The 72,089-nt window shown below is 34.3% G+C and overlaps 4 protein-coding genes and 2 long non-coding RNA genes across 11 annotated transcripts; 3 read left to right on the top strand and 3 right to left on the bottom strand.

The window, feature by feature from the left end:
• The first annotated feature begins 38,303 nt into the window (after nucleotides 1–38,303).
• LOC25502625 (uncharacterized) lies at nucleotides 38,304–46,310 on the top strand. Of its 4 annotated transcripts, none has more exons than XM_039832555.1 (19): nucleotides 38,308–38,850; nucleotides 39,961–40,059; nucleotides 40,162–40,279; nucleotides 40,933–41,120; nucleotides 41,230–41,337; nucleotides 41,532–41,596; nucleotides 41,872–41,977; nucleotides 42,267–42,350; nucleotides 43,018–43,164; nucleotides 43,241–43,369; nucleotides 43,733–43,800; nucleotides 44,208–44,241; nucleotides 44,329–44,413; nucleotides 44,631–44,698; nucleotides 44,775–44,888; nucleotides 45,155–45,190; nucleotides 45,315–45,401; nucleotides 45,745–45,836; nucleotides 45,973–46,310. In XM_039832555.1, exons 1-19 carry the CDS (start codon nucleotides 38,845–38,847, stop codon nucleotides 46,067–46,069), a joined length of 1,731 nt encoding a protein of 576 aa, XP_039688489.1. In that variant the 5' UTR covers nucleotides 38,308–38,844; the 3' UTR covers nucleotides 46,070–46,310. The 4 variants fall into 4 exon arrangements, with proteins under 4 accessions (XP_024629626.2, XP_039688489.1, XP_039688488.1 ...); XM_039832554.1 differs by having other exon boundaries at nucleotides 38,308–38,866; XM_013590173.3 differs by lacking the exon at nucleotides 38,308–38,850 and having other exon boundaries at nucleotides 39,823–40,059.
• A 245-nt stretch (nucleotides 46,311–46,555) lies between these two features.
• LOC120579853 (uncharacterized) lies at nucleotides 46,556–47,644 on the bottom strand. Its single transcript, XR_005645595.1, has 2 exons — nucleotides 47,097–47,644; nucleotides 46,556–46,991 (listed from the first exon to the last, which is right to left on the bottom strand). It is a non-coding gene; the product is annotated as an uncharacterized lncRNA (long non-coding RNA).
• Nucleotides 47,643–51,318, top strand: LOC25502626 (pentatricopeptide repeat-containing protein At2g20710, mitochondrial). 2 transcript variants are annotated; one of them, XM_024771863.2, is made up of 4 exons: nucleotides 47,643–47,703; nucleotides 47,786–47,867; nucleotides 48,932–49,174; nucleotides 50,037–51,318. In XM_024771863.2, exons 2-4 carry the CDS (start codon nucleotides 47,850–47,852, stop codon nucleotides 51,273–51,275), a joined length of 1,500 nt encoding a protein of 499 aa, XP_024627631.2. In that variant the 5' UTR covers nucleotides 47,643–47,703; nucleotides 47,786–47,849; the 3' UTR covers nucleotides 51,276–51,318. The 2 variants fall into 2 exon arrangements, with proteins under 2 accessions (XP_024627631.2, XP_024627633.1); XM_024771865.2 differs by lacking the exons at nucleotides 47,643–47,703; nucleotides 47,786–47,867 and having other exon boundaries at nucleotides 49,037–49,174; nucleotides 50,044–51,318.
• A 6-nt stretch (nucleotides 51,319–51,324) lies between these two features.
• On the top strand, nucleotides 51,325–53,667 carry LOC112417074 (uncharacterized). Of its 2 annotated transcripts, none has more exons than XR_003007535.1 (3): nucleotides 51,325–51,694; nucleotides 53,101–53,267; nucleotides 53,401–53,667. It is a non-coding gene; the product is annotated as an uncharacterized lncRNA (long non-coding RNA). The 2 variants fall into 2 exon arrangements; XR_003007534.1 differs by lacking the exon at nucleotides 51,325–51,694 and adding an exon at nucleotides 51,701–52,323.
• A 2,567-nt stretch (nucleotides 53,668–56,234) lies between these two features.
• LOC112417376 (uncharacterized) lies at nucleotides 56,235–58,044 on the bottom strand. Its single transcript, XM_024772986.1, has 2 exons — nucleotides 57,939–58,044; nucleotides 56,235–57,460 (listed from the first exon to the last, which is right to left on the bottom strand). The coding sequence occupies exons 1-2, from the start codon at nucleotides 58,042–58,044 to the stop codon at nucleotides 56,235–56,237; spliced, it is 1,332 nt and encodes a 443-aa protein (XP_024628754.1).
• A 7,280-nt stretch (nucleotides 58,045–65,324) lies between these two features.
• LOC25502627 (E3 ubiquitin-protein ligase RMA1H1) lies at nucleotides 65,325–68,280 on the bottom strand. The gene is made up of 2 exons (XM_013590175.3): nucleotides 68,122–68,280; nucleotides 65,325–66,309 (listed from the first exon to the last, which is right to left on the bottom strand). The coding sequence occupies exon 2, from the start codon at nucleotides 66,265–66,267 to the stop codon at nucleotides 65,533–65,535; it is 735 nt and encodes a 244-aa protein (XP_013445629.1). The 5' UTR covers nucleotides 66,268–66,309; nucleotides 68,122–68,280; the 3' UTR covers nucleotides 65,325–65,532.
• Between the last annotated feature and the right edge of the window lie 3,809 nt (nucleotides 68,281–72,089).

Here is a 72,089-nt window from a genome sequence, read left to right as displayed (position 1 = left end):
AAATTAATCAGATCCGTAAGAATTATGAGAATCAAATATTAAAATGTTGTACCTGCACTAGACAGCGACCGCAGCGGCAGACAGCAGAGAATGGATGGAGGAGAAAGTTGGATCAGAATATATACAATTAGGTTATGTGTTTTGGCGGGTATACTTGAAAAGGAAAATAAAATCAGCGGGAACAGTGCCAAGAAAAAATAAAATAAAATAAAAACTAGTTTCTGCGGGAATCGATGTGTGGGCAGTGAATGGTAGCTCCGAAAAGTTGGCCAAAAGTTCAATTTTACATCTTATTTTAAAAGTCACTTCTATTTCATTTCTTTCCTTCCAAAAAAAAGATACTTCAATTATTAAGAACTTTATTAAAATTGTGTTGGGTCATACTTCTCCTTAAAACTAGAAGAGAAGTGGAAAATAAGGAGGACCAAACATGCTCATAATTGTACAGAATACCGCCCTTACCTAAAAATTCTTCTCTATAATAGCAAAGGTTAGTCTCGCGGGTTGCTCGAACGGAGGACAGTTCAAAACTTCAGAAGAACAAATCTTGATATTAGGAACAAAACAAAATATAGGAACAGACAAAAGAACAAACAAAGAAATGGGAAAGGTGATACCTTTAGGTAGATAATGAAATGAGGGTGAATGGATGAACACGCTGATGGGTGGTTAATGTTTCGGAATATTTTCAATCAAAAGTGTGAACCAATGACATGTTGGGGAGGTGTAGCTTTTTCAACGGTTGAGAGTGATTCTAATTAAGAAGGTGTTGATAAAGGAGAGGATTTGCGAGATTCATCTTACGTTAGCAAAGCGTTTTAAAAAGTTGGGATGTACTGATATGAATGACCGCCTAGCGAAAAAATTGATGAGATATTATTAATGGTAGTTTAGTGCCTTGTCTTGACCAGTAAGGATGGAAATTTAAAATGGTAAAGGAGTGGTTACAATAGGTAATAAAATGGGAATTAAAGTGAAATAGAGGAAATGAGACCAGGAAAACATCTGACCCTTAAGACAATTAAGATATTGTCTCTACTATTTAAATTGAGAAAAATACATGGAAGACTTGATATGCATTGATTGAGAAAGTTGACTCCACTCAAAGATCCATCAACAGAAATAACGTTAGGGACTTTGGATCATGCTAACGTTAATTCATTTATTTAGCAATTTTTTTTTTTTTTTTGTCAAGTAGTCTATTGGCTAGAGCTCACACAATTTAATTGTGGAGAAGTGGAGTGTCCGAGGTTCGAACCCCGGTTCCTATATATAATATGCAATATCCCTACCCACTGAGTTAAGCTCACGGGGATTTATTTAGCAATTTATGTAGGAAGTAATAAAAGAAAACATATGGTTAGTGCCTTGGTCACTAACTTGGCTAGATACACCCTTAAAACGATCTCCTAAGACTCTAGTCCCCTCTCACTATTTTATTAACGCTTATATTCAAATTAAAATAGAGAAAAACCATATAATATGAATTATATAGGTCTGTTCGGGATATGGAAAAATGCCCACTTAATAAAATAAAATAAAATAGTAACTACGTATAATATAGATCATGAAATAATTAATATGAGAATAAATTTTCAAATGATTAACCTGAAGGTGAGAAAAATACAAGAAGGGGGGTGTTGAATTGTGTTTTCTTTTTCTCTCAAAAATACTTCTTCTGATAATACTTCAGAAGAAGTTTGGGAATGCTTCTGATGTAATGACCAGAATCAGATATGCAGCGGAAAAGATCAAAGCAGAGAAAAGAAGAATAAGGCACAAGCAGTTATCCTGGTTCCTTCCACAAAACGGAAGTAGTCCAGTCCCCCTTGCACTTCCAAGGAGATTTCACCATAATCACTAAGATTACAAATGCTCAATACTCTCTAAGTATGAGACTTCTCAAAATGCTCAAGCATGCAGGCAAGAGTCTTCCAATGCTCAAGCACTAAGCAAGAGTCTTCTAATGCTCAAGCACGCAGGCAAGAGTCTTCTGATCAAACAAAAAATACAGGGAAATATGTTTGACTTGAACACTTGATATACAATCAGTGGTGTTCACAATACAATGCAATAAAGACTCTAGACTAGTGAATTTCTAAGATGTATCAAATCAGTGCAGAAATTCAGTGTGCTTTGTAGAATCAAATTGACAGAGTTTTGGCGCTTTTTAACTTGTATATCTCTCCTTTATATAGAGGCGTGAAAGAGACGTTGAGATGATTAGCACGTCTAAAGAGTCGTTGAGTTCCTTTGATCATCCACCAGTAATCCTTTGCCTGATTTGGGTGTAGTCCTTTGAAGAATTAGCTTCAAATTCATTCCCATCTTGAAGGAACAATTCTGCAGGCATAACTGTTGTCTTGTCTTGTAGCGTGGACAAAACAGAGTAGTGGAGGTAGTGGTTGTACACTTGTACTTTGTCAACTCTGTTAACGAAGGACAAGTACTCAGTGCTTTCCAAATGACCGTTGATACCTCCCTTTCAATTCTTCGTTCTTCTTAGACGAGGTTGAAATGAGAAACAGCTACTTTGAAACTTCAGTTTATATTTACTGATTAAATGTAACTTCTGGTGATGATTTTGCTTCTGATGAAAACCTTGCTTCTGATGAGCTTCTGCTTCTGATGGGCTTCTGCTTCTGATGACATCATCACATCAGAGGCACTTCAGCTTCAGAAGCACTTTAGCTTCAGACGCAGTTTTCTTCAGATGCTTTGGATTCCTTTGCTCTCCATTGTTCTTCCAAGACCTATTGAAATTACTTGACTTGCCTTTGGTCCTGTACACTTGAACAATTATTAGCAATAACCAATTGACAATTTTTAATACCTTGTTATCATCAAAACTCATTAAGGTTTATTGTGAAACACATTTTGTTCCAACAATCTCCCCCTTTTTGATGATGACAAACAATAGTATTTAAAATGTTCAATTGTTGTTGATCTAATTAACAAGTTGACTTCTAGGATAGAGGTTTGTAAGCTCCCCCTGAGTCTAATAGATCTTTAAGGTGAGGTTTGTAAGCTCCCCCTGAGTTCTATACTTATTAATTATATTTCAATAAAATGCGCACAAGTATTTAAAAGTACCAAGTTTATAAAAAAATGGTTCGGAGCAAAAAGTTAACTTAATCAAGTTAATATAATGGGGCTTAGAGCCTAAAAATACTATACAACTACTCCCCCTTTTGTCATCAACAAAAAGTAAATAAAACAAAAGAAAGAGTTTGAAGAAAAACTGTAATTAACATACGTATCAGAGCAAAATTAAAATACAACAATTATAATCAGAGCCAAAACTTGTAATTAACATGAGTAATTGTTTCAGAAGCAATGAAATATACAAGACAAACAAGTTAAAATACATAGTCAAAGCAATTTAATACTTAAAACAAAAATCTAAACAAGCAAAATTGGTGTGCAACTATGGTTTGGCTAGTTTAGACACTTGTTCCATCAAGTACTTGATTTGCTCAGACTGCTTCTTGAGTTCTTCTTGTTGCTTGTTTACCATTTCTTCCTTGGCTCTAAGTCTTCTTTTCAACCATTGACGAATTCTGTCATCCCTTGAAATGTAGTCACTTTATGGATAGAAAGGAGTTTTGGCTAACAAAGGCACATAATCTAGCTCTTTCACTCTTGCAGCTTCATGAAGTTCATCCAACATCTTCTTCAGCATATCAGAATGAGTTGTGATGCATTTATCTCTGAGTTGATCCAGCAACTCATTAAAATTACTCTTCAGATCCATCCATTGGTCAAAATAGTGAATTGGAGGTACAGAAACTGTTTTGAGAAGAATCAGTCTCTGAATTTCATCACTTAACCTTATGAGCTGTTCATCAATATATTCAGATTCCAGAATGGTATCTGGGATGGGTGTAGGTTTAGGGATGGTTGTTTGAGATGTAGAAGGTTGGTCAGAAGCTGTGTGTTGTTCACGTGAAGTTTGATTGTTAGTTGGTGATTGGTTAAGGGTTTCTGTTTGATTTTCTGTGTTAGGTTGGGGTAGGTCAGAGGCATTTTGCTGGTCAGAAGCAATGTGTTCAGGAACATTTTGTTCAGAAACACTTTGTTCTAGGTCAGAAGCACCTTGTTCAGGAACAGTATGTTCAGGAACAGTATGTTCAGGAACAATTTGCTCTGGGATGGTTTGAGTTTCAGTTTGGGGGTTTGTTTGTTGGTTTTCCAAAACAGTCTCTTCAGGGACTGTTTTAGAGGCCTTTGTGGGTGTTGGTTGCATTTCACCTCCTAGATGTTTTTCTAGATTGTGAAGTGTTGAGGTTTCATGTTGTTGGGGGTTTTCTGAAGTAGTTGCTTCTGAAGCTAGTTCAGAGGCTCTTTGTGGAGTTTGGTTATTTTGTTGGTTGGTTACAGGGTTGGTTTCTGGGTGTTGGATACTAACAAGTTCAATCAAGGGTGGTTGGAAGAAATGATCAGCAGGCAAATTGAACCTTTCACAGATTTTTATCCTCTGTTCAGAGAATTCAATTTGTGTCTGCTCATAATTTATTCTTCCATCAGCTGTTAGTTTGGTTGGTTTGAAATCTGTGAGGAATTTGTTGATGTGTTGACTCAGAGGAACATCATCTGAGTCAGTGGAGGATGATGATGAGGGTGAAGATGGAAAGTCAGGAATCTAAACATTGATTTTAGCTTTAGTACCTGAAGAGTGAGCTTCTGGTCGAGCAGCTTCTGGAGCTTTTGATACTGGTTCTGAAGGTATTGCTTCTGAAGCATGCTTACCTTTCAGAGCTTGTTTTAACAGATTTGCTCCTTCCTTAACAATTTCCTCTTCAAACTCAGCAGCTAAAGAGGCAAAAACAGCAGCTGTTTCAGGAGTAGGCACATACCCTGCTGCCTTGAGCTGTTCATCTCTTTGCTTCTCATATTGTGCTTTCATTTGCTTCCTCCTTGCTATATCAGCAGCAACATATTCCCTAGCTGCTTGCTCTTGTTCAGGGGTAGGTCTGAAACAAGGCATTTCCATAGGCTCAGTATTCTTAGCCTTCTTAGGGCTTGGTTCCTTTTCCTCAGTTCTGAGCTGTTCAGTAGCTTCCTTCATGCGCTCCTGAACACTTGTCTCTCCCTTTCCTCTCTTCTTTCTGATAGCTTGAAGAGTAGCTTCCCTCCTGGTGGCATCTTGAACATCTGTCTCTCTGTTTCTTTTCTTCTGAACAACTTCTTCAGAAGCAGGAACATTTGAGCTTTCTATTTTGGCAGTTTTAGCCTTCTTGGGTTTTGGTGCTGCAACCTCAACTTGATCAGTTTTTCTTGACCTCTTCCCTTTAACTTTGAGAGGTGCTCCTCCAATCTTGTCAGGAATAGATGCAACACTGATGATCGTACCAGTAAGCTCAAAGTGAGTTTTGATGAACTGATACAGAACCTCAGGATTATCCTCTTTAATGATTGAGGGGAAATCCGTCATTAGGTCTGATTGTACAGTTTCTACAGTCAAATCCTCTTTGGAAGTGATTACCTTATCAGTTAGCTTCATAGACTTCAGAGTCTTTCCATTAATAAATTTCCCAACAACTGTTCCCAGCTCTACATCTGAAGATACTCCTGTTTCTCTGAGATACTTCAGAAGCTTTCCTTGAACAAAAATTTCAGAAAGTAGCCTTCCAAAGGGAATCTGCCTTCTACCATTTCTTTGGCGTTCCCTCAAAGCCCAGCACATGTGATGTAGGATGTACTTTGGCAGAATTATCCTTTGATAAGTTGCAAGGCAGTACAAAACTACCTTGTGATCCAATGATGGATAGTCTGTACCTCCTCCCTTCTAGAAAATGCATTCTGAAAGAATTTTCTTCAGAACCTTATGAACAGGTGATAGTTCTGAAGATTTTCCCTTAGCGTTTCCTTGAAACAGGACTTCATTAACCTTGTCTTCCCACTGGCTTTTAACAGCATCCACCTGATATAAACCAGTGTTTTCACATCTGCATACTCTTGCAATGATGTCTGCAGTGATGGTGATCTCCATTCCCATCACAGCAGACCTTATCTCTGTACCTTCAAACGGTTTCAAACCCATTTCTGTTCTTGATTTTCCTTTCAGCTTAGGGTTCTTCTTTACCATCTCAGATTCTTCTTCTTCAGCATCTTTTCTATTGAACACTTCTGCTCTAACCCAGAAATCTTTCACCAGATTCATGTACGAAGGACCATTCAACATACTAATGTATTGCATCATATGGTGAGAGGCAAAGTAATCGGCAATGTCAATCCCATTCCTTTTCAAAGAACCAAAATCGATGGAAGATTCCACTTGAACGTCCAATCTATCCAAGGGTACAGTCATGGTTCTTTCCTTTAGAACATATGATTGATTGGTGTTGATTCTGATAGATGGAACTGAGCTAGAAGATGCCATAGATTGACTGAAGTAGAAACGGTTTTCTAGGGTTTAAGAGTTTCTTTTGTAGATAAGGTTGAGGACGAAATGAAAGTGTGAGTTGTGAAGTGAGTAGTGTGTGTTTGTTTAAGTGTTTTTAGTAAAACGTTTGCAATTCAAGAGAGACAAACAAACATAGCATTAATGACAAATTGGGGGCGCGTGTTAGTACGTTTAAAAGCATATAAAACATCATTGCCCTTTTTTTGTTATACTCCAATACAAATAGACCACGTCAGAGACTTTTTAGAGAACTAACCTTTAGTTAATGGGACAACTGTTACTAAAAGTAACTGCCAACGATCCCACTAGCCTTGCTATTCAGAAGTAAAGAATACAACTTCTGAAGTTTTAGTGCTGACGTCATCTTCAAAAGCACATTTTCCTCAGAACCTCAGTTAAGAGCTTCTGATGGACCAGATGCTTCTGAATAGACTTCAGAACCAAACTTCTTATTCAGAGACAAGCAAATTTTTTTTTTTTTTTAATCAGACGCAAAGTGCATGTTCAAATTTTTCTTTATAAAATCAAATCTTTCAACAGATAAAGGCTTTGTAAATATATCAGCCCATTGATGCTCAGTATCAATGAATTGTATATCTAAAATTCCTTTTTGAACATAATCTCTGATAAAGTGGTGTTTGATCTCAATATGCTTGGCTCTAGAATGTAGAATTGGATTCTTTGACAAACAAATAGCAGTAGTATTATCACAAAAAATGGGAATACTGTTAGCATTAATCTGATAGTCTTCCAACTGATGTTTCATCCAAAGTAGTTGTGTACAACAACTTGCAGCTGAAATGTATTCTGCTTCTGCTGTAGACATAGCAATAGTTGCTTGTCTTTTGCTTGCCCAGGATATCAGATTCTCTCCCAGGAATTGACAATTTCCACTGGTTGATTTTCTTTCAATCCTATCACCAGCATAATCAGCATCACAGAATCCAATCAACTTATAATCTAGGGATTTCCTATACAGGAGTCCAAGATTAGTTGTTCCTTTCAGATGCCTGAGGATTCTCTTAACTGCAGTTAAATGAGATTCTCTAGGATCTGATTGAAATCTTGCACACAAGCATACACTAAATAAAATATCAGGTCTAGATGCAGTGAGGTATAACAGACAACCAATCATACCTCTGTATAGCTTCTGGTCTACTATAGTTCCAGTATCTTCTTTGCTTAAGGTGCAGGTTGGATGCATTGGAGTGTTCATCACTTTACAATCTTCTAGCTTGAACTTCTTCAGAAGCTCCTTCGTATATTTTGTTTGATGAACATATACTCCTTCTTTGCTTTGGTTGATTTGAATTCCAAGAAAGAACTTCAATTCTCCCATCATGCTCATTTCAAATTCATCCTGCATTAACTTAGAAAATTCCTTGCAAAGAGATGCATTAGTAGAACCAAATATTATATCATCAACATATATTTGCACAATCAGAATGTCTTTCTTAAGAGTCCTTTTGAAGAGTGTTGCGTCAACTTATCCTCTTTTAAAATCATTTTTAATTAAGAAATTACTTAGTCTATCATACCAAGCTCTAGGAGCTTGTTTCAAGCCATATAGTGATTTCTTAAGTTTATAAACATGGTCAGGATGCTTAAGATCCTCAAACCCAGGAGGTTGTTTTACATACACTTCTTCTTCAATGACACCATTAAGAAAAGCACTCTTGACATCCATTTGATATAATATTATGCCATGATTAACTGCGTAGGATAGAAGTAACCTGATTGCTTCCAATCTTGCAACTTGAGCAAATGTTTCAGTGTAATCAATGCCTTCTTGTTGACTGTATCCTTGTGCAACAAGTCTAGCTTTGTTTCTGGTTACCTCTCCTTGTTCATTCAGCTTGTTTCTGAATACCCATTTTGTTTCAATAATGTTCTTCTGATTAGGTTTGGGTATCAGATCTCACACATCATTCCTTTGGAACTGATTTAGCTCTTCTTGCATAGCTAATATCCATCCATCATCTGAGAGAGCTTCTTCAACAGTTTTAGGCTCAATTATTGAAAGCAATCCTATCAAAGATTCTTCTTGTCTGAAGTGAGATCTTGTTCTTCTAGGACTGTCTTTGCTTCCAATGATTAGCTCATCAAGATGTGAAGATTTGTGCTTGAATTTCGGTTGAGCCACATGCTGAGTGTTATCTTGAATGTCCTCAGAAGCATTTTCATTCTGTACTACTGGACTAGTTTCAGCTTCTGAAATAGACTCAGCTTCTGGATTAGGTTCAGCTTCTAGACTTCATTCAGCTTCTGAATTCTTTTCAGTATCAGAAGGTTGATCAGAATCTGATGCATCTTCAGAATCAGTTGTACCTGCATTACTTTCACTTTGCTCTGGAGTTTTACTTCCACGATCTCTATCATTAAATTTAACGTGCATAGATTCTTCAACACAATGTGTTTCTGAATTATACACTCTGTACGCCTTTGACCTTTTAGAGTAACCTAAAAAGATTCCTCTTTGAGCCTTGACATCAAATTTCTTCAGATAGTCTTTAGTGTTTAAAATGTAACAAGTACATCCAAACTGATGAAAGTAAGAGATATTGGGTCTTCTTCCTTTAAAGAGTTCATATGCAGTTTTCTCCGACATAGGTCTGATATAGATCCTATTTTGAATATAACATGAAGTATTAACTGCTTCTGCCCAGAAATGTTTAGCTAAATTGTTTTCATGGATCATGGTTCTGGCCATTTCTTGTAAAGTTCTGTTTTTTCTCTCTACAACCCCATTTTGTTGTGGAGTTCTAGGAGAAGAAAACTCATGGAGAATCCCATGTTTTTCACAAAAAGATTCAAATGGCTCATTTTCAAATTCTCCACCATGATCACTTCTGACTTTCAAAATTTTCAATTCTTTTTCAGATTGTATTTGAGTGCAGAAGCTGCTAAACACTTCACATGCATAATCTTTACTTTTAATGAATTTTACCCAAGTCCATCTGCTGTAATCATCAACAATGACTAATCCATATTTACTTCCATATAAGGATGCAGTGTTAACTGGTCCAAAAAGATCAATATGGAGTAATTCTAAGGGTCTGGAGGTTGATACAATGTCTTTGGATTTGAAAGTACTTTTCACAATTTTCCCTTTCTGACATGCACCACAAAGTGCATCTGAATGATAATCAATGTTAGGCAATCCTTTGACAAGTTGTAACTTGCTAATTTTAGAAATTAATCTCCAATTAGCATGTCCCAACCTTCTATGCCATACCCACTTTTTATCATTCATTGACAGAAGGCAAACTACCTTCTGATCAGCCAGATCAGAGAAATTAATCTGATAGACATTCTCAACTCTCTTTCCCTTAAATGTAATGGATTTGTCATCCTTGTTGACTAGTGTGCAGTTGGTCTTACTGAACATGACATCATACCCATTGTCACAAAATTGACTAATGCTCAATAGGTTATGCTTCAGACCATCTACAAGCCACACATTATTTATTGAAATGGAGGAATTACCAATAGTACCTGTACCAATGATTTTTCCAGTTTGGTTGCCACCAAACTTCACTTCTCCTCCATCTTTCATGGTAAGGGTAAGGAACAAAGCTTTCTCTCCAGTCATGTGCCTTGAACACCCGCTGTCTAGGTACCATGACCTTTGTTTCTCTCTTGCCCTTAGGCACACCTGCAGTTTTAACCAATTCAGATTTAGGTACCCATATCTTCATGGGTCCTTTTGGGTTAGTTCTGGAGGTTTTACTTTTCCTCCCTTGTACCTTGGGGTGAGTGCTGAGTAGCTTCTGATCATTCAATACTTTAGGTTTAACACCTTTGGGTATTGTTTTCTCAGAAGCAGTAACTGCTTTGTTCTTCTGATCCTTTGGCTTTAGGATTTTAGATTCTGGTTTAATCAGACTCTAAGGGACAGGTTCTGATCTTTTCAGAATTTTAATCTTTGGAGTCTTAGGATCAGATTTTGTCATAACCTTAGACTTAAGGTTTTCTGGCTTTGATGTAATCTTAGCCTTAGAACCAGAAGTTTCAGGTTCTGACTGAACAGTAGTTACAGCATCAGTACCTTCAGGCACAAAGATGGATTTCAATCCATCCTTGATACAATCATAGTAGCTCTTGAGACTATACTCTTTGGATTTCTCCTCAGAATATCCAATCCCTTTGCCATTGTTTTTGTATGTGTTGTAGATCATAGAAGCTACTTTGCTTCTGTCTATGCCAGCCATAATAAAATCATCCAAGGCAATTTCATGTTTATTGCCAGAACCTTTATCACATTTTTCTTGTAGCTTCTGACAAAGAATCTTGAATCTGTCTTCATATGTTGTTGATATGAAGTTAACCCCTTTAAGTTCTTCTTCAGAAGCTTTTAGTTTCAATAGAGTTGTTTCTTATTGTTTCATTAAATCAACATATTTTTCTTTTAAATCAGACAACTCATTGGTTCTGTGTTCAAATAGTGATAAGAGTTCTTTTAGAGAATCAACAAGTTCTTGTCTGGGAATCTTGGAATATACCTCATTTTCATCTTCTGAATCTGATTCAGCTTCTGATACTGCTTCTGATGATACTGTTGCCACTAACCCCATGGCTGCTTTTGCATCATCATCTACTTCTTCTTTATCAGAACCAGATTCACTGTCCAGATCTTCCAGGTCGCCATCAAGCTCTTTTTGATATGCTTTCTGAATTTGCTAGAGCTGAAGCTTGGTTTCTTGGGTCTGCTTTTAGACTTCTCCTTCTGAAGATCAGGGCAATCAGCAATGAAATGACCAGGCTTCTTACAGTTGAAGCACCCCTTCTGATCTTCTTTCCTGGAGTTCTTATAGCCACCCCTCTTGCTCAAAAACTTCTTCTGCTTCCTTGCCAGATACTCAAGCTTGTTAGACAGCATAGCCATCTTCACAGAATGATCTTCATCAGAATCTCCATCAGGTGATTCTTCTTCAGATTCACTGGCCTTGTAAGCTTTGGAAGATTTGGAAGACTTTCCTTTAGCTGTGTTATACCCTGATTTTGGACCTAAAAATACTCGTTCAAATTTCTCTTCTAACACTGATATTTGTCAATTCTCTGTTATTTTACTCTGAACCCTTACTCTCTTTTCAAGCGTATTTCACTGCCTCTGTCTGTCTTTTCTTGCATTACAAGTCGTTTAAACTCTCTCAGAAACATCGCATTACCTTTTCTTGCATTTTATTTCAAAAATCATACAAAAGGGTATTTTGGTCATTTCCTGCAGTGGAACCCATTTTAGTCCCTGTGTTTGCCTCTGAGTCTTTTCAATTTGTCTGTACAAATCATTGTTGAGTCTTTGTTTAAAAAAATCATTTCAAAAATTGCATCTGAGTTAGTTTGGGTCAGTTTAGTCCCCAGGGGCATTTTGGTCTTTTCCCATCAAAATTTTGACAGGGAGGTATTTTAAAATACCTCATGTCAGTAACTGGTTCATTTTAGTCCTTTTGTTGATTTTATTTTTTGTTTCACTTTACGTTTTTTTCAAATTACCAATTTTAATCCAATTTTATTTTAATTTGCATTTTAGTCCAAAACTTTTTAAAATTACGTTTTTAGGTCCTTTTTTATTGCAGTCCAGTCCTCCGTTTCTCTTATTTTTGCAGGAAAGTCCTTAAGTCCAAAAACAGGTGGCATTCCCCCATTGGTCCAGGAATACACATGGTAGCCTATAAATAGCATTAATCTGCACAGATCCACAGAATAATTGACACATCACCACAAACAAATCAAAATTTTCTCTCTCCATTCAGTTACAGATCAAAAACAGAAAATCACAGAAAATCACCAAGAACATTCATAGAACCCTAACTTTTCCAAAATTGAATTCATCACCGGAGAGAGGAACTTCAGCACCGATCCCAGAGGTGGAGAAAAGAGAAGAAGAAATCAAGCCAAACCGGAATCGCGAAGTACGTAAAGAATCCGTAGAGCCAGACCGCGAAATAGAAGCGAAGAGGTAACCTTCTTCGCTTTCCTTTCCTTTTTTCTTCATTTTTGAAAAGTTTTTCTTCAAGATTCAAACTCAGATCTACTCCGATTGGAACCTTTTTTGAAAAATCTAAGCTCGGATTCGAGAAGTAGAAGGAAAAGGATGTTTAAAAGTGTAAAAAAATTTTGAATCGGAGCAAAATTTTTTTTTCCGGTGGCCGGCCACCGCGCCGGAAAACTGAACATCACCGGAGAAGATGACCGGATTTTTTAGAGAGAAGTGAGAGCTTCTCTCACTAGAATGAGAGAAGAGAGAGAAAGGAAAGGAAGAAATGAAAAAAAACCGGTCCTTAAGCCTTTATATAAACAACTGAACCGGTCCGATTTATTTCTGGTTCTCTCCTTTCATTCTCAACCCTTAGATCTAGGTTTTGGATTCCTGGATCAATCCAACGCTCCCTGTGAATCCGGATCCTTTGGTTTTGGTTTGGGCCTATCTTTTCGTTTTTTTTTGTTTTCTTGCTATGCGCACCTCCTGTTTTTGCTATGTGAACCTCCTGTTTGCTCTTATTTTCTCATAAAAATTCCTAAAATTTCTATGTGTTTTTTTGATATGTTTCTGATACTTTTGTGATGCTTTTTACATGTTAAAAAAATGATAAAAATATAGGTGTTATTTTCTTGATTAATTTGTTCTTTTTGGACTAATTTTGTGAATTTCTTGCCATATTTTTCTTCATAAATTTTGGCACATGTTATGTACAATTAGTATGCAATTTTATGATAAATGTGATGTTGATTTTATGATTGTGCTACTGTTTTGGTATGATTTGTGTGTTTCTTGCATTTTAAGCAACTTTTCTTCTCATTATGTCGTGGTTATTCTCATCATTTCTTTACCATTTCATTTCATATTCAATTGATTGCTTTTTCCTATCACTCATGTTATATTTTTCATCTTGTTTTGCTAACATTGTTGACTCATGTTTCACTCATCTCATAGCATCTTACCACATCATTCTCATTTCTATTAGATTAGGTTTTATTTCTTGCAATTTTTCCTTTTTTCTATTTCCAATGGTTATGTAATATTTTAGGCTAGTTTAAATTCATCTTTTAAATCCTTGCAAGACCATAGCATGTATTTAGGACTTGATTTAAAGGACTATGGACACTATAAGTGATGTACACTGACACAAGCACCGACGCATGCACACACCCCACATGGATATTCTAGATGCATGATTAGGGAATGTATGTTTAGATGTATGCTTAGGTTTTATAACGCTTAGACAAAAATCATTTTCCCAAAAAATGTGAATAACCTCACTTGAAAACCTTTTTTCCAAAATAGGAGCCAAAACTCCTCATTTTCCTTTTATTTTCTTAAGTAAAAATCTTAATGAATTTTAATCATACTTAGACTTTATTTTGCAAAATAACTAATTCCACCTCACATTTTCCAAATCTCATGCCTTTGAGGCCTCTCATCTCCATTCTTCAAAATTCCTCTTTTTCTTTTCAAACTTAAAATCAACCAATAAAAACAAAAACAATTTTTGAGAATGAACTACGTTTGGTTTTGATCCCTTAAAAGGGTACGTAGGTAATGAGTTAAGACTCCTCCAAGCCAAGTAAAATAAAATCTCAATCATCTTCTCTCCCTTCATTCTTCACTCAAATAAAATTTCTTTTTTCAATAAGTAGGCAATAAAAATAAAGCGTAGAAAGAAACTTAGGAGAACGGTTCTTATGGAATACCATAATCGTTCCGGGTGCCTAACACCTTCCCGTAGCGAAAACGACCCCCGAACTTAGACTCTAAGGGTTTTTTCTCAATTTTGCCCTTCCCAAGAAAAAATAGAGAATATCAAAGATTGAAAGGTTCAAGCCTAATTAATGACTTGACACCCGAAAATCGTGATAACAAGATGGTAGAGCAATAGATTTACTCTTCTTAGAGGACTCATGCTCATTCAGACTCATTTCATGTACCTTGAGGGAACTGACAAGATCTTCAACACTCAAAGTGTTTAGATCCTTAGCTTCCTCAATAGCAGTTACTTTGGGTCTCCATCTCGAAGGCAAGCTTCTCAGAATCTTGCTAACATGATCAGAAGTAACATAGCTCTTCTTCAGTATTTGCAGTTCAGATACTAAAGTTTGAAATCTTAAGTACATCTCCTCTATACTCTCATCATCCTTCATCTTGAACAGCTCATACTGATGAACTAGCATTAGAGCCTTTGCTTCTCTAACCTTCTTGCTTCCTTCGTAGTTGGCACAAAGTGATGCAAACATTGCCTTAGCAGTGGATTTATCACTCATCTTCATGTATTCAGTACGAGTAGAGCTGTCAAAACAGGCGGCCCGGCCCTAAACGGGCCGGCCCTAGCGGGCTTCGGGCTTTAGCGGGCCGGGCCAAAAAGCCCGGTTGACAAAACGGGCTTGAAATATACTACCCGAGCCCGGCCCTACACGGGCTGCGGGCTAAACGGGCCCCGCCGTATTAAAAATTATATATTTTTTTATTTTAAAAAAGTACTATAAAACATTGCTATAATTTTTTTATAAATAATATTTTTAATATGTTTAAATAATGTCTAGCACAAAAGTAAATTGTAAACATTTTCGTACAAACATTGTAAACTAAAACGACGAGGAAAATGATTTTAAATAAATTAGATATGTTATGGTTATAGATATTTATATATTCGATCTTTAAAACTATAAATAACGAAATGAATAAATATAATTTTATATTACATTTATATTTGTGTTAATTCATTGAATTTTCACTTTTGATTTTTACTTTGATAATCAACTAAGTAAATAATTATTTGAAAAATATATATAATTTATAGAATTTTTTTTGTTATGCGGGCTAACGGGCTACCCGCGGCCCATTCGGGCTAGCCCTAACGGGTACCGGGCTTTTAAGGGCCGGGCTAAAAAGCCCTATTAAAATTCGGGCTCAATATTTTAGGCCCAAGCCCTATATTTATTCGAGCTAAACGGACCGGCCCGTTTTGACAGCTCTAAGTACGAGGGATAGAAGCAACAATGATCCCTCTGATCTTGTGATGCTTTTTGTAAAGCTTCTTCTGAGCAGGAGTGTGTATCTTTCTGTCAATAGCAGCTCCTTCTTCATCCAAATCCAAATCATAAACTCCATCTTCAAGAATATCCCATAGTTCTTCATCCAATCCCATGATATAGCTGTACATATTGGTTTTCCACCATGAAAACTCTTCTGGATCTCCATTGAACTTTGGAGCTTTTCCAGAATCTGATTTCCTTTCAGCAGTATCATAGTCATGTTTGACACTATTGTACTTTATAGATGTAGTTGATTCCTCTCCATCAGACATGTTTTTCTTGGATCTTGATCTGTCACACGGTTAAGTGCTATGATAACAGAGCAAGCTCTGATACCAATTGAAGGTGAGAAAAACACAAGAAGGGGGGTTGAATTGTGTTTTCTTTTTCTCTCAAAAATACTTCTTCTGATAATACTTCAGAAGCAGTTTGGGAATGCTTCTGATGTAATGACCAGAATCAGATATGCAGCGGAAAAGATCAAAGCAGAGAAAAGAAGAATAAGGCACAAGCAGTTATCCTGGTTCCTTCCACAAAACGGAAGTAGTCCAGTCCCCCTTGCACTTCCAAGGAGATTTCACTATAATCACTAAGATTACAAATGCTCAATACTCTATAAGTATGAGACTTCTCAAAATGCTCAAGCACGCAGGGAAGAGTCTTCCAATGCTCAAGAACTAAGTAAGAGTCTTCTAATGTTCAAGCACGCAGGCAAGAGTCTTCTGATCAAACAAAAAATACAGGAAAATATGTTTGACTTGAACACTTGATATACAATCACTGGTGTTCACAATACAATGCAATAAAGACTAGACTAGTGAATTTCTAAGATGTATCAAATCAGTGCAGAATTTCAGTGTGCTTTGTAGAATCAAATTGACAGATTTTTGGCGCTTTTTAACTTATATATCTCTATCTACAATCTTCAAGTCTTCACTCCTTTATATAGAGGCGTGAAAGAGACGTTGAGATGATTAGCACGTTTAAAGAGTCGTTGAGTTCCTTTGATCATCCACCAGTAATCCTTTGCCTGATTTGGGTGTAGTCCTTTGAAGAATTAGCTTCAAATTCATTCCCATCTTGAAGGAACAATTCTGCAGGCATAGTTGTTGTCTTGTCTTGTAGCGTGGACAAAACAGAGTAGTGGAGGTAGTGGTTGTACACTTGTACTTTGTCAACTCTGTTAACGAAGGACAAGTACTCAATGCTTTCCAAATGACCGTTGATACCTCCCTTTCAATTCTTCGTTCTTCTTAGACGAGGTTGAAATGAGAAACGGCTACTTTGAAACTTCAGTTTAAATTTACTGATTAAATGTAACTTCTAGTGATGATTTTGCTTCTGATGAAAACCTTGCTTCTGATGGGCTTCTACTTCTGATGGGCTTCTGCTTCTGATGACGTCATCACTTCAGAGGCACTTCAGCTTCAGAAGCACTTTAGCTTCAGACGCAGTTTTCTTCAGATGCTTTGGATTCCTTTGCTCTCCATTGTTCTTCCAAGACCTATTGAAATTACTTGACTTACCTTTGGTCCTGTACACTTGAACAATTATTAGAAATAACCAATTGACAATTTTTAATACCTTGTTATCATCAAAATTCATTAAGGTTTATTGTGAAACACATTTTGTTCCAACATAACCATGCAAAGAAAGACTACTTTATACTTGACACGCCAAAATGATTAAATAAAATATACATAATGTAATTAAATAAAATAACTTATTTGATAAGTAATAAATCAAGAAAATAATACCTACATAAAATATATAAAATTTTGGGGTGTTACAGGTACCGTCACCAACAACATCTAGACCGTCACCCCATGATGCCAATTGTACATCATATGTAAGAGTACACCTCCTCTTACAATTCATCATATGTAAGAGTACACCTCCTTTTACATTTCTCATATGACTCAATATGACTATGATGCATGGACATACAAGCAAAGACTCAATAATACAAAATCATACATTCACCAACAACAATGTAAAAGTACACATCCATTTACATTGATCAACTTCAACAACAATTGCAATATCAAGTAATTACGTCCACATAATCAATCAAGTCAAAATTCAACTAGGAGTCATCACCACACCATCACTTAACATATACGCATTCACCGATAATATCACAATCAATTAACATATATGTATTCACCAACAATATCACAACCAATCAACATATATGTATTCACCAACAATATTCTCATCAATTAACATATATGCAATATTCAACATCAACTATATCATATAGTTCAACAACTCCATATACTTTCTCACAATCCAAGTAAAGGAGAAAATACAACACACCATGATAAACATCGTATTCAACACTTAGAGAGCATTCATATATCTATCCACAAAAGATTTGCCAAGTATTTGATCTTAAAGATTATTTTCGACAAAGTTCGTCTCTCATATTACAACTTTAAAATAATTGAGACAACTGAACCAAAATCAAGTAAATAAACTCTAGGGCCTCGACTATGTATACACTTAGATCACATATGAGTGTGGTTGAGTATACATGTGCGTTTCACCGGCCGACCAAGACAAAATCGTCAAAATCAAAAAGCTGTGACAAGTTCGTATCACTTCCTCCATATTGCAAAACCAATTCATTTTCAAAACAAAACCAAGAAGATTCATCAAGACATAGGTTAAATACTCTTAAACCTCTTAATTAAACTCCTAGTACTTCTAGTTTCGAGGTTTGGAAATATTCGATAAGTTTTGCATTGACTTAGAAACGGTTATGCTGAATTTTCATAAAAATTTACCAAGACTTGCTTGGGGTAATTCCATCATATCTCAAAATCCAAAAATCATTTTTAAGTCAAACCAAAGCCATTGGAAAGCTAACAAAATTAATTAAAACTTTCATTTTTATACCAAAACCCAGTTCAGAGCGGAAAGGGCGAAATATGAAGGATCTGTTTCACAAAAATCATGTCACGATTTTAGAAATCGCGGCGCGTTTTTTTGTCCAGAACTACTGAACATTTTCCCATCTATCATAATCTACAGATATTTCAAGTTACAACCATCCCAAGAATCATTTTCCAAAACTTCACATAATCACTTATTGGCGAAAACGCTTAAACATCGACATTTCACACGAAAAACTGTTTTCTCCCAAACGACTCAACTAACACAACCACAACATGGAAACAGAAATTCTTCTAGGTTCAATTCATCCAACAACATAAAAAATTCAGTCAACAACCTCATGTAACAAAATTCATTTTGGTCCTTCACATGAACCACTTAACTCAACTTCACCAATTGAAACTACAACTTCACAAAATGGAATACCTAAGGTATAAATCAACAACAACAACATATCTAATTCAACAACAACTTCATTTAAATATGAATTCATCACGATCGACAACAACAACACTAATTTATGCCAATTTGAGCAAAATCAACAAAGTATACATATAAACATATATTGAGCATGTAATTTCATCATCAACAACTTGATTATCAACAAATTCATATACCCAAACATCACATCAAAGCATAAGCACGAATTTCATCAATTAAATTCAAAATAATCACTTATTTCAATTAAGCACTTATGCAAAGAATTAGGGTAGAAACTACAACTAAGAGATTGTGATTGAATCTAACCCCCTTACCTCAATAAGCAATAATCCTATAAAAGCTTCAATTTAGCTCCTAGAATCTCTATCACCTCTAATTGGTTCTTCAAGCTTTCTCCCTTCTAACCCTTTTGCTCATTCTCTTGAACTTTCTCTCTCTACCTCTCTCAAATTCTTATGAAATGAAATGAAAACCTATTTTTCTCTAAAGACTATAACTTATATAGGCTCCTCTCAATTGGGCTCAACCCTTAAAGCCTTAATGGGCTTAACCCATTTACTAAACCATTCACAAAATGTTTCTACTCACTTAACGGCGAAATAATAATAATGATCACTCACCAGCTCACAACTAATTACTACACTATTCCTTCAAAAAAAAACTAATTACTACACTCGTAACTTAGTAAACTAATGGTTCTCACTTGAAACATTAAAAATAATCCTCACCATGAAATTACTAAATTACCCTTACTTACAAAATGACCAAAATACCCCTTTTTTGCTCTAAACCCATTAAAATGCACCCAATGATAATTAATCACACACAAGCACATATAAACACATATTAAAACAATTAAAAATAAATCTAGCGAAAATCGGGTTGTTGCTGAAAAACTCAAAAAGTATTACACTTAGATGACAAACAAACTCAAAAGTGATATTTTGGGTGGGAATGTGAAAGGTTGTGAAAATGGGATTTTCATATGAACTTAAGTGGTGCTTGGATTAATGTTAATGATCCGGAGGCGACTTAACTTCATGATTACATTGTCGATTAAGATTGTTTGAAGGTTTTCAACTTGTCTATGTCATTTTGTCTGGGGTTTTGTTAATGTTCGTCGGTGACCACTTGATATGGTTTTAGTCGGGAATGTTCTTGAACCAATTGTCTTGAGAATTGTGGTGGCTATGTTTATATAACTATATGTGATAGTTGATATTGAATGATTGTATGGGATATGATGTTTATAATGAGATATGGATGCTATCTTACTCAACCTATGTTTATTCTACAGCCTGAACTTCAATTCTTATGTTAATTCATTGAATTACCTACTCTTTAACAATCACTTCCAAACCAAAACCTAATTTCTCTAATCATCAAAATTACAACCTACATCATGTTAAATCCAGTTTTCATAATTAAAATACTTAGAATTAGAGAAAGTTAGTCCCACCCTTACCTTAGTATTGATGATCGGCGGTCTCTCTCCCTCTTGGTTCTCCTCTTCTCTTGTTTTCTCCCTTTTCTCCCAAAACTGGTTGTACGTGAAAAGTAATTCTAAACCTAGTTTCTCCTATTTATCTCTTCCCATCTATTTTATCTTATTTCCACTTAATCCACTAAACTCTCTAAATTCTCAAAACAGCCCCACAATCTTAATCTTATTTCTATTTTCAAGACTTATTATATTAAATAATAAAATAACACTACTTAATAAAATAACGACACACCACATAATCATTTAAATCACATAAATATAAAATAAGTCACTTAATAAATCACATAATCATATAAATATATTCTAAACCTATGAAAACAATCAAATAAATCAAATAATTCAAAGAGGGCGTTACAACTCTACCCCCCTTAAAAGAATTTCGTCCTCGAAATTCAAAGCACACAAGAAAATGAATTCAATTATTGCTTAAATATCTTAAACTATATATAGCCAAATAGAAACATCTAACAAAACATACAAACCACATTATAGTTAATCAATCAAACATGATCACATAATAAACATAGCCATTAATCAGGAAACAAAACGAAAATCAAGACAATATAAGTCAGTATTACAACTGTTACTCAACAAGACACGACTCAACTACTTGGCCGGACGGACCAACCTGCTCTGATACCAATTGTAACACCCCGTTTTCCCAATATAAAAATATCATTTAATTAATCAGAGTAATTCACATAAACGGAATGTCACACTTCTTTTCTTAAAATTATAAATGGAATAATTAACTAATTATCCTTCAAAATTTAACAACTTAATAATTAATACTTCGCAGCGGAATTTATTCAAACATCTAAAACAGTCTTATTCTTGGGCACGAAGGCCTCATCATTAATAACTCATACAAATCCAATCAACATCTTATTTATGAAAATTCATTAAGCAATACGTAAGGAATAGAAAAGCATGCAACAAAGTTCCCATCCCGTTACGTATCAGAGCACCTAAAGACACACGTGGAAGATAATCCACTCACGAAAGCAATCTAACAACAACTTATTCTCGATCACCTGCAAGTTACTCATACGAAGAGCAACATTTCCAAGTAGAAGGGGTGAGATTTCACATTCAAAAATAGTAAGCATCTAATTCATCAAAAGCATTTAACAAATTAAACTTCATCAATTAATAACATTAAATCTTCTTGTAATATTTCATTAATAACTCAGTCAACTTCTAAGCATTATTAACTTCATATTCATCGCATTATATACATCAAACAACACAACATAATCTACATCTCATAATAATATACACAACACAACATAATCGTCATCTCATAATAATATAAGCAACACAACATATTCATCATCTTATAATAATATAAACAACAACATAATCATTAACATTCCATGGTTTGTCATCAACAACAACTTCAACGATTCGAGGACGACAACGTCAACCTGTCAATACAACTACGTGAGAGTGCACCACCTCTTATGAAACAACGACTTCAGAGTACACCACCTCTTATAAAACAACGACGTAAGAGTACACCACCTCTTATGAAACAACGACGTAAGAGTGCACCACATCTTATAAAACAACAGCGTAAGAGTACACCACCTCTTATGAAGCAACGACGTAAGAGTCCACCACCTCTTATAAAACAACAACGTAAACAGTCACCAACAACAGCTTCAACTACGGCTTCAACAACTTAGACAACATCAACAACTTAAGACTCCAATACTTTGGAACGACAACTTATAACTTAGACAACTTAAACCAACATCTCCAACTTGATCAATATTCAACAGCAAAAGAAACAGCACAAGCAATTCACAACATAACAATATTAATGAAAAGCATAAACAACTTAAACATCATACATTTTCCACATAAGGCATATAATTATTTCACATAACCAACAATATCAATCATCTTAATTTCAGACTCTCTGAAGAACATTAATATTAAAAACAACTTCATTTCTACCCCAAGGACCAACTCACAACATATGTTAAATACTCTGAAACACCTTAATTGAACTCATAGTACTTCTAGTTTTGAGGTTTGGAATTATCCCATAAGTTTTGGATTAACTTAGAAATGGTTATGCTGAATTTTCATAAGATTTCACTAAGACCTCCTTGGAGTATTCTCATCATATCTCAAACACTAAAAATCATTTTCAAGTCAAACCAAAGCCACTAGAAGCTAACACAATTATCTACAACTTTCATGTTTACACCGAAGGCCTATTCAAAACAGAAACGTGTGAAAAAGACGCAAGAACGCGAAACAGGGGATGCTGTCAAAGTGCAGCTCGCGAGGCGAGTAAGTTTACTCGCTGTAGCGAGTTCCGACGGACAAATCTACGAGAACATATCAGTTTTCACTCCAAAAGCCCCAATTTCATCAACCCAAATCCAAAATTTGATAGGAAACTCAACCTATGTTTATTCTACAGCCTGAACTTCAATTCTTATGTTAATTCATTGAATTACCTACTCTTTAACAATCACTTCCAAACCAAAACCTAATTTCTCTAATCATCAAAATTACCACCTACATCATGTTAAATCCAGTTTTCATAATTAAAATACTTAGAATTAGAGAAAGTTAGTCCCACCCTTACCTTATTATTGATGATCGGCGGTCTCTCTCCCTCTTGGTTCTCCTCTTCTCTTGTTTTCTCCCTTTTCTCCCAAAACTGGTTGTACGTGAAAAGTAATTCTAAACCTAGTTTCTCCTATTTATCTCTTCCCATCTATTTTATCTTATTTCCACTTAATCCACTAAACTCTCTAAATTCTCAAAACAGCCCCACAATCTTAATCTTATTTCTATTTTCAAGACTTATTATATTAAATAATAAAATAACACTACTTAATAAAATAACGACACACCACATAATCATTTAAATCACATAAATATAAAATAAGTCAGTTAATAAATCACATAATCATATAAATATATTCTAAACCTATGAAAACAATCAAATAAATCAAATAATTCAAAGAGGGCGTTACAACTCTACCCCCCTTAAAAGAATTTCGTCCTCGAAATTCAAAGCACAAAAGAAAATGAATTCAATTATTGCTTAAATATCTTAAACTATATATAGCCAAATAGAAACTTCTAACAAAACATACAAACCACATTATAGTTAATCAATCAAACATGATCACATAATAAACATAGCCATTAATTAGGAAACAAAACGACAAGCAAGACAACATAAGTCAGTATTACAACTGTTACTCAACAAGACACGACTCAACTACATGGCCGGACAGATCAACCTGCTCTGATACCAATTGTAACACCCCGTTTTCCCAATATAAAAATTTCATTTAATTAATCAGAGTAATTCACATAAACGGAAATCACACTTCTTTTCTTAAAATTATAAATGGAATAATTAACTAATTATCCTTCAAAATTTAACAACTTAATAATTAATACTTCGCAGCGGAATTTATTCAAACATCTAAAACAGTCTTATTCTTGGGCACGAAGGCCTCATCATTAATAACTCATACAAATCCAATCAACATCTTATTTATGAAAATTCATTAAGCAATACGTAAGGAATAGAAAAGCATGCAACAAAGTTCCCATCCCGTTACGTATCAGAGCACCTAAAGACACACGTGGAAGATAATCCACTCACGACAGCAATCTAACAACAACTTATTCTCGATCACCTGCAAGTTACTCATACGAAGAGCAACATTTCCAAGTAGAAGGGGTGAGATTTCACATTCAATAATAGTAAGCATATAATTCATCAAAAGCATTTAACAAATTAAACTTCATCAATTAATAACATTAAATCTTCTTGTAATATTTCATTAATAACTCAGTCAACTTCTAAGCATTATTAACTTCATATTCATCGCATTATATACATCATCACTTAGCACTTAATAATAAAATCATAACCATCATCATATAACATCATAAATCATCACATCATAAACATCATCTTATAACATAAACGAAACAACATAATCATCATCTCATAATAATATAAACAACACAACATAATCTACATCTCATAATAATATACACAACACAACATAATCGTCATCTCATAATAATATAAGCAACACAACATATTCATCATCTTATAATAATATAAACAACAACATAATCATTAACATTCCATGGTTTGTCATCAACAACAACTTCAACGATTCGAGGACGACAACGTCAACCTGTCAATACAACTACGTGAGAGTGCACCACCTCTTATGAAACAACGACTTCAGAGTACACCACCTCTTATAAAACAACGACTTCAGAGTACACCACCTCTTATGAAACAACGACGTAAGAGTACACCACATCTTATAAAACAACAACGTAAGAGTACACCACCTCTTATGAAGCAACGACGTAAGAGTCCACCACCTCTTATAAAACAACAACTTAAACAGTCACCAACAACAGCTTCAACTACGGCTTCAACAACTTAGACAACATCAACAACTTAAGACTCCAATACTTTGGAACGACAACTTATAACTTAGACAACTTAAACCAACATCTCCAACTTGATCAATATTCAACAACAAAAGAAACAGCACAAGCAATTCACAACATAACAATATTAATGAAAAGCATAAACAACTTAAACATCATACATTTTCCACATAAGGCATATAATTATTTCACATAACCAACAATATTAATCATCTTAATTTCAGACTCTCTGAAGAACATTAATATTAAAAACAACTTCATTTCTACCCCAAGGACCAACTCACAACATATGTTAAATACTATGAAACACCTTAGTTGAACTCATAGTACTTCTAGTTTTGAGGTTTGGAATTATCCCATAAGTTTTGGATTAACTTATAAATGGTTATGCTGCATTTTCATAAGATTTCACTAAGACCTCCTTGGAGTATTTTCATCATATCTCAAACACTAAAAATCATTTTCAAGTCAAACCCAAGCCACTGGAAAGGTAACACAATTATCTACAACTTTCATGTTTACACAAAAAGTCAATTCAAAACAGAAACGTGTGAAAAAGACGCAAGAACGCGAAACAGGGGATGCTGTCAAAGTGCAGCTCGCGAAGCGAGTAAGTTTACTCGCAGTAGCGAGTTGCGACGGACAAATCTACGGGAACAGACCAATTTTCACTCCAAAAGCCCCAATTTCATCAACCCAAATCCCAAATTTGATAGGAAACTCAACCTATGTTTATTCTACAGCCTGAACTTCAATTCTTATGTTAATTCATTGAATTACCTACTCTTTAACAATCACTTCCAAACCAAAACCTAATTTCTCTAATCATCAAAATTACCACCTACATCATGTTAAATCCAGTTTTCATAATTCAAATACTTAGAATTAGAGAAAGTTAGTCCCACCCTTACCTTAGTATTGATGATCGGCGGTCTCCCTCCCTCTTGCTTCTCCTCTTCTCTTGTTTTCTCCCTTTTCTCCCAAAACTGGTTGTACGTGAAAAGTAATTCTAAACCTAGTTTATCCTATTTATCTCTTCCCATCTATTTTATCTTATTTCCACTTAATCCACTAAACTCTCTAAATTCTCAAAACAGCCCCACAATCTTAATCTTATTTCTATTTTCAAGACTTATTATATTAAATAATAAAATAACACTACTTAATAAAATAACGACACACCACATAATCATTTAAATCACATAAATATAAAATAAGTCACTTAATAAATCACATAATCATATAAATAAATTCTAAACCTATTAAAACAATCAAAACATCAAATAATTCAAAGAGGGCGTTACACTGCAAAGTTTTGAATTAATATGTTGAAGGATAAATTGTTATTTATCTCATTTATCTTTTTTAAGAAGTGTAGCATTCCGTTTATGTGTTTATTACTCTGGTAAATGTTATGAAATTTTTATGTTGGGAAAAACGGAGTGTTACAGTTATGATTTGGTTATTAAGTGCTATATGATGATGTTTATAATGTGATGAATATGGAGTTAATGATGATTTGGAGTTGGTTGAGTTATTAAGAAGTATTTGTAACGCCCACTTTCGTTTAATCGTTATTTAATCGAGTTTAGGTGATTATATTATATTTATATAATATATGTATGATTTTGATATGTTTTGATAAATTGTGGTGATTTTGGTGATTTGATTGATGACGTGTTAGGTTATGAGTTTTGGAGGATTTGATAAGATTAGAGAATTTATTTTATTGTTAAATAAAATAAAGATTTGAAAAATATTTAGTTGAGGGCTGTTTTGATATTTTAGATAGTTTTGGGGGAGAAAGTGAGATAAGATAAGTTATTAGAAAGAGGTATAAATAGGAGAAGACCTAATATTTTAGAAACTCATTGTACGTGAAAACTTTTGGAAAAGGGAGAAAAAGCTTAGAAGGGAGAAGAGCATAGAGAGAGCTGCGATTTCTTCATAACCAGGTAAGGGTGAGACTAATAATTCAATAATGTTAATTACTGTAATTCTGATGATTAGTTGACCAAGTTAGGATTGATTTAGAGAAGTTTTGGAATTAGGTCAAAGCCCTAAAAATTGATGATCAAACGGTAAAACTTGTTTAGATTGATGTAAGAACCGTCCTATAACCTTAGAACATGTTTAGGATGAATTCTGGAATCAAAATTAGGCTTTGAACCATGTTGTGTGAGGGATTTTTGAGAAAAACCCTAGTCTGCCCGTGCTTCTGTTCATCGCTCGCCACGGCGAGTGATGATCCTCGCCTCGCGAGTGATGAACTTCATCGCTCGCCACGCGAGCCCCTTTCCTTCGCCTCGCGAGTTGTTTGGTTCAACTCGCCATGGCGAGCAACCTTCCTCGCCTCGCGAGCTTAGGCAGAGTGCATGTCATATTTCGTGTTTCGACCTTTTTAGTTGAATCTTGTATGCCTTTGAGTACCTGAACTTACCTAGTATTGATTAGGAATGAATGTAGGATCAGAGGGAACCCAGAACAAGCTTAGTTTGTGAGTTGAGTGGTGCTCGCCATGGCGAGTAAGTACTCTCGCCTCGCGAGTACAAACAGGATGAACTTGATTATGTGTTTGTGCGATCTGTGTCGCACTTTTTGGTCCAGAGTGAACCCCTAATTGGTAATGAAACCTTATGATAACGTTTAATGCAGTCTGTAAAGCTATTGAGTTAAGTTGATATTATTTGAGCATGATTAAGGTATTATGCAATATGTAAGATATAATTGAAATGATTATGATTCTAGTAAATTGTTGTTGATATATTGATATCTCCTTGCTGTTATGCGACTTGACTATGATGCTGCTGTTATTTAACTGAGTATGCAATGTTTATATATGAATATAATGAAAATGATGACGTTTTGCATCAAGTTATTGAATGCACATGATTACGATGATTATGATGTTTTGTTCATATGTGTCCATGCATAGCATATCATTGAGCTTAGTCCTCACCACGAAAATTAGGAGCTTTGTCCTCCGCACGTTTTATAGGAGCTTTGTCCTCCGCACGATTAAAGTATATTAATACTTATGATGACGATTGGTACCACATGCATATAAGGAGTCTAGGAGCATTGTCACATTGTCATGATTAAGATGCCTTGTTGATAATGAATGGATATGTGATTATGTGATAAGTGTTATTTGATTATGTTATGTTGTTTATAATGATTGGATATATGATTACGTGATAACTGTTTAGCATTTATGCAAAGTTAATAATGGAATGATTGATGTTAATTTATGATTCGCAATTACATTGATTAATGTTATTTTATTATGAAATCTCACCCCTTCTGCTTGAAAATGTTGCCCTTCGTATGGGTAACTTGCAGGTGATCGTGCTTAGTGTGCAGTTGCTTCGTGAGTTGGCCTTGCCTTCACTGTGTCGTCTAGGTCGCTCTGATACGTAACGGGATGGGGTTTTATGCTATAACATGCTTCATTCTTTTACGTGAACTGCTTATGTTTTGATAAACTCTTTTGAGATACTTATTGGGCCTGCGTGCCGAAAACGTTTATGATTTATGTTTATGATTTTCCGCTGCTATGTTAAAGATATTTGTGAAGGTTAAATCATTATTTAACTGTTTTGGATTACGTTTCTATGTGATATCCCGTTTATGGTTTTTACTCTGATAATTGTTTAAGAAATTTGTATATTGGGAAAACGGGGTGTTACAGTATTACATGAAGAATTATTATTACTAATAGATGAAGTTTAAGTTGTTAAATGCATTTGATGAATTATATGCTTAATATTATTGTTTGTGAAATCTCACCCCTTTTGCTTGGAAATGTTGCTCTTCGTATGAGTAACTTGCAGGTGATCGAGTTTAAGTTGTTGTTAGATTGCTGTCGTGAGTGCATTATCTCTCACGTGTGTCTTTAGGTTCTCTGATACGTAACGGGATGGGAACTTTGTTGCATGCTTTTCTATTCCTTACGTATTGCTTATGAATTTACATGATTAAATTGTTAATTGAATTTTTATGAGATGTTTTGATGAGGCCTTTGTGCCAAGACTATTTTAGATGTTTGAATAAATTCCGCTGCGAAGTATTAAATATTATGTTATTGAATTTTGAAGGATAATTAGTTAATTATTCCGTTTATGATTTTAAGAAAAGAAGTGTGACATTCCGTTTATGTGAATTACTCTGATTAATTAAATGAAATTTTTATGTTGGGAAAACGGGGTGTTACAATAAATCGTACAATCTAACCCAACCTGTGCTGAAGAGTTTTTTTTTGGTTTTAGGGCTAAAATCTTTTGACCAAGAGAATAATTTGAGGATACCTGGGTTTAAGTTCCACGAGGAAATGGATCTCACTCTGTTTACATCTTCTAGGGTTGAGAACACAAACTCATAATATCCTTTCCTAATGAAAGTAATTTCCCACTTGGACAGATCTTTCCAAAACGGCGCCAGTTTGTTCTTTAAAGCAACTGTTGTTAGTGGAGTTGCACCCTTAGGCCAAATCACCCTACCATGAAGATTCAGCTTGCATGCATCCATACCTTCATTATATTCTTCCTCCGGGATCATGATAGCAAGCTCATCCCCTTTGAGACAGGGTTGAGGTAACTGGGAAGCTGGAATCTCGCAAATGGTTGAGATAGCTTGAGCGAATGTTTTGTGTGCTTTTTGTTGGTGGTTGTGGTTTCAGAATCTATATCTAGGCATTTCCAAGGGATCACGAAAGGATTCATTGTTGATCAATGGAAGAAGGGTGGGTCCGGTGGTTGTTTAGGGAATGTTTAAGGTTGAAGCTAGATGACAATGAACAGTGAAAAAAACAAAGCAAAATCGCCAGTCTTTCTCTCACATCTCTCTAACATTTCATCTCACCACCCATAATATAGATAATACTAAACTTAATAAAAAAAAAAATTATACTAAAAATAGTTGTAAGAACCAAAATTACAACAAAAAAAAAACACTCTATCATCTATTTGTTGAAAATGAGCTAAAGTTTTAAATTTAGATGAATATTGTTAACATTTTAAAATATAGATGATCAAATCGAAGAAAAATAAGTTAAAAAACTAAAACATTATTTAAAATTAAGTTAAAAGACTATTAACGTAATTTTGCCCTTATTTTTTTTGGCTTAAAAGTACTTTTGGTCCCCTATTAAAAAAAGGCTTAATTGCAGTTTTGGCCCCCTATGTTTCAAGAAGTTGTGATTTTGACCCCTTAACTAAATAAACTACAAAACCGCCCCCTAAGTATTGACTTTTTTTGCAGTTTTGACCTCCAGACCAATTTTGACAAAGTCAATGCACACATGGACGCCACATGTGTATTTATTAATTTTTTTTATTTTTTATTTTATGCTTTAAATATTTTTTTAATTAATTTTTTATATATATATATTTTAAGGGAGCCCCTAATATGGACCCTCTTTTTTAGGTCGCATTTAGAATACACAAATATAAGATTTGTGCACCATGCACAAGTTCATTCTTTGTGGACAGTTGTCGGTCTAAAACCTGTTGTGATAAATGTAATAAAAAAATGAAACATTAGTTTAATATTAAATATTGGTTTTATTGCTTTTGCTGGATGCACCTCCATAGTTGAATGAAACAATACTGCTAGTAATAATCTAAACATAGGAAGAAGAAAAAAGCCATGATTCAATTAGCACCGGAATTCCAATTAAATTAAATTAATTTGCTATCATTTCAGATTTGTAATTTCTGTTTAATTTTAATTTATATTAGTAAAAGTTGTTTCTTCCATCTTTGACGGTGATACTGAGAAAAGATTAAGAGAGACGGTTTGTGCGACTCGGGCGAGTTGACTCGGAGCACAGAAACGTGAGAAAAAAACAACTCTTCAACAGATTCATTCTTTATTGTTTCACGTTTCTTTCAACCTGAACAACAAGGGTGACATAGGTTGTTGGATAACGGCGGCCGAAAGTCGTGGTCATCAAATTCATATTTGCTTTCATCTTGCCTTTCAATTCCGATCAAAACTAAGCAATAATCTCTATATTTCATTGTGTATCATGTGAGATCTGATCGGTTCGCATCACGGATCGGAAAAACCCGTTTCAAATCCGTCGGGTGAAGGAAGAAGATGATAATTCATAAATAAAGAAACAATGTAAATTAAAAGCCCAAAAAAAACTTGCGCTTGGGAGCACGTGTAGGTCCCAGAATTCCAAAATAATTAATTTTTTTAATGCCCAATAAATATCAAATATTATTATGATCGTATTGGTATTTTTTTGGTTACATGGGCATAAGCTGGACGCTGAATAACACCACTACACCATGCATTTTGTTGTAAAATATATTCAGATTTATCGGAGCCTAGTATTGGTATAGTTTTGGAGTTATTCTTTCTTTTTTTAAGAAAAGATGCTTATAGCATTTCATTAATAATAATAATAGGTTGAATACATAATGAGATTGCATAATAAATAATGGGATTAGCTAGGGAAGTGGCTTCTCTTGCTAAAGCATGAGCCGCCGCATTCGCTTGTCGCCTAATAAACTCTACCCGGGAGTTTGTAAAGGAGGTGGAAAAAATCTCTCGGCACGCGTCAATAATATTTCCAAATTCTGTAACGTCGATCGTACGGGAGTAAAAAGCATCTCGAGTGATTTTTGAATCAAGTTCAAAGTCTATATTATCAAAATGCATATCTTGCATCCATTGCATAACATGATATAGACCCAACGCTTCACCGATAGCTACAGGAAATAATTGATCAAATTGCAACACTTTTGCTAGCACAAAAGTTCCAGAATCATCACGTATACACACGCCGATACCTGTCCTCTGAAATTGTGCTGAAAACGACGCATCGACATTGCACTTGAATCTCCCACTTCTCGGTGGTGTCCATTTCAGATTACCATGACATGCTGGCCTGTTATGGTGATGTGCGTGAGCCTGCAAAGGGACAGCAGACTGTTGGTGTTGTGCGTGAACCTGCAAGGGAACAGCAGGTTATTGTTGTTGCACATCCTCCTGCAGAAACGTTGCTGGTTGCAGCGTGTTTGCTTCTTCCCAATCTGCAATCAAGTTTCGAGCTCTGTCAACAACTTGTGCACTGTTCTCATCAACGTTCTCCCAAATTTTAAGGTTCCGGTGCTTCCACAAACTCCAGCAAGTAGCAACAAAGCGTTGTTTAATATTTCTGGACAGATTCTGGAGTATAGAGAAAATAGAATTTGCAGCAGAATCATAATGAATGGCTGCATGTTGAACATCATGCCAAATTCCTACAGAATTCCAAACATGGATAGCAAAAGGACATTCAAACAACAGATGATTTAAATCTCCCTTTATCTTGCAAACGAACTCGAGTCGGTAAGCATCCCCGACACATACGCCATAAGAGATTTTTCACCTTTGGCGGAACTTTCAAACACCAAATATTCTGCCAATTACCTGGCCTACGAAGATGGGAAACATCAATTAATTCTTCCACGCATAAACGATATGCACTCCGCACCGAATAACAACTGTAACTCCCTAATTATTATTTAATTATTTTTAGTTGATTTAAAGTCTTTTATATGATTTTAAATGATTTATGTTGATTTTGTGGTGTGGTGTATTTTATTAAATGGTTATTTTCATTATCTAATAGAATAAGTGGAGAAATAGAATTATTTTGGAGTGTGGGAGTTAATTAGGATTTAATAAAAATAAAGGGAGTTTAATGAAATAAAGGGGGAGTTATAGTTTTAGGAGTGAGGAAAAGAAAAGGTCAGAAGCAGTTTTACGTGAAACAAGTTTTGGGAGAGAAAATCAAGAACAAGGGTGGGAAGAACAACTGGAGTCAGAGAATCCGATTGTTGTGCTTTTGTTCATCTAAATTAAGGTAAGGGTGAGACTATCTCTCAATAATCATAGTATATAATTTCTGAAAATTGATCTAATTGAATTGTTCTTGAAAATAAAAATTGGGAATTAGGGTTGATGCTGATTTTGAAAGGGATGGTGTAAGAATCATGTTTAATGTGTTTAGTTTAGGGTTTAGAATGATTTCTTAATCTATATTGTTGTTGGGATCAGAATTATGAAGGAGATTAGAATTTGTGGGATAAATTGGAGAAGTTTTGTATGATTGCTAGAAATGGTACAGTTACTGAACTCAAACCCTAAAATCCAGAATCTCTCAAAATTAATCACTGAACCCAGGACTTAAATTCCTTACTATCTAATCTATCATGGACCCTAATCTCTCTCTAATCTTACTCACTAAGTGTATAAAATCCCTAATCTCTCAATGGGTCACGGTCTCAACTACTCCACAGTTAACACCCACCCTTCATCCGTGAACATCAAAACGGAGAATAAATCGCCAAAAACATGTTTAAATAATGTCCTGGTTCAAAAATCCGAAAATGCGTCTACAAAACTCCTACAATACACTTTAGAGGAGGGAAGGAAGATGAAACTCACCAAGAAGGAGAAAAATGGAGTAAATGGTCGTCAACCAATTTTCCGGCACGGTGGTCGCCGATAAAGTTGCTACTATTGCAAAATAAACATAGGGGTTTTGTTGCTGACATCATGAGGAAGAATATGGTGGGTTTGGTTTTTCCAATGGCAACTCACGGTGGCCGGAAAACAAGAGAGAAGGGGAGATCTCAAAAATTAAACTTCTTCAATCTAAAAATAAATTGAGGGCTTTTGTAGAGAAAGAAGAGAGGAATTCAATGGTGGTGGTGGGGATTTTAAAGGAGGCCAGACGGAAAAGTTATGGTGACTGGAAGTTGGTGGTGGTGGTGGTGACGAAAAAATGAGAAAGAATAAGAAGAAAGAGTCGAACAGGCAAGAGAGGAAGAAGAAAATATGAAGTGGCTTTTATTCTTTCTTTCTTTTACTTAAAATTAAATGGAGGGAAAGTGAAATTAGTGTTGTAAGAGGAAAATGAAATTCAATTATTTTGGCATAAGAGGGAAAGTGAAATTGGAGGGAGATGAAATTTGATTATTTTAGCATAAGAGGGAAAGTGAAATTGGAGGGAGATTTTTTCTTTTTTTTTTTTGAAAGAGAAATTGGAGGGAGATGAAATTTGATTATTTTTGCATATGAAGAAAAGGAAAATTGAGTAAAAGAATAATTAAAATGAAATTAATTTTTTTTTAGTTAATATTCAATTTATTACATTTATTAAAAAAAATAAAAAATCATTCCCTTATTTAATTTTTGCTTAAATTCTTGAGTTCCTCTTATGCGAAAAGTTCTTCTACAAAAAATTATCGTAAAATTTGATTTCTACGTCCACATTTGGTTAATTTGATCTTTAACTTTTGCAATTTTAAAAAATTCATATTTAATTCGTTTCATGTTAAAAAACTCTAAATTTTAATAAATGAACCTTTCATAGTGTTCTAAACTTGTCTCAAAAAAATTGTTCAAAAATTTAAGAGTTTAAGGATAATTAAACAAACTTTGTTGTAACATGGACTACCCTAGCTGAAATAATTTTGTAGGTAAAGTACTTGGATGAAAGTTCAATGACTAATAAAAAATTTAACTGACTAATCAACTTAAAACTCTCACCCTAATGACAAGATTCTTCAACCTAAACTACTTCCAAGATTTTAGAACAACTCATCAAACTCATAACTCTTACCCTAACTAAAAGAATCTTGTAGTTAAAGTACTTATGAAAGTTCAATGACTAATAAAAAATTGAACCGACTAATCAAGCTTAAAACTCTCACCCTAATGACAAAATTCTTCGACCTAAACTACTTCCAAGATTTCAGAAAAATCCATCAAACTCACAACTCTTACCCTTATTAAAAGAATCTTGTAGTCAAAGTACTTGGATGAACGTTCAATGACTAATCAAACTCTTGTTATCGACTAACCAAGCTTACAAATCTAACTCTAATGAAAACTATAACCCTAATGACAAGATTCTTCGACCTATACTACCTCCAAAATTTCAAAACGACTGATCAAACTCACAACTCTTACCATAATTGAAAGAATCTTGGAGTCAAAGTACTTGGATGAACGTTCAATGACTAATCAAACTCTCGTTATCGACTAACCAACCTTTTAAATCTAACCCTAATGAAAACTATAACCCTAATTACAAGATTCTTTGACCTAAACTACTTCCAAGATTTCAAAACGACTGATCAAACTCACAACTCTTACCCTAACTGAAAGAATCTTGGAGTCAGATTACTTGGATGAACGCTCAATGACTAATCAAACTCTTGTTATCAAATAACCAAGCTTACAAATCTAACCCTAATGAAAACTATAACCCTAATGGCAAGATTCTTCAACCTAAACTACTTCAAAGATTTCAAAACGACTGATCTAACTCACAACTCTTACCCTAACTGAAAGAATCTTGGAGTCAGATTACTTGGATGAACGCTCAATGACTAATCAAACTCTTGTTATCAAATAACCAAGCTTACAAATCTAACCCTAATGAAAACTATAACCCTAATGACAAGATTCTTCGACCTAAACTACTTCTAAGATTTCAAAACGACTGATCAAACTCACAACTCTTACCCTAACTGAAAGAATCTTGGAGACAAAGTACTTGGATGAACGATCACTTACTAATCAAACTCTTGTTATCGACTAACCAAGCTTACACCTCTAACCCTAGCGACAACTCTCACCCTAATGACAAGTTTCTTAGACCTAACCTACTTCAAAGATTTCAAAGCGACTCATCAAACTCACAACTCTTACCCTCACTAGAAGAATCTTGGAGTCAAAGTACTTGGATGAACGTTCAATGAATAATGAAACTCTTTAACGACTAATCAAGCATGTAACTCTAACCCTAACGACAATAGTCTTCGACCTAAACTGCTTTAATAGTTAGATCAAGAGGTCATAACGACTAATCAAACCCACAATTCTTACCCTAACAACAAGAATCTTATACGAAAAGTACTTGGATAAATGTCAATTGATTAATCAAGATATTCACTACGTGGTTTGCATTTAATTAATTTTATCGTTATTATTAAAACTAATTTATAAATTCAATATACATAACAAATTACAACTATTTTTTAAACACATTGAAACGAAAATAACATAATAATATTGTAATTAAATAAACTCAAGAATAAAAAATGAAAAAATAAATTCTTAAAGCTAAAGAATAAATGTTTTGTGTATTTTAATGTTCATTTACCTTAACCCATTCAACAATTATGTACACACTTTGGTCACCAAAATAAGCAAAACTAAAAATTTTAGATTTATTCAATAAATTATCTATGTGGTCTTTAATATACATCACACACACTATTTATAATAGTGTGACTCGATGAACTGTCTATTTTTTTTTTCGAAAATTAAAACAAAAATCCAATTACTAATTTTTTTATCTAATTATCTAAATTTTCAAAACATGATAAACAATCTAATTACTAAATTTTTATCCAATTATCAAATTTTCCAAAAAAAAAAATCGAATTATCTAAATTTTCTCAATTTGCTTCAACAACTTCTACTAACTTTTTATTCATTTTCAATTTAATTTATATTTAATTTATAAATATGATTTATTGTATATTTAATTTTTAATAATGATTAATTGTATATTTAATTTATATTAAGATTTAAGGAAAATTTAATAATTCCCTTCTACCATTAAACCCAATACAACATTTTCTTATGGACCTCATTTTGTTATATAAGCCCAATACAACATTTGAAAAAAAAAACAATTAAAATATTCCAATTTAATCAACAAGTGGGACCCGCGGTACTGTAGCAGCAACAACATCAGCAGGTCACCCATCCCTTTAACAACACAGATCTCAACCGTTGGAGTTTTATATTAATAAATCAATGGTCCAGATTTGCTTTCAGGTTTTAAATGCACAATTTGTGCATGGTGCACAAATTTTGTATTTGTGCATACCAAACTCCACCATAATAATATATCAACAATGATGAACATTCGTTTTCAGCAGCTTTTTGCACAACTTGTGTGTCATGCACAATTTCATGCCTTGTGTAGGTTAAACTCAGGTCAACCCATGCTCCTTCCTACATGACTGGCAATAGCAGGTATATATACATACTTTTCATTCATACTACTTGGAATATTGTTCAAATGACAAAACTAACCAAAAAGTTATTAATTTACTGTGTAATCCTTTGGTTCATTCACGATCTAGAATTAGGATAAGATTGATTGCATAAAATCTGGTTTTCATTCACCACAAAACTTCATCGTCCTTGCTATTCCACTCTAGGAGCAATTTTTCCTATTTTCCCTTCTACCTGCTTAACTGCCTTGGTGACTAACATCCATTTTCCTATTTTTTTCACATAAACATAATTGATATATTTGTGTCATAATCAGAAGTAGGTAAAGTTAATTATTTAAATTATGAAGATTACGAAACAAATTTAAAATTAAACTAGGAATTTGATTACCATCACCATAGAACCTGTGTGTCTCAATGAGATTGTGATAATGGAGAAAGTTCAGGGATATGGTTTGGGGATCCATTTGAATAGTCCATAGAAATTAAAGTTGGGTTTGAGTTCATGGTGTTTTTCTTAAGTTAGGTAAAAGATTTAAGAACAATTTGAGAATTATCATAAGATGTAAGGTGAAGCGGCATCTACAGAAACAATGGTGGAGAGAGAGAAGAGAGAATATGAGACTTGAATTTCAAGTTTCAACTTTTGATTTTATGTTATTTTAAAAAATTGATGACATGTTATTATTTAATTTGTTGTGCCTAATAGAAGGGTAAACTATGCATACACCTACATACTATTACCGGTAATATAAGAAGAAGCATGGGTGAACCTTAAAAAAAGTCCATATTAGCGGCTACCATATTTTATTAAAAAATAAAAAATTATACTACCTCCGTCCCTAATTATAAGACCCTTTTGAAAAAAAAAATTGTCCCTTTTTATAAGACCCCTTTGCTATTTCCAACTACATTAATTATTTTTTTACATACATGTCCCTATTTATTATACATCTTTTTCTTCAATCAACAATAAATAACATGTTGAAAACATAAACCAACTCTCTCTTAAAGGATAAAATTGTAAAAACAATAGTAATTACAAACATATTTAATACAAATATCCACTATCTTAATTCCCGTTATTTTTTCAAAAGGGTCCTATAATTAGGGACGGAGGTAGTATATATTTTTATTTTTTAATAATTAAAATAAATAAATACATATGTGGCGTCCACATCAACTTTGATTTGGTCAAAATTGGCATAGGGGCCAAAACTGTAAAAAAGTCAATATTTAAGGGGCGGTTTTGTAGTTTATTTAATTAGGGGTCAAAATCGCAATTTTTTAAAATATAGGAGGCCAAAACTGCAATTAAGTCTAAAAAAAATTCACTTTTCAACCTCTAAATTTACCCTATTTTGCAACCTTAAGGCCCCCATCAACCACCACGCGACTCCTCACTTAAGTGACTTGGACGCCAGTGAATTAGTTTTCAATTAAATTTAAAAGAAAAAATCACTTGTGTATTTAAATAATTAAAAAAAAAAAAAAAAAGAGAGAGAGAATAGGAAGGGGGCACGTGAGATCTTCGATATGAAGAGCAGGAAAAGATCTTCATCTTCACCACCAACAACAACATCATCAGTTCAACATCTTACAACAACAAATTATAAAGGAACTAAATTCAGGAAAGATAGTATTAGAGTTGAAAGAAGCTCTTCGGAAAACTACCCTTGAGGTAGTTCAGATGGAATGGATACATGTGATAATAGTTTGAACCCATCATATAACAGAAGAATCACATATGAGAAGTATCTTGATACTAGTGACAACTTGTATCCAATCTTTTTAAATCTCAGCAGGTCTAAGTTATTGGAAAATATACAATCTTCCATTTCAAAAATCACGTCGTCAAGGGATAGCCTTCAGTCTTGCGAACAACCTTCTTTTATTGCCCAAGGACAGCTTGAGAGAGCAATGGGTTGGGCTTGCGAGGGTCCAAACTCAAGTAGTTCTGGAAATTCCTCAACTAAAAATTCAGGAATTCCTCCCAAGTTCCATGAACATATTAAGAAATGGAGGGAGATTGTATGAGAATCTAGAGAAAAAGGATCATATATTGTGAAGTTATGCATGTCAGTATTGATTTTTGTAAGATTTTATAGAAATCCCACCACAAAATTTATGTTTGATTTTGAATGTTGTTCTCATTGAGTCTGTCTTTTGTTTGTGTTTTGGGTTCGGTTGTGTTTTGATGGTGCTGGGTGAAGAAGATGAACAAAGAAAAATTTAATTTTTCATTTGGATAATTTTTTTGGGGTTCTGGGTTTCTGTATTAAAGATCTTCTGTGTTTGATGATGAAGAAGAGGATTTGTTTTTTATTTTCGTTTTAGTTTATTTAATTCCGAGTAAATTACCAAATGGGTCTCTGTCTTTCTACCAAATTTTCTAATTAATCACTGATTCTATGAATAACTCAAAATGGTTCCTGACTTTGTCAAATGTTTCTTAGATTGATTCTATACTCTCTTAGTTGTTTTGTATTTAAGTCATTAACGTATCAAATAAGATCTAAAAACCATTATGTCACTAACCACTAAATAATATCCAAAAGACATTGAGTCATTAACACTCAAAATACAAAACACTAATAGAGTCAAGGACCAATCTGAGAAATATTTGACAAAGACAGAGACCATTTTGAATTATTCATAGAGTCAGGGACCAATTTGAGAATTTGGTTCAAAATACAAAACACTAATAGAGTCAAGGACCAATTTGAGAAACATTTGACAAAGACAATGACCATTTTGAGTTATTCATAGAGTCATGGACCAATTTGAGAATTTGGTACAAAGACAAGGATCAATTTGGTGATTTACTCATTTAATTCCTCTAATTCAACCAACAGTCACGTGCCCTTTCAATTGCTATTTTTTTTTAATTATAATATACACATGTGGTGTGGCATCCAACTCACCTAACTGAGGGGCTCGTGGGTGTTGACTGAGTCAATTTTTTTTAACAGTGGGCTAAAATCGCAACTATGATAAAGCTACGGGCCAAAAGCGTGTTTAAGTTTTTTTTTTTTTTTTTAATTGAAGGAAACGACCAAGACAGTTTTTGTGGTTAAACGTGTTCACTTGTGGTGCGCAAATTTGGTTTCTTTAATACATTAATCAGACAAGAAAAGGAAGAAAAACAAAGGGGTGATAACTTCTCTCTTGTTATGTCGTTACTTCAGCTTCAACCCATCAATGGAATATCACAGCTTTTGGTTCAGAAGAAATGTAGCAGAAAAGCATTCAGGTTCAGAGCACAAGCTGTTCCCTCCAAAACCCAGGTACTAAGCTACTACCTCTTCAACATACTAATATGTGTTATGTTATAATGCAACTTTGTTTTTCTTTGTATCTTAAGGTGTTTTGTTTTTTGTTTTTAATAGAGGATAATGGAGAGTGTTTCTGTGAGTGGTGAAGTTGGTGGAGCTGGAGGAGCATACTCGTATGAAGCTTTGAAAAGATTAGACCAGCTATGGTCAAATATTTGTTCACCTCAAGAAGGTTTGTGTCATTCAATGATTTCTTAGCACTCACACACAGACACCCCCGATACCAAGGTGTTAATAATTTGAAAAAATGATTTAATTAAATGTAACCACATATGTCAGTATGTATCGAACATCGGACATACATTCAAATTGAAATATTGGTTTAAATAATGGCCGCGGTCGCGTATAGGATTTTGCGATTCCGGCCGTTATGGGTGTTGCGGTACGGATGCGGTTGTTGCGGTGTGAATTAATCACAACATTGTACAACTCTTAAATACTGATAGTAACTTAGACAACATAAACTAGAGAAAGATTTGGAGTTCTAAACTAGATAAGGAGATAACTTATGTAATTTATGATCAAATATGTACGAAAAATATGATTTTCATCTATCTCAATTGAAAAAATATCCGGATGCTATGTCTATTGTCATGAACGGCATTTTTTTTTGCGGCCGTAACAATGTTTCGTCGTGATTTTTGTTCACTCTGTAAAAATGGTGAAAAATGGTAACTTCGGCTACCTATACCTTTTTGTCGCGGCCTTTTTCTCAGTAACGGACGGTTCTTTAAAACTTTTGCTACTACTCATTAGGAAATGAGACAACCTTATGCGTATGATGAATTGGTAATCTTCTTATGTAATAATATGCATATATTGCAGTTGTGCAGGAACCTCAACAAATTGTCTCAACAATACCAAGCTTGTTTACCTCATCTGATCTTGCTGATAAAATAGAAGGTTCATATGATGTGTTAGTGTGTGGAGGAACTCTTGGAATTTTCATTGCCACCGCCTTGTGCGCAAGGGGTCTTCGAGTGGCAATTGTGGAAAGGAATGTATTGAAAGGGGTAATTTTAGCTGCATTGAAACATTAAATCCTAGGAAGAAAACAGTCAATCAAATTTTTTTAAAGATCCAATTAGTTTTTGAGTGGTTTTTTGCTGTTTTGATCATTAGAGAGAACAAGAATGGAACATATCAAGAAAGGAGCTTCTGGAACTTGTTGAAGTTGGAATCTTGGAAGAAGATGACATTGAAAGAGTCACAACAGCAAAATTTAATCCTGTAATAACTCAACTAATGCATTAATTTCATTTTGAATATACTTAGTTCACATGCCTAAACACACTTTAAATATACTTCCATAGCTTCATGCCATTTTCTTACCTCTTAAGGATTTATGCTATTTACTCTTCTCCTTTTGTATTTTGAAATTATTTTAAACTATCTTTGTTTATGTCATTTCATGAACAATGCAGAATAGATGTGGATTTGAAAGCAAAGGAGATATCTGGGTCAACAACATTCTTAATCTCGGTGTTTCGTCAGTTTCCTTCCCATAAACTAATTCAATATATACCTGTGAAGTATTATAATAATTGTGTTTCTTTTATTTCAGTTATAATCTAGTACTTTTTATCTATGTTTTTATTTTGTTAATGACTTCATTTTTGAATGTCTGTCTCAGCTTACTCTCGGAAACATGCATTTTATTTTTACTATATGCTTGCAGTTCCCAATAATTTAAGTATTAAATTCAGGATCCTGTTGAAGATTCAGATCTTGCCTATTGTAATTTTTTTTTCTCTGCCACTGCAGGCCTGTTAGGCTTATAGAGATTGTAAAGAAACGTTTTATCTCCCTCGGTGGAGTCTTTTTTGAGGGTTACAGTGTCTCCTTCATAAATGTATACGAGGATGCTGCTGTGAGTTTACCTTAACCTGTAGAACTTGTAATGAGTGAAATCTTGTGCTATTTCTATAATCATACTATTTTGAATTATCGTAATTGGAAGATAATTATATCTAAATGAGGATCAGCTGCAAAACGATTGCATAAAGTTGTATGGTGAATCATGCAAAGATAGAATACATGAACTTAGCACTGAAATGGAAATTCCAAATTTCCAATCGATTTATGTGACAGAAGAACGATAATATTTAAAATTTCATTTGACTGTAAGGAAATGAGTACATGCATTATTTTATTTTCAGGTTCTGAAACTTTCTGGGGGCAAAGTCTTGTCATCTCGTCTTATAATTGATGCCATGGGGAACTTTTCCCCTGTTGTAAAACAGGTCAGGGATTTCTGCTCACACATTTCTTTCAAGCAGATAGTCTATAATTTTCATCATGTCATAATTACATGGGTGTTTTCACATGTTTCATGCCATGTAATATAGGCATAGGTTTCCATTTATATCTCCTCCTTTTCTTTTTTTACTTGTGAGAGTGCTCGCATTGTATTTGATCCATGTCATAGAAATTCAACAAAGTTTTCCGTTGGTTGTTGACTTCCTAACACAACTCTCTCCTTTTATATGGGCTTGGGATAGACTATGCATATCAAGGCTAACATAGGCAGGGTTTGGGTATTTAGAGAGAAAACAGTAGATTACGTGGAGGGTAGTCAAATCACTAGATATAGAGGAAGACCTAGAAAACTATTAGAGAAACTACTCAGAAAGATGTAGCGATTAATGAGTTGGATAGAAATATGATATATGATAGAACACTATGGTGTCATTTAATCCATGTAGCCGACCCCACTTAGTGAGATAAGGCTTGTTTGTTGTTGTTGAGAGTGCTCATATGCGACATCGGATATGATTTGGATTTGCACAAACATCAGATAGGTCTTCTATTACACTTGCATATGTATGTTGTCCAGCATTTAATGAAAGATTAATGAATATTCAAACCTTTCTCAACCCTCTTTCAGTATCATATTCTATGATTTTACAGATAAGACGTGGGAGGAAGCCTGATGGTGTTTGCCTTGTTGTTGGAACCTGTGCACGTGGCTTTGAGAATAACTCCAATAGTGATGTCATATTCAGCAGCTCATCAGTAAAGAGAGTTGGTGATTCAAAAGCACAATATTTTTGGGAGGTAACTTTTTACTACATCAATTGAACTATAATATCCTCAATTTTAATTTTACAGAATTTTACTGAAATCTTCACAGGCATTTCCAGCAGGATCAGGTCCTCTTGACCGTACTACTTATATGTTCACTTATGTAGAACCTCAACCAGGATCGCCAAAATTGGAAGAATTGTTGGAAGAATACTGGAATCTGATGCCAGAATATCAGGTATCCATTTCTTTTCAATTTGTTGTTCCTCAAAACCAAACTAGAATTTCAACCACAGCAGTTGATGTTGCATCTACCATTACGCTACTTATATGTTCACTTATGTCACATAATTGATGTTGCATCTACCATTACGCTACCAGTTTTCTATACTGCATTGATTATGCTAATAAACCAGAAAATTTTATTTTGTTGTTGACGAAAGCCAATCCATAAAGTTAGTACCTTACATTCTTCAAATATTTATTTTCTTCAAGTCTATGCCAAACATCTACAGTTGGCCTGATGTGTTCTTTAATTCTCCCGTGTTCAGTTCTGCTGCTCTCTGCTTGATGGTCTGCATTTGCAATTTTTATATGATAGGGTGTTCCACTTGACAATCTAGAGATACTGAGAGTTATTTATGGCATCTTTCCCACATATCGTGAGAGGTACTAATATGCATGAGACCATATGCTTACAAATGAATTAAGTTCTACTATAGTTTCCATTCAATGTCACAAATCATGCATATATAATTGATTTTCTTTTACTCAAAGTTCTTGTTTCTCTTTATTGGCACATGATCCAATTGTTTCATTCAATAGGAACATTTGAAGTTTTTAATACTTTTTACAACACATCATTCAGATATAAACTTTTCTCTCTTTCTATCTATTTTCAGTATGGTAACTTATCTGAAGCTATGAAGTTAGTTGAAAGTAGATAACATGATATGCTTTATTTCACTTCCAAACATCTTCAATTTCCTAAATATTTATTTCATATCTTCTTAATACAATTTTATTGCCATTTTTTTATGATACGGAACTGTTTGTTGATATGGAGCACCTCACAGCCCGCTACCAGCTGCTTTTAGTAGAGTTTTGCAGGTATATTATGTTTTGCACTTCTGAACCTTTGCGAAACTAAGTCATTGAAGATCTATAATATTAAAGCAATGACGCTTTATTTTCTAGTTTGGTGATGCCAGTGGTATACAATCGCCTGTATCATTTGGTGGTTTTGGAAGCTTGACCAGGCATCTTGGGAGACTGTCAGCTGGTACGCCTTTCTGTTGCATTATTGCTGGACATGGTTCACTTGTTTTTAAAATCGGTGATTGTCAAAATATAGATCATTTAGTTTTTTTTTTAGTTTATGGCCGAAAAGGTTTTGGAAAATTATCAGAAGAATAACTAATATCAAACTGATGAAAGGAAGATGAACTAGAAATAGCACTGATATAATAAAATTCCTTCTTCAATTTAATTTAATGAAGGAATACAGGAAGCAATCGATGGTGATTATCTTGACTCATACAACCTCTCTCTTCTGAATCCATACATGGTACTTTTTTGCTTCTTTTTTGACTAATTCATGAAATTTACATGAAGCCAATCACCAATATTTTTGTCTAATGCAGCCCAACTTGAGTGCTTCATGGTTGTTCCAAAGAGCAATGTCAGCAAAACAACAGTCCGATGTTCCCGAAGATTTTATCAATGAACTTCTTTATGCCAACTTTAGTTGTATGCAGGTTCATTTCACTCATCATTTGAGATTATTTTTATCTCATTGTAATGATTGCTTCTGTATCATATTTCGCACAATGTTATTAATTGGCAGTGCTATTCCTCAATACTATAGCGTAATGGAATTTGAATAAATCTCTTTTGTTCCACGATACAGTATAGTACAAAATACTGTCAAATAGTGGCACTATAGCACTTCAGTGTTGTGGAATTTAAACAAACCTCTGTTTTCTGCAATCTTTAATTGACAACACTGATTGTACATTTGCAGAGGCTTGGAGATCCAGTGCTACGACCATTTCTGCAGGTGGATATCTTAGACCCTTCATTAATCTTCCTTTATGACTTCTTTAATTAGGATTAAAATTTAAACTCTATCCAATTTTAATCTGGGAATAATGACAGTCCTAAGAAATATTTATTTATTGCAGGATGTTGTACAGTTTGGGGCACTTTCGAAGACACTAGGCCTGGTTATGTTAACACGGCCTCAAATACTCCCATCCATATTCAAACAGGTGATTCATGTGTTTCACTATTATATTATTTTAGTTTAACATCTATGCGCGCTGACATCGTAAACAGATTATGATTAGACGTCCGTGTGTGTATATCAGTCAACCATGACCTTAAGGCCTTTTCTTGTTGAGCAAGCAATATCAGTGTTAATATTAGTGATAAAAATTGCTTGCATAATTATGCTTCGCCGTTGTTCAAATTAATCTTGTGGCCAAAATTTTAGAATTTTGCAGTTTGTCCATCGATTCTTGCTTCTTAGCTCCTATAATAAAATATTCAATATAATTAATTAGTGAATCAACTTTTTCAATATAGAATAATTAGAATTTGATCTTGTTTCAGGTTGGTATTCCCGTACTACTCGATTGGTCCAGACATTTTCTGATGCTTGGCTATTACACCTTTCTCGCGACCTTTGCTGATCCTGCTGTGAGGTAATAGTCTTTTCATTTGCAAGGTCCTTTCTGAACCATTTTATTATTCTGTAGATTCTATTTACAAGAATGCATATAAAATCAGTAATGATATTATTATATATCATTTGCTCTCACACTTTCCATTAATTGCAAGGCCATTTTTGAATACACTTCCATCGATGACGAGTTTCCAGTGGAAAAGACATCTTGAGGCATGGAAATATGGAGCTGGTCTTGATTACAAGCTATAATTAGGAACTATACGTATACACATGGTTCATGTTTAGAGCCAAACTTATTGTCACTTGTGTACTAACATGTGTTGGTTTCGTTGACTTTTCATTTTTACAATTTTCTAAAAATTATAACAGATTCTTTTATCAGTCTCATAGCATCTCCAACAGTATTCTTAAGTGAGTTCTTAGATTTAAGAATCGATTATTCCTGAGTTATACAATTGGAGCATGTTAACATGGATTCTAGCCGTGAGAACGATACGAGAGTTTTGTTCTTTGCATTTTTTTTTCACTCATCAGAGCCAATAATATTACATTTGATGTAGATGTAGACATGTAATAACCTCCCTTTTCACCAATGAAGATGCTTAAGCAGACATGTAATAATAAACAAGTCCTATATCAAATACTGATTCATTTCAGCATGGTCATGTATTTCACCATCTCATTCTATCTAAAGGTCCAAAATATCATTCAATATTGCAAAGAACATGTTGGTAATTCACTACTTGACCCTCTAACCTGTTTGTCATTTAGATGCAACATTTACAATAAACAAATAGAAAAACACCAACGTGGAATTGTTCCATTTAACATGTTATAAGACATACCTAAAAAATTTAATTTTCATTGTTCAGTTGTTTTAGTTGGAATCAGACCTATTAAGTTATTATATGATAAATCAAAAAAAGAAAGAAGAGTCAAATATATCAGTGATGATGGAATTTGTCCTCCAAGGTTGTTATTGGAATGTACAATTTTTAGAGTCGCCCTCTCCCATAACAACCGGGACAGACTCTAACCCTTTGCAGAATCAGCCGCCTTTGCGGCAAGGGCAATCTCCGGAGGGACGACTCTGTCATCACCACAAGGTTGTTCCTCCTCCACCACGGGAACAGCAGGAGTGTTCATCTCCTCCTTCATGGCCTCCAACATACTCAACAGAACCACCGAATATGCACAAAAACAAAGTAAAAGTCAAACGACAGCCGCCATAAGATAACATCAAAATAAGCAATGAACAAGCATCGCTACTACTCACCAAAAATCCTCCTTTGATGGGCGGCATCCTTCCCTCTAATCACCATCCTAGTCTCCACAAATTGGACTTTCTTAATTAGCTTGGATGGATCATCCAGATCCTTGTCCTGCAGCTCAAACGAACGCACAAATTGCTCTAAGTCATACCTCAACTGTAGCTCAGAAGGGGTAAGGTCGGCGTCCAAGCTATAAGTAGATTCAGTGGGAGGGGAGTCTTGATGCTCCTGACTCCAAGAATGGGAAAAAGGGGAACATGCGCAACTTCGCCAGGAGAAGATGACGCGCCTGAGGAGCCGGCGCCACAAGCAAGGCCATGATTTTGCGCTCGCCAATCCACAAAAAATTCAGATTCCTGAGTAGCATCCGAATCAGAACTTTCTGAATCCAAACGATCTATCTGATTAATCATGGGGGACCAGGCAAATACAGGTGTGGGCGCGCCTGAAGGAACATGCCAACTTTAGTGCACCGCACCGCATCAAAGCACGCCTTCACGTGAGGATCACCCTGCATGTGTCCTCTAACCGCTCCCTAATCACACGTGCAAAACCCGGAGACAATTATCTTCACGAGCGCCTATATAAGGGTGACTTTGCTTAACCCTCAAGGTATGATTCACTATTCACAACACTTTACACAAAGCGTTGGAGTGCTAACATGCGTGCAGATACCTTTCGTTCCACTGCAAAGACTCATCGCCACCGTACCTGAGTATTTTCCGCCACTGTTGCCTCTCATCCATCCAACCCTAGATATGGAGTGTTTCGTGAAGGTGAAGAAGATTTTTTTGGTTTCCCGATTTTGTTTTATGAATAAGATTTTGAAAAATAATCGATTTGTTGAAAGTTGAAATTGTGTTTAGAGAAGAAACATTTGTAGTGGTGAGAAAAAATACAAAGGAAAAGGGAAGAAGCATAACCAAGTTGCGGGGTTTGGACAAGAAAGAGATTGATGAAGATGCACTAAATAGTTTGTTTTTTTTGTGTCTTTTCCCTTTTTGTTTTTGTTTTTATCACACTTTCCCTTTTTGTTTTAATTCAACAAATACACACTTGGATTTATTTATTTATTTATTCAGTTAAGTGTGGTACGTGTGTATTGATTGATTCAAAATTGAATGAGTCAAAAAACTGCAAAAGATAACAAACTTTATAGTTTAAAATTATTACTACCTCCATCCCTAATTATAAGACCTTTTGAGAAGAAAAAAATTGTCTCTTTTTATAAGACCCTTTTGGTATTTATAAGTACATTAATTATTTCTTTACCAACATACCCTTATTTATTTTGCATCTTTTTCTTTTCAATCAACAATAAATATTATGTTGAAAACATAAATTAACTCTCTCTCTTAAGGATAAAATTGGAAAAACAATAATAATTGCATACAAATTTAATACTACAACCAACTTTCTCAATCTCCGTAATTTTTGCAAAAGGCTCCTATAATTAGGGACGAAGGTAGTATTGTTTTTTATTGGGGCTAAATCGCTGAATTGTGAATCATATTTAAGTCTAAATATTAATTAATATACTTCTTCCATCCCTAACCACAATAACCATTGGAAGAAAAAAAAAAGTTTTGTTATTTGAAGAACAATTTGATTGACAACTTTTGCACAACCATAATTTTATAAAAAAGAAAAAGAGGTTTGACATAAAAATCAAAGCAAGGGAGAGAAAGTAAAGACATAGAAAAATTGTAACCAAAAAAAAAAAAAAACATAGAAAATTGTTACTCGAAAAGTGGTTGTACAGTATTGTTCTCAGCTCTCTTACAAAATTGTGAAGTTCATAACATAATCCCTTATACCCTAGCCTTTTCCTTTGGACCAGAAAATGCTGAAGTTGATTAGGTCAAGATGGAACCATTGCAACACCACTCTTCGTCTCTTACATTCCTCTTCGACACCAACTGATACCCTCTACCATCGAATTTCCAGAGCCGGTGACCCAATCATTCCCATGACTCCTATTCTAAATCAATGGATTCAAGAAGGCAGAGATATCAACCATTCTGAGTTACAGTTTTTCATCAAGCAACTCAGAACCCGTCGTCGCTTCAAACAAGCCCTCCAGGTCCTCTTTCTCTATTGTTTCAATCACATTTTCCACATGGATGGATGATTCAGTGCTTTCATTTAATTTTATTATGCTGTTTTTTTCAAGTTAAAAAGATGATAATGTTACATTCCATCATTTGGTTATGTTGGTTTCTCGAAAGTGAATTGCGAATGTAGTATCGGTAAATAAGGAGCATTGACGACTGACGAGTAGTAGCTACCAAAATGAATGATTTGTCACTTTTTTTTTTTTTTTTTTAAGTCAAACTAGCCCACCAAAATTGGCACACAGATCAAACGTGAGACCTTGAGATTATCACACTCCAAGGTTCCAAGTCAACACCAAAATAGTAGCATAATAGCTATAGAAGTTCGATAAGAAGGATTTCTGACCTTGACTGATTTGCCACTCTGATAAATATATAATGAGATAATTATGTTTTTAAATTACCAGAACTTGCATTCGAATTCCGCTACCAATATAAGGACGTGGGTAAGATGTGAGTACCTCTTCTACGAGCATTGAGGGTATCTCTAACCATCGTGAACCCTAAGTCCCATCTCACCTAAGCAACTTAAGTACTGATAAACTTTTGGGAATACTTACGTGTTTATAACTTTTGGACCATTGGGCCTCCATGCTGAACCCTAAGACCCATCACCTATACAACTTTTCATAAAGAATGAACTATTTTATTATTGACTAATTTATTTATTTTGAAAAAATGTGGTGAGACTACTGAAGAACTAATATGTAAAAACTAAGGTTTAAAATTTATCTTTTTTAACTACACTGCTTTATGCCTCTCATATGCGTGTTTTTAAGCTTGTTCTAAGCTCAAAGAACCTATTTTAAGAATTTGTTTTGCTTGTGCTAGATATCAGAATGGATGAGCAATGAAAGAAACCTTCATTTATTATCAGGAGATATTGCGACACGTCTCGACTTGATAGGTAAAGTCCGCGGTCTAGATCAAGCAGTGAAATATTTTAACAGTGTTCCACACACATCAAAAGATTTCAAGGTCTATGGTGCTCTGTTGCATTGCTATGCACAATACAACTCTGTTGAGAAGGCAGAACTTATCATGAAGAAATTAAAAGAGTCTTCTTCCAATAATGAACAAGACTTGGTAGTGAGTTATCATGTTCTGTTAAAGCTCTATTCTCGGACAGGCCAACACGAGAAGTTGGTTGCTCTGATGAAAGAAATGAAAGAGAAGAAAATGTGCAACAGTTCCACACTTACTAGTTGGCTCAATGCTTATGCGATTACTAGTAACATAGATGAGATGGAGAAGTTATTGGCGAAGATGGAAGTTGATCACAGCATAACTTTGAACTGGCTCACGTATTCTGTTGTTGCTGATGGATATATTAAAGTTGGCCAATTTGACAAGGCGTTGATAGTGTTGAAAAAATCTGAACAGTTGATTAGAGGAAAGTCGAAGAGAGCTGTGTATCAATCTCTTCTAACTAAGTATGCTGCTATTGGGAAAAAGGATGATGTGTATAGAATTTGGAATATCTGCAAAAGCTTAAATGGTTCCCACCATTCAACCTACATTTCTATGTTAATGTCATTATCCAATCTAAATGACATTGATGGAGCTGAGACGATTCTAGAGGAATGGGAATCTGGAAATACATGCTTTGATGTCAGAATTCCAAATGTGATGGTGAGTGCTTATTGTAAGAATGGAATGTTGGAAAAGGCAGAAGCATATGTTGGGAGGCTTTTAAAAAGAGATGGTAAATTAGATGGAAGAATATGGGATCGTTTGGCGCATGGCTATTATAAGTATAACGATATGGATAAAGCAGTTTATACAATGAAGAAAGCAATATTGGCAAGTCCACAAGGATGGAAACCTTATCCGTTTACTTTCGCTGCATGTATTGATCACATGAAAGAAAAGAGAGATTTGGAGTTGGCATTGGAGATTCTTGGGACGTGTAGGGAACTGGGTCATTTCTCTCAAGCCACCTATGATGAGTTGATAAGTTATGTGCAAGGTGAAATCTCAGAAACAAATGCATTGAAACTATTGAAAGAAGATTATCATCTGAGGATTGATGAAATGCCAGCGGATGGAGAGAAGCAACATGAAATGTAGCGCCTGGGAAAGATCTGCTACTATTTTTTTTTATCTAACTAAGGTCAGCTACTAAATCTTTCTATTAAAATATATTAAATTAGCTCCCAAGTTTCTTCTGCCGCCACCGCATCTTTATGTTTGCCACATCGTCAAATTTCTGATGTGTACATCTTCAGGATCTCAGAAAGCATATTCTTCCGTATTATTATATAACTCCAATTCATTAACCGTTTCATACATGTGCAACGACCCCCGATTTATTTTCTCTTTTCCGTTGCAAAAACTATCACACTACACATACTCTGAATACAAATGCCTCAGCTTCCTTAAATTGTGCGACCAGACCACCAGACCTCTGTTATGTGCATTCATCATGTGTCTTCTTCTCCCTTCTCCATTGAATACTGTTCGTTGCCTCTGTTCATTGTGCTAATTGGGTAACTTTCTGTCTCTAATACATAAACTTAGTTGACTCTAATGAACATGTTCTGTGTTTAATAGTTGAGTTCTACTCCATTTACATTATATATCTCCCCTTTAATGTGACAATTGCGTGGTTAAAATTGGTCCAAAAGAAAATTCAGATAGATCAAGTCAGGAGGCATCAAAGTCAGAAATAAAATTGTGATTAGTGCCATTTGTGGTGTTTCTTTAGTTCTAATTATCTGTTTGTCTTTGCAACAGAAATATTTTTTTTGCCTTTGTTAAATGCCTCTCGCAAATTCAATGAATAATGCAATTCAGGAATGATCCTCATTAATCGTTACTTTAGATAGCAGTAAATTGTGCAAGCCATATTATTTTTTATGTTGGAAGCTAGAGCTGCATTCATATCAAGTTGAATGATTGTAGAATATCAGTTTGTGGCTCAAATTTCCTTTTCTAAATAGAGGCTTAGAGCTTACACCCCTCCGCACACAATTGTAAAAACAACTTTCCCTCCTGCCACTAGACACTTCGTACGACTATGAAAACGATGTTGCTTGCAAATCTGGCACATGGAAGATCGTCGAGCAGATGTTTGAATTATGATGGCAGTGGTTCTTATAAAGGCTCATTTGTCACGGTGAGGCGTCTAACTGTGGGTATTCTTCTGTCTTTTTTATTCTCGATCCGTCTTGTATGGACAGTCCTGTCGTAGCTATGCAAGCTATCAATCATTTGAACGTGTTCTTTGATTGTGTTTCTATAGGTCTCACTTGAATCATTTGAACACTTGGAATTGAATAAATACAACAATTTTTATGCAGCCATTCCTTATTACCTTACTTTATTTTATGTATTCTTTGAGGCACTAGCTTATGTGGTCTATATTTCTCTTCATCACTATGCTATAGGTATTAAGCTTTATAATTAGACTTTTTTCACAACTACATCACCTGATTACTATAACAATTCTTAGCGTGCTATCAAATTAATGGTTCACGTTCTGCTTTCATTTTGCTTACCCTATGTGAAAGATGATTGTGAACAACAAAGTACAAACGAGGTGTCTATTTTTCGAACTTAGTGACATTCGAACTAATAACTCAACATTCACGATATTCCCCATTCAACGTTAATTAAAAATCTAACAAAAACTGCAAAAATAACTCTACACCCACGCAACGCATGGGTCGCAATCTAGTTAACATTAATACTAAATTCCTCTCCCTCCCCCAAAACAAAGTTCTTTATGTCTCATAATTTGTATTGTTATATCTTAGGAGTTTGTATCATCATTATCCTATAATATAATTTTTGTTTCTGTGCTCATTTTATGTCAAATTTAGCATTATTTTTCATCTATATGTATCTATGAATTATGGACACTAACATGGATAGTGATAACTGATAACTACAGAAAAGACCCAAGTGTTGGGACCGAAGTTTGGAGGGTCTATGTGATTGCATGTGAAGAAAAACAAAGAGAAAGAAACAGAATGCTGAGGTGGCTAGTGGTAAAACAGAATTGCCAGGGTGATGAGGGAAACCCGTTAAAAGGAGGCGAATCAGATGTGAGACTGAGGGGTATTGATGAGTCAATAATTATTTAGTTTAATATAATATTTGGTTTCGTTGTAATTAGATTTAAGTTTATTTTATTTTAATATTATTTCCTTTTAGAGCTAGTTTACTTCAGTTGCATATTATTATATTTCAGGAATGAATATTTGATGGATTGAATCTTGGAGTAAAAGAAAGGGGTTTGGAGCTAATTCGGAGCAAAAATACGAAGATTTGGAGACAAAAATATGTCTCCCCCAAGTCCGAAGTTTGGCACGGCCATTCCACCTCCCAGGATTCCCTTTTGCTGCTTTTGCTTAGATTTTAAGCTACTCTATTTAATTTTGACCGAAAAGTCCGCAGTTTCTTGCGGAACATTCTAGTGATGTATTGCTTAGGTTTTAAGTCGAATGTAAACTATAAATAGAGTAGCTAGCCATCACAACAAATCATCTTTTGTTCTTGGAAATAACAAAGGGACAATTGTTTGTTTGAATAAAAGTCCAACCTTTATTTTATGTTCTTATTCTTTTCTTCTATGTCTACAATGAACGTTAGTGAGTAGACTCTTCTTGTCTTGGGATTGTTGGATAAGTCTAATGACATAATCCTAATCAAACCAAACTTTAACCCTTAATTTTATTTAACCCTAATTTCTAATCTAAATTCATTGTTTTAACATGAATTAACATTATCAAACTGTAGAAGCGAAAATGGAAGGTTTGATAATTGTTAATTCATCATCTCAGATATCAAATCATAAAACGAGAGTGGAGTTTTGATATTCGAACAAGTGAATTTAGACAGAGATTGCAAAGGCAGCGAAATAGTCTTTGCAATCCTTGAGACATATGATGTTTTAAACTTTAAAGCTTCTTTTAGTAATCAAATCAGCGAAATAGGTTTGATTGCTAGAAGAACACTCTCATTAGGACTGAAAGGAAATATGAGAGGCTAAAGAGAAACCGGTCTTTAGAAATTAGGTCTAACATAAGGTTCTAAGTTTAAGGTTTTGGTTTGTGAAGGATTTGTCATTATGCTGAACCAATAATCCCAAAGCTCTTTTTATTATTATATTTTCTTTCAACCAATTGAAAACCCCAACTTTGCAACTTAATCTCTTCTAATCATCAACTAAAGTTAATTGACTTAAACAACTCCCTGTCGGAACGATACTCTATTTCTACTACTTCGATAGAACCGTGCACTTGTAGTTTTATCCCATCAGGTATCCATTAAGATGGTATCATTTTGTAAGGTCAGAACTAGTTCCCTCTGAGGGAGCTTGTTTTGGGCATTTAGGAATCACAATTCCCTGCAATAACCATCCTTTCATTCAATAATGCAATATCAAAGCCCTCTCTGTTGTTTGATTATCCTTTCAATTTTTGTTTTCTCTATCAGATAGGTAGACACCCTAGTGTAGTGTCTAATATTTGTATGTATGGCATTTACGAGCTAATTGGTCAGCAGTCCTGAAATTTAGTCGTGCTTCTTATAAATGTTAAGGATTGCTATAATGGCAACTTATGATGCACCTTGACCCGTAACACTGTTTCTTGGTTACACTTTCAACTTCATGATCATACCATTTAAAGCACAAATTACAATCAATGTACTCGGATTTTGCTAATTAACGACAAGAAATTTGGTTATTTGATTTTGTAACATTTCCTTGATCATCACATGATTGCCTCCCATGACTGCCTCTCTTTCTATTTTGTTCAACAACATAGAATCTGGGTCAATAAGTCCTTACGTTACATGTCTAGCATGCTTATTGCTTAAAACACTAATAGAAGTTGGGTCAATAAGTCGGGCGTGGTTATAGTGCATAAAAAAATCCTTATGCACCCTGTATAAATTCAGAAATGGTTTTGTGAGTTGTACTCCAAAATCATTAGATGTACTTAATGGTTTCCAGCATCCTGCATAAGGATTTTCAGCACCCTGCATAAATTATGCCAAAACCATTTTGCTGTGAAAATGGATTCTGTGAGTTGTACTCCAAAACCATTTCTAGATTTATGCAGGGTGCTCCTTATGCACCATAAACGCGTCGACCGAGTTGAGACACCCCTCGACATCCAACATTCTAGCGTGAGAGAGCATTACATGTCTCTTACAGTGGGCAGGGATTTTTTACCTGCAATTGCAAGTTAAAGTTGATTTTTTTTTCTACAATAAGTTACTGCTTTCAAATAATATAATATGGTGGCGCCAACATAAGGTAATGGTTGCTCTAAAAAAAAACATAAGGTAATGGTAAGGTACTTCATTGGTGAGGCAATAAATTTTATCCTTAGATTAGATCTATGTTTTAGATGAGTTCAACCCTTTCTTTCTCACAATTAGAAGATACAAATGTCACTAAAATCTAGGCTTAATGATGTGATTAGTCCTTGCAATTAGGCGTCATTTAAAAATTCGTCCATGTAATTGCTAATCTTGGCAATTTACCCTTGCAATTGTTAATCATTTAAAATTTGGTCCTTGGACCAAATTAATCACTTCCAACTCATCCGTTTACTGACGTGGCGCTTCTAAACCGGTTAATACTTGACAAGTCATCTATCTTGCATGGGAATGGACCAAATTGCCCCTCTTCATCTGAGACCAAGGCGGAATGACCAAAATGCCCTCCGATCCATCTTCATAAACCCACCTATTCTCTTCTCTGTCACCGCAATCCTCCTCTTCCTTTCTTCATTTCAAGCTAGTTCGTCCTTTCCTTCTCCATTGAAAAACCGAAAACCCCATTGTCATCAACCTTGAAAATGTCTACTAACACCTCAACAAAGGACTCGTATGAAACCTACTTCAATGGTGGCAAGTTTTCCCCTCCCTCATTGCCAACATCTCGAGGGATGCTTCCAATGTGTCGTTGTTTACCTATGAAGCCGATGATTGTTTACATAGCAACGACTGTGGAGAATCAAGGCAGGAGGTTCTGGAGATGTCGCGATTGGCAAGTAAGTTTTATGATTTTTTTTATCTCCTGTTAGTTCCAATATCTTCAAGCAGTAAGGTAAGGAACCACCTCCAAGGATCTGTTGTCTCAGTCTCTACAACTCCAAAAGCCAAAGGGAAGTATTGGTCATTTGCATCTCTACCCACTACAACCAAGGATCCATATTGGGTTTTCAAATGACAATCATCCACCCCTATGAATGGCCTACAACTTGATAAAAAGGCTTGCTTGCAACCGTCAAAACAAAAATAAAACCTGCTAAACCTTGGTTGAACACTCAAGGACAGCCTTTCAACATTTATCTTACACCTATTTCCGTGGGACACCCTATGAAGCTCAACTGCATACCTCCACAGTAAGGTATACTGTTTCCTTGCATCCCCTTCTATGAGTTCCTTGGCCTTCTTTTTTGCCATCCAAGCTATGTAAAATGACACTCCAACTGATTTGTGTGTTCTCAGATCTGACATTATATCACTAACCTTCATCTCAGAGGTCCTCATCTTATCAAGGGCATATTTGGTAACAAAGTTTGCATCAGCACTACGGTTTTCTAAAACCCTAGCACATGTGTGGTCCTCATACCATGTCTTTAATTTAAATGAATGACTATAGGCCATCTTGCTACAAAGGGCTGTAAAAAGACAGTTGGAATCTTTGCACACTATCCTACACATTTCTTTATCATTTTTTAAGATTTTAATATGGGTCCCATTTAATACACACCACTCCCTTACACCATCCTTGAACTCTTTAAGACTCTTAAAATTCATGCCAACTATGAACACATAATCCTTGGTTAGTTGGCTAGGGTTAAATACATCATAAGCAGGTGCTCTCTCATCACCACTCAAATCAGGATCATTAGAATCTAACTCTTCACTCTCATACTCCTTTCCCCAATCAGTGGCATCCACATCAGCTATATTATCCAGTTGCACATTTGTTTCTTCACCAGCCATATTTGCCCCACTATCTTCATTCAAATTGTCATTATCCACTTCCTCAAACACATCTTCAAATCCAAGTGCTATCTCTTCTTCACTATCAACTAACCTATCATTATCATCATCTTCATCATCACTGCTACTTAGACCACCCATATCCCCTTCTTCATTATCACTGTACACTAATGGCCCTTTACCTTTGTCAGTATTTACTGCCTGAGAACTCTCACCCTTCTCATTGTTAATTACCTGATAACTCTCACCCAACTCCTCACCAACATCATAATTATGAATATTAACTACAACAATACTTTCATCAACATTATGTTCAACAAAAAGATTTACAACAGATTTTTTTTAAGTGCATAATCTTTTACAACTTCAGTAGTGGCGTCATCTTTAATCACCCTAAAACTAACATCTTCATCTAACATCCACCACAACCTAAAAGGTTTTTTAACTAGCAAATCACTTTTCAAAATTCCAGTTAACTCAAAGAAACACCACTTATTAGGATCTAAACCTTCAACCAACGTTTCTTCTCCCCCGTTGTAACAAATAACCCAATCCCTAACAAACCTACCCCCGTAATGAAACTTAACATCAATACCCATATCTGGAAAAAATTAAACCCAAATTTAGAAATGGTGGAAACTTAACATCAATACCCGTAATGAAACTAAAACAACAAATTCATTCTAAACAACAACTAATAACACATACATTCACAAAAAAACAACAACAAAAAACATAGTTCATCATTTAAAATTAGCATACCCGTATTATGTCGTGATGATTCTCCAGACGTTGTGATCTTCGAATTCGAGTTTGAAACCTCTATTGTATTTGGATTCGGCATTGAAAATGAGTTAGACCACTTCATTTCGTTCAATCCATATCAGAGAGCAGGTAGATTCTTCATTCACGTTCTTCCCCTTTTCAAACCCTAATTTCGTTACTCAGAATAGTTCATACGATGCAAATGAATTGAAGATGGATCGGAGGGCATTTTGGTCATTCCGCCTTGGTCTCAGATGAAGAGGGGAAATTTGGTCCATTCCCATGCAAGATAGATGACTTGTCAAGTATTAACAAGTTTAGAAGCGCCACGTCAGTAAACGGCTGAGTTGGAAGTGATTAATTTGGTCCAAGGACCAAATTTTAAATGATTAACAATTGCAAGGGTAAATTGCAAGGATTAGCAATTACAGGGACGTATTTTTAAATGACGCCTAATTGCAAGGACTAATCACATCATTAAGCCTAAAATCTAATATACTCCGAACATTAATTCTGATGATAAATCCTTTCTTCCTCATACACCAAAACTTTCCACATAAGTTTTCCCAACAAAAAAACAGTAACATTCATAACTAAGTATTCTATCCCAAATATGTTCCAATGAAAAATATCTCTCTTCTTCAATCAAGATCTGAAATTGTGCTTCATGTTGCAGGTGTTTGACATCCCAGATCCTAATACAATACAAAACACAAATTTGTTGTTTTTTAATGGAAATATCACAGTTTTTGTGTTCAAAGCACTCACCCTTTACATTAAATTTCTCTTTATTGCTTATATTTGACAATCATCACCAAATATTAAATAAATTATAGTAAGAATTTATTTATTCCACAAATAAAAATAAAAAAAACCAAAGAGTTGCTGCATGATGAGATTCTGCTTTAAAAAAAAGCTTTTCTGTATGGTTTAAAGATTTCCAATATGTTAATGGTTCTCCAATGCCCTTTATATTGTGTGTGAAAAAGTTCTAGCTGTTAATTTCCTCAGATCATGACCATTGATCATATCTCACGGTTATATTTTGTTCATCACAAGTGAAGTACTTTACCCCTACCTCACCATAGCATTCACCAAAAAGTAGCAATTACTATGGCAACAATTTTCTGGTAAGCAAACTGGACAGTCCATATAATTTGAGGAAAATTGTTGTTGATATATTTGGTTTGGCTGAGGAATACATGTAAAATATGAAAATACCCCTCGGCAGTTAACTGCCGAATTATGGAACCGGCTGCAGTTAACTGTAACACCCTACTTCTATTAAAGCAATTAAACATGCGAATAATACATTTATTCAATAAATAGAGGATACGCCACATTCAAAATTCAAAAACCAATAAACATGTATATAAACCTCAACAGTCGCAGTGGAATATAAACCAGAGTAAATTCAAATATACATGTTATGAATAAATAAATTACATCAACATAGATGCATCTCAAAATCCCAACAAACGGGTCATCTCCAAATATAACAAAATCCAAAGATAACCTAATCTAGACCGACACAACGAAGCCTAGATCAGAGCCGACTAATTCTAAACACCGATATCAGAGAAAGCTCTCGATATCCACCAAGCACAAGAACTCACCAAGCAACTAAACCTGCACAACGTCTACCCATCCATACAGATAGGCAGGCGGTCCATCACAGATCCACTGGGGGTAAGTATTACATTATCATAATCCAAATAACAATTAACATGAATATTTCAATATAAACATCCTACATTTGGTCAATAATAATATTCCCGCATCAATACTTACATCAAACCCCAATATCGCACATCAATCATCACCAATCACATGTGTCTTGAACAAATATCAATTCACAGTTATTCATACACAATCACCAATCATATACATCATGAACAGTCACCAATCATAAGCCATGAACAATCATTAATCATATTTCATGAACAATCACCAATCACATGTATCAGGAACAAATATCAATTCACAAATATTCATTCACAATCATCAATAATCATTCATCTCATTTCATCACCAATCACATATTTCACATAAGACTCATGTTATGATATGCACTTATTGACACATAAATGCATGTGGTACCAAATCTCAACAAGGTCGTCACCTTCCGATGGACAAGTCAACATCGCATGTAAGGCTCACCTCTGCCTTACAATAATCTCGAAGTAAAAGAGTCATCCCTTTTACAGCAACAACGACTATGATGCATGGACATGTATAAGGACTCGATAATGCGACAACAATTCACAATCTCAACCTCAATATATAGGACAACACCCAATTATATTGATTATCTCCACAACATTGCATTATCAAGAAAACATGCCCACACAAATAAATCATCGTATTCACCATGACACATCAACATGATTATCAATAATCAACAATGTCATTCAACATCAACTATATCATATAGTTTCACCATTCAAGCATTCCTTACATTCTAAGTAAGATAGCATGCACATCTCATGATAAACATCATATCCAAAACAATCATTCATTCATATAACTTCACTTAGCCATATAAGAATAGTCACCACAATTCATAAGACAATTAGTTCAAGAAATGTTTTTGACCAAAGACCGTGTCAAGTGGCAAACGACCAACATTGGCAATTCCCAAGACGAAACAACATAGACAAGTTGAGAGTTCTCAAACAACCTTAACCAATCATGTATTCATGAATTTAAGTTGCCTCCGGACCATTAAACATTAATCCAAGAACAACTTAAGTTCGTATGAAAAACCCATTTCACAACTTTTCACATTCCCATCCGAAATATCACCTTTTACATGATTAGAACAAATGAACTAAAACCAAATAAATAAACTCTAGGACCTCAACCATGTATAAACACAAATCACATATGAGTGCAGTAGTGTATACATCAACGTTTCATAGGCCAACTCACTTAAATTCAAGTTTTGCAAAGATTCATATCATAAATGTTTCATTAAAGTCAAGAAAACACAAGGACTCACTAAGCCCTTAATACAAAGCTATTTCTTCCATAAAAACATCCCTAGATGATTAGGATAAAGTCCCTACACTTAGGAATAAGTTTGAAACAATTGGATCAAAGAAAATTGCATTTTTAAGGTTTCTAGGCTGCCAAAATCGCTTCATGACTCGTAAGATCGCTTCATGATTTTGACAGCATCAGACTGAGTAGAAAAATTTGATGTTGCTGTCAAAATCGCCTCATGATTTGCGAAATCGCTTCATGATTCGACAACATCAGGCTATGCAGAAAATTTGTTGTTTCTGTCAAAATCACCTCACGATTTGTAAGATCGCTTCATGATTTTGACAGTAGCAGACTATGCAAAATTCAACTTCTACGTTTTCGCGCATAAAAATCAAACCGTTAATCCGTTTTCGATGCCGTTTTCGCCTACATGCTCCTAACACTTGGCACTATCATAATCTACAAGAATTTCATGTTTCAACCATCCCAAAAGTCATTTTCCAAAACCTCACATAATCACTTATTGGTGAAAACGCTTAAACATCGACATTTCACACGAAAAACCCGCTTTCTCCCAAACAACTCAGCTAACATAACCACAACATGAAAACAGAAATTCTCCTAGGTTCAATTCATCCAACAATAACAAAATTTCAATCAACAACCATATATATCAAAAGTTCATTTTGGTCCTTCACATGAACACTTAACTCAACTTCACCAATTTCACAAAACCACCAACAACATCTTATTTCTCACAAACAATCATGATATATGAACACCCAAGCCATAAATCATAAACAACAACATGTCTCAGCAACAACAGCATCAATCAAAACTTGATTCTCACCTTAATTCAACAACAACATGTCATAAGTCATCAATTAAGCATAATTTCACAACAACCCATTTTCATACATTATGAACATGTTATTTCATCACCAACAATTCATTTATCATTCAATTAACATACTCAATCTTATCACCAAAACAAGAGCACGAAAATTAGAGATTGGGTTCATATGAATTCTCACTCAATTAAGCACTTTTTCATACAAACCAAGAAAAATTGCAAACAAACAATTATGATTATGATGAAGACTAACCCCCTTACCTTAGGTTATGATCAATTCAAACTTGGGCTTCACTTTAGCTCCTAATTGCTTCAATCTTCAAGTTTCTCCCTTTCTCTAACCCTTGTTCTTCCTTCACCTCTCACTTCTCTCTCTACCTCTCTCTAACTTAGTGAAATGAAAAGGAATGAATGAATTTGCTCTCACAACCCTAATGTTATATCCCCCTAGTGGGCTTAACTTAATTTTAGTGGGCTTAACCCGTTTCTATTCAAACCACAATTCTAGAAAGTTTCTATACACTCAACGGTAATTACTAACAACGGTAAAATATAACCAACGGTCACTAACGGTAAAAACTAATCACTACACTAGTAACTTAGTAAAATAAGGGTTCTCACTTAATATTAAAAATAATTCTCACCAAAATTACCATTTTACCCTTACCCGCCAAATGACCAAAATACCCTTCTAATACGGTAATCCATGTAAATGCACCCAATGACAATTAAATACACACAAGCACAAATAATCACACATAAACACATAATAAAAGTAATTAAAATAAATCTAGCTAAAAATCGGGCTGTTACATTAACTACCAAGGAAAACTTCGGCACGTAACTGCCGAGGAAATCTCAAACTTTTTTTTTTTTTTTTTTTGACAAAAACCATAAATTATCATTATTAATATTTATTGATTTTGAATGTTTCAATCATTATTTTAGTACGTTTCAAACAATTGCAATATTATACTTATGCATATATATCTTAATAAAAATAGCATTTAAATCAGTGTAAAAATTAAGCATTTGAATATTATTTTGCACATTACTTAAATAAAAATAAAAATAAAAAATAGTTAAAATAATTGTGCACATCGATTTTTTTTTTAAGGTATAGTATGTTGTTATATTTTCCACATTAAAATAATTGTGCACAGAGATTTTTTTTTTATTTAAGTAATTTGCAAAACAATATTCAAAAGCTTAATTTTTACACTCATTGAAATGTTTTTTGAGGACTTAAATGCTCTTTATTTTTTTCGTGAAGATTTAAATGATATTCTTATTAAGATATATATGCATAAATATAAAACTGCAATTGTTTGAAATGTACCAAAATAATGATTGAAACATTCAAAATCAATAAATATTAATAATGACAAATTATGGTTTTTGTAAAAAAAAAAAAAAAAAAACAGGTTTGAAGTTTCCTCGGCAGTTAAGTGCCGAAGTTTTCCTCGATAGTTTACTGTTGAAGTTTTTCTCGGTAGTTAACTACAGCCGGTTCTATAATTCGGCAGTTAACTGCCGAGGAGTATTTTCGCCTTTTACATATGTTTATCAGCCAAATCAAATCTGTCAACGGTAATTTTCTAATTTGAGACACATCAGACAGCTTAAACACGGTCAATCACGGTGTGAGACACGTAATGGTCTCTCACGCTAGCCTGAGCAAACATTTTTTCTATAGACCATCGCCAATTCTCTAACCTAAGTTTTCATTCAAAATAACCCAAAAGGGCACTTCCCCTCCAAAAAATTGGCCTAACTTTTGTCGTCACAATATCATCCTAATAAACACCTTCACAATATTTATTCTGCACAATCTTCACCCAGACCTCCTCTACCTGAGAGTATCCTAGTAGCAGCTCGAACTTACTACATATCATAACTAGGAAGACCTTTGATCATCGAGAGTTGCGTAGCTTTCCAGCTACTCAAATGAAAATCCACTTTGTCAACAATAAAAAAATGTGAAGAGAAATGTCACACAAATTACTTATGAATATTTGTCATATATTCAAGATCTGACACAAAATTACATAAAAATTAGACATTTATATCTAATTTTCTGGTGGACATTTACTTTTATTTTTTAACTTTATTTTACATTCAATTAAACTTGTATAAAAATCTCTCAACGTCCTAAATCAAAGTTTAGATATCGGTAGAAAGAAGTGTCTACATTTATTATCAAATCTTATCACAAATATCACCTCCCGAAGAAGGAACATATAGAAAAATAAAATACAAGGTGTGCAGGAAAGAATCAATTTTGAAATACTTGTAGAGTTTTTTTTTAACAAAATTAATTTTATTAGATGGCATAAGACATAGCCAGAAACAAAAAATACATCGTGACAAGGAATGTACTAATAACATTTACTACTTAATAACAACCTTTAATTTAATGAACCGAAATGTACTAATTGGATATTTTACCATATGGTCGGTGGATAGCATTAGTATTTTGACCACGGACGGTAGCTTGTCCCATACGAAGCAAATGATAAGCCATATGCCAGGTGTTGCCTTCGAACAAAAGAAATAAAACCAGATATTGCTTGCTTATCTCTGTGTCTTTCTTAACCAGTCTTTTTTTATCAAAATAATTTTTTTTAACAAAATAAATTGTTCGACAGAATTTAAGTTCGATTCTTGTGTGGAACAATTTTTTGCCTTATATCACCATCGAAGCATTATTATTATTATTAGGCTTAAATAAGTCTTTCGTCTCTGCAAATAAAGTTCATTTGAATTTTCGACCTTAAAGTTACTAATCCTTTCATTTTGCCATTGCAAATATTAATCATTTGAAAAATGGTCCTAATTACATCAGATTAGTAGCTTCATGGACGAAAATTCAAATAGTCTATATTTACAGGGACGAAAGAACTATTTAAGCCAATCATCTCACCCAATCATCACTTGCCACATGGACACCACGTGGCTAATGACAGTCCACCTCATCAAAAAAACCTAATTAAAACCAAAAGTCAAATGATTAAATTTTACACGGTCAAATTAAAAGAATTAGTAACCTCAAAAATAAAAATTTAAATAGCCTATATTTTCATAAACAAAATGCATATTTAAGTGTTACTATTATCATTTTGTTTCCACCACATGGATTGAAGTACACGTATTTTATTCTATGGACCACAAGCTTGTCCCATCCTTGGCAATGGATAAGTACACGCATCTATCCTGAATATGAATAATATTTATATTTTTATGTGAAATCCAAATAAAATATTGTAGTGGCATAATAAACAACTTGTCTTTAGTCAACAAGTCCTAACTCAACTGGTTAAATGTCGAAATTGTTAGGTTGAATACTTTAATTGGGGTTGGAATCCCGACACTTCTACTTGTGTGTGCGAGTTTATAATGTCTGTCATTTTTTTCTATCTACCAGAAAAAAAAAACAACTTGTCTTTATTCTTTTCTTAAAAAATGAAAGAAAAAAAACTTGTCTTTATTCTCCTTCTTTTGTTTCTGTCGTTGGAAGAAAATATCTAACTTTGAAAGATTGATTTGGCTTGTAACAAGCTGAAAGGGGAAAACTAAAATAGCAACTGTAGTTATACAAAGTTACAAACATATATTTCATATATGCTCAAATTGACACTAGTAATTACACATCTCACCATTAATTCTCAAGCTAAATCAGAATACTGAATATAATCTATACAAGGATACATACATATACTGTTACTAAAGATGAAAATGAAGTGCAATTATTCAAAATAAGAGAACACACAAAACTAAGCTGCAAAAGAGGAAAAAACTGATTCTGTTGAGTGATTTATCAACTTGCATTAAATGTCTTCTCATCCTTGGATTATTGGTCCCTTGAAAACTATAAGAATTAGGATATGTATACATGTTTTCTATCTGGTTACCAAACATCCTTCCATATATCATTTCACCAAAGATTCCATATGTGTTATCTAGTGCCGAACCACTTGTACTAAACATCGGTGAAGGGTAACTGCTCGGAATTGAGTTGAATTGCCGAGGATGTTGATAATTTTGATAAGTAGGCTGTGAAACAGTAGTAGGATTAAATGATCTTGGACCCGTAGGTCTTCGAGGCACGACAATCCCTACTTGCTGAGCCTTGCCTTCAGACAGAGTCATGGTTTGGCCACGGCCATATAATGGAACTAGCGAGGATTGAGAGAGTTCTGATTTGCATACCGGACATTGTGGCTTCTGCTTCTCGTTTTCGGAAGAGATGCCACTTTGTATGTCAAGCCATTTGTAAATGCAAGGCCAGCAGTAAAGATGACCACAAAAAGTGACAACTGGGTCTTGCACACAATCCAGGCAGATGTTACAGTCAAAACCACTAGATGCATTTCTATCAGAATCTGCAATCACATCCGTGGAGGTTTTCCAGTTTTTCAAAGATGGCTTCTCTTCAAAGGTATCAATTTGAGAGACGGTATCGTCCATGTATTGATCTAAGGCCATTTTCTCTTTGTGTTGAAGAATGTTTTCTTAGATGTAGTTGAACTGAAATACACAATCAAACAATGTCTTAGATGAAATGTTTGGATCATATAAAGCGCTATAGATATTCATAAGGAAAAAACAGGGCTCAAAATTGAAAGCTGAGTAAAAAATGCATCAAATATACAATCATCCAAGTCATGAATTAATTGGTGTGGGTCAAAGGCAAACAAAGTTCTCAAACAAACAAATCAAGCACACTCTTTCATTATGGTTATTTGAGTTGCCAAAATGATTATAACTGTTTCATATAAATAAGTAATGTTTATAGTTTGAAAATAAAATAAAAACAAACTTTTGGGGTCAAACCAAAAAGGTTTACATGATAAACAACATTAGAATTATTTTAAGGATAATTAAACTCAATGGTCTTTATAGGATAATTATTTTAAGCTAGGTAGTCATAATAGCTTAGGGTGGTGGTTAGGGTGGGGTCAGAATTTGGCTAGAGTGGATAAGTTCAAGTTGTGGCAACAACTCTTTTACACATCAGGAATCAATTTTTCCATAAAACAATGTTTGGAAAGGGATACATCATACACCATCCTGTTTCATAATCTTTTTTCATGCACATTGAATAACTGAGTATCTGGTCGATCAGAGACATAAATTATTCAATGAATCTAAAAAATAGATTATTTGCCTATATACGAAATTGGATCGAGTTCAAGCATAATTCAATGTATTCCAGAAAGTAAACCAAACACCAAATTTAAAAATGATCAGCTGATTCAATTCTCTAGCAATTAAACATTAATTAATATTTCAATGATATTTATGTAATTACTAGCATGAAATGAAAGTCTGTAAAAAGTCTTTGCAAATATAATTCCTTTAATGCTTTATTTTTCAACTGAGTAGTTAGAAGATAGAACTAACTTCCTAGTTTAATTTTTGTTTCTATGTCTAAGAAAAGAGGTTTCCACTAGAGTAAAGACTACATGAGTCTATGCCTACTCTATAATAGCAAGAAATATCGTTAGCTATTACAGTTACAAATATTAAATAAGTTAGTTGCAGAATCAAACTCATATTTATTTGACAGATAAAAAAGAGTGTTTACAGGTAGGAATTTTAGCTATTTAACAGAATTAGAAAAATAAAACTCAACTATTTTCAAGGAAGTACTTAACAAAAGGAAATCTAATTAACCAAAGTATTTTACTTATAATACCCAAATATCTAGCTATTTAGCATTCTCCAAAATTAAATTATCCTATTATATGAGAGAGAAGTATAAGAGACAAAAGAAAGCAATTTCTGATATCTAGCAGCACCATTCATGAAATCAATTTTAAAGAAATTAATTTTGTTTCTAGATCTAATGTGAGAGGAAAGAAGATTCAATCAATAATGAACATTGGAAAATGTTATCTTGGAGCCTAAACTTTATTGAGAACAGAAATTCACAAGAAACACAAAATATTTAAACATTAAAATTTAGTATAAAAAAAATAAAAAAATTTAAGCATTAAATTAAATTACTTTTTTTTTAGAGAGAAACAAAGGTGGTAAAAATAAATTAATTTATTTTGATTAAAAACAATAATATTATAACTAACAAAGCTTAAGATAAGCAAACACAAGACAACATTGTTAAAATGACAGTAACATAGAAATGGAAAAAACAAAAATAAGGATCAGAATTTTTCATGTTTTTTAACATTAACCACATCTGAAAGCAATGCATGATAGTAGTTTTTTGGTTATTGACAGTTAAAGGATCCATTGATTAATGAATAAGTTGAAAGCCCATATGAAGAAAACACACAAAACAAACAAGAGAAGAGAAGAGAGAGGTATTTGAATACTTACAATTAGAGAGATGAAGAAGGTTTGAAGATTGAAAATGGAATGAAGAAAGGGTTTGAGAATGTTAAATGGAAGCTAAGACGCGTTGAAGAATAGAATGTGAATGGGAATGGAAGAAAAGGAAGGAAGATGCGTTGAGTATAAAAGGAGGGAAGGAAACAAGTAAATACCGCAGACAATATGATTTTATTATTATTTTATTTAATTATAATAAAATATATCCAATAAAATAACCTTTTTTCGAAGGACTCAATTGAGGTTGATTGATTGAGTCGATAATAATAAACAAACAATTCAGGCTTATTTTGAATCTTTCATTTTCAATTTTTCAAGCTATTCTTAATTATTTTATTTTTTCTTTAGTAAATTTTTCATTATTTTTTGAAATGCCCCTGCCCCTCTCATGGTATTATAAAATCTGTCCAAAAAAATCAGTTATATATTAAAAGGATAGTCATTAAAAACTAATAAATACGGATGGTTGTTAAAAATATCTTATTATATTTATGATCTCCAATTTGTAAAAAAATATGGGTCTCGTTAACAAGTGCTCTAAAGGCATTGTTTAAGGAACCCACAAAAAGAAATTATATCTTAAAAATATAAATCAAATATTTATTAAAGTCTGAACCGTACAATTTTCAATGCAAAAGTTACTATTTTTAGATGCTTAAACAACGCCCTTAGGGCAGTTGTTAACCTATTCCAAAAAATATTTATGATCTCCAAAAAATTATTGTTAGTCCCTAAAAAAATTATTACTATTATTAGTCACTATTTGGCATAGGCCCTCAATTGTCAAATAAGAAAGGACTTTTCCTATCTATCTTCTCATGCGTCCTATTATCACATATTTGTATGAGAATATGAAAAAATTAAAAAAAAGGAAAAATGGGTCTAAATAACCTTGATCCTTGATTATTATTATTTTTTTTTTATGATTTTCTGAGAAAGTTTCAAAGCAATTCGATTAAATAGTATGAAAACCAGATTTTCGACCGGGACTCGATAGAAACAACCAATAATGACCTAAAATATAAGGAAGAGAGTAATGATAGTTAGTATGATTCTTAAAATGACTATTCATATTACAAATGGACTTAAATTGTGTGATGATACAGTTCAGATTATATTATTTGAACCAGTTTTTCCTGATACAAGGAGGGGTGTGTATGAAGTGTTCGAATTATATAATCCAAAAAAATAAAATCGCACCTTGTTATATGGGTCTTCGGATTTTAAAATCCGAGCTACTTATTGTGTTCGGATTGTATGATCTAAATAGGTGAAAAACTCGTTTCTATCCAAAAACAGGAGGAAAACTCAACTTGGATTCTATAATCTAAAAATCTCCATGGCATTTTCGAGAAGAAAAAAAAGACGTGTGAGAAAGTCGTAGGATGAGAAAAGTAATAACCAAAGCAGTGGAGACAAGCATTATCTCACCCTGAGTGGAGACAAGCAATGATTGATGAGATGTGTGCTCTCCAAAGCAGTGGCACTTGGAAACTGGTTTCTTTACCTCCTGGAAAGCCGGTAGTAGGTTGTCGTTGGCTTTACACTGTGAAAGTTGGCCTTGATGGTAAAATTGATTGATTTCAGGCTCGTTTGGTGGCCAAGGGATATACTTAGATTTTTGGGTTAGATTATAGTGACACATTCTCGCCTGTCGCCTAAATGGCATATGTTAGACTATTTCTCTCTATTGCAGCTATTCGTCCTTGGCCTCTTCATCAACTTGACATTAAAAATGCTTTTTTTCATGGTAATATTGAAGAAGAAGTATATATGGAGCAACCACCTGGGTTTGTTGCTCAGGGGGAGTCATCTACCATGGTTTGTCGGCTGCATATACCTCTTTATGGTCTTAAACAATCTCCTCGAGCTTGGTTTTGCAGATTCAACACAGTAGTGCAACAAATTGGTATGATTCGTAGTCAAGCCGATCATTCTGTTTTTTATCGTCACTCATCTCAAGGGTGCATTTATCTTATTGTTTATGTAGATGATATTGTCATAACTGGTAGTGATAAACATGGAATACTCCAGTTGAAACAACATCTTTCTAATGAGTTTCAGACTAAGGACCTTGGTAAACTCCGTTACTTTTTGGGTATTGAGGTAGCCCAATCCAAGGATGGTATTGTAATTTCACAAAGGAAATACGCTATGGATATTCTTGAAGAAACTGGTCTATTGATTTCCAAGCCAGTTGATACTCCTATGGATCCAAATGTCAAGCTTCTACAAAAATAGGAGGAGCCTCTATCATATTCAGGAAGATATAGGAGATTGGTTGAAAAATTGAATTATCTCACAATCCCTCGTCCAAACATTTTCTTTGCAGTTAGTGTTGTAAGCTAATTATTAAATTCTTCTTGCCAAGAATACATGAATGTTTTAATTCGAATTCTTAAATACATCAAAGGTGCTCCAGAAAAAAGGTCTCATTTATGAGGATATAGGACAGACTCAGATAGTTGGTTACTTAGATACTGACGAGGCAGGTTCACCCATTTATAGACGAACTACATCTGGGTATTGTGTACTTGTTGGAGGAAATCTGATATCCTGGAAGAGTAAGAAACCAAATGTAGTTGCAAGATCAAGCGTTGAGGCCGAATATAGGGTCATGACACTAGTAACATGTGAACTCATTTGGTTGAAGCAGTTACTCAAGGAACTTCAATTCGAAGAAGCATAACCAATGACGCCTATATGTGATAATCAAGCCGCTTTGCATATCACCTCAAATCGAGTGTTCCATGCAAGGTTCAAACATATCAAGATAGATTGTCACTTCGTCAGAGAGAGGATTGAATCAGGAGACAGCATCACAAGCTTTGTCAATTCAAATGATCAACTGGGAGATGTTTTTACAAAATCTCTACGAGGTCTTAGAATAAATTATATATGTGGCAAGCTTGGCGTATTTGACTTATTTGCTCCAGCTTGAGGGGGAGTGTTGATATGTAAATATATAGTAAATAATTATATTTATGCTCTAAATATATTTTAGTTTACTCTCTAAGTTACTTAGGATATAATATTATGATGAATATTCATTTTGTAAATATATCATAGCTTAGGCCCTAAGGTACTTACTTCTATATAATAAATCTTTTGCTGTGCTATTTAGACACACGATATTTCATCATATATCTCTCTTTTCTCTCTCTTATTCAGCAGATTTCAAGAGGATAAGTCATAAGTTTAAGGTAAGAAGTGTCATACTTGTCCCAAAGCTAAGGCCTGGGTATATATAGGAATTAGGTAGGGCTTGGCTGGAAAACCTTATCTTGAAAATTGTAGATGTCTCTATTAAACTCTGATTGTACAATTTGTCATCTTTTGACCACGTGTAAAAACAGACAAAAAACTTCAAGGACAAAGAGAATGAATGGATAATTCATGTTGCAGCAAAGTAATTTCAAATGTCTAATCAACGACATTATTCATATCAGGTAATGGCCCAACATTCTTGATTTGAAACTTCCCAACGACTCTTAATGCGCTGACACCTCTTCAACGTCTCTTAAATCCTTGCATATACAAGGAGTTAAAGACTTTAAAAACTAAAACAAAATTCTGCAATTTTAACTATGTCCTTTTACTCCGTCAATTTTGACCAGCCTCCCAAGGCCATCACCTCTTTTCATTTTGCGCTTTCCAATGTTACAGATGAAATTGTTGGTAGAACCAAATTGGTTGGACAACATAATAATGAGTAGTATCCTTTTATCCTAGCACCGGTAATTCAACAACCTGCTGCCCCTATAGACAATATCATTATGCAAGGGATGCATGCATAAATGGAAGCAAATGTTTTTGATGCGAATACACAATCGACAACACAACAGATACATAATAAATCTGATACTCAAATTCAGTGGGTTGGTGATGCTCAGGTAACACAATTGAAGAAAGAGGCAACTCTAACCATGTGCCCGATGCTACAAAAGGATCATAAT

This window comes from Medicago truncatula, chromosome 4 (assembly GCF_003473485.1).
Source record: "Medicago truncatula cultivar Jemalong A17 chromosome 4, MtrunA17r5.0-ANR, whole genome shotgun sequence".
Taxonomy (NCBI): domain Eukaryota; kingdom Viridiplantae; phylum Streptophyta; class Magnoliopsida; order Fabales; family Fabaceae; genus Medicago; species Medicago truncatula.
This window is presented reverse-complemented; position numbering and strand designations above follow the sequence as displayed.

Excerpts from the sequence above, each read along its gene's own strand:
- LOC112417376 (XM_024772986.1), bottom strand. The coding sequence starts at position 58,044 with ATGAAGTGGTCTAACTCATTTTCAATGCCGAATCCAAATACAATAGAG. Across the intron at positions 57,461-57,938 it reads ATCATCACGACATAATACGG|TTAATATTCATAATTATGAT; the intron begins GTATGCTAATTT and ends GTATTGTTGTAG.
- LOC25502626 (XM_024771863.2), top strand. Across the intron at positions 49,175-50,036 it reads GCTTCAAACAAGCCCTCCAG|ATATCAGAATGGATGAGCAA; the intron begins GTCCTCTTTCTC and ends TGCTTGTGCTAG.
- LOC25502625 (XM_039832554.1), top strand. Across the intron at positions 40,060-40,161 it reads CTGTTCCCTCCAAAACCCAG|AGGATAATGGAGAGTGTTTC; the intron begins GTACTAAGCTAC and ends TGTTTTTAATAG. Across the intron at positions 43,165-43,240 it reads AAGCACAATATTTTTGGGAG|GCATTTCCAGCAGGATCAGG; the intron begins GTAACTTTTTAC and ends AAATCTTCACAG.
- LOC25502627 (XM_013590175.3), bottom strand. The coding sequence starts at position 66,267 with ATGGCCTTAGATCAATACATGGACGATACCGTCTCTCAAATTGATACC.